Below are 72,089 nucleotides of genomic sequence, written 5' to 3'. Positions count from 1 at the left end.
AATTCAATTTTCCAACAACATTGTAAAATATGGCGTCGTTATATTGACGATATCTTCCTGGTGTGGGAGGGCACTCGCGATTCGTTCGACCAATTTTTTCAATTTTTTAACAACGTTACATCGGATTTACAATTTACGGTTACTATTAGTGAACATTCTGTTCACTTTCTAGATACGTTATAATAAAAACGGATGGCATGCTTACGGTTGATCTTTATAAAAAACCCACCGATAGAAACATTCTTCTTCTTTTTTCTAGCAACCATCCCCATAACACTAAAATATCACTACCCAAATCTCAATTCATGAGAGTCGGACGAATCGTGACTGAGCCCCACACCAGGGAGATCGTCTACATGAAATGTCCCAAAGGTTTCGTGAACGCGGTTACCCCCAATCACTCCTAGACACTGAGCTTAAAAAAATAGCTTTGAACGTCGAGTCATCTAATGAATCTGCCCTGGTCCCACGTATACCCTTTATCACCACTTACCATTCGTTCGTGCCCAAGATACATCAAATTATTCGTAAACACTGGCCACTTCTCAAAAAATTTCATCCAGAGATCCCAGAATTCTCATATCCTATGAGAATGTGTTATAAGCGCCCACGTAATCTTAGAGATTCTTTGGTTCATGCTGATGTTGGTCCATTGAAACCTAAATTTATACAGCCCACTCTGGCCCCTTCAAAAAATGGTACTTTTCCTTGTTTAAATTGCGCTCAATGCACTAATGTGAAAAAAGGTAATACTTTTTCTCATCCCCATTCCGGAAAAATTTATAACATTAAAGGCTACTATACTTGTGCAACGTCTTACGTAGTCTATATGATCAAATGCCCGTGTGGCCAAGCTTACATTGGTGAGACCTCTCAATCCATCCGTGATAGGATCAGTAAACACAAATCTGATATTAGATGTAAAAAAGCAGAACTTCCTATTCCTCACCATTTTTCGCAGTCACAACATACGGTCAGCCAGTTACAATTTCAGGTTATAGACCATGTACCAATGCCAAGACGTGGGGGTAATCGTAAACTTTTGTTACAGAAAAGGGAGTCCTTCTGGATCTATGAGCTCAAAACGATTTCACCGCATGGACTCAACCGAGAATTTGACTTATTATTATGAATAATTAATATGATATGCAAATTGATGTCTTTGAACTTGGCCCTCTATTATAATTGTTTGTAATAATTGTACTGTCTTTTCTATCTTTTTCTTATCTAGACGCGCTGATACATAGGTCTAGGTAGGCTTATAAATTTGTTATTTCGTTCTAACATATACTAATTCTTGTTGCCTCTAACCTTGAAACTAATCTAGATATCTAATAAAACTTATGATGATTGACATCACGAAGTATCATTTTATGGTGATTAATTCGATGAAATTCTATGAACGCTACTCGACCGTTGATGATTTATATCATGAAAAGCAGCATCGTGATGACCGACACTATGAAACCTAGACATATGATACCGAAGTGATTGTTATTGTCTGTAGTAACTGTACTAATCTTTTTACTGTCTTTATATGCTGACAAATTTATTATCTTATTCTAACATATACTAATTCTCGTTGAATTTAATTCTGTAACTAATCTAGATACCTAATATGATTCATGATGATCGAGACTGTGGCCATAATGATGAAATTCAAGATACAAGATTGTTGATGACCTATACTATGAAACACATAATTGCGATGAACAATATCAAACTTAAACTCAAATCTACACACAAGTCGTCCAGTGATTTGCTTCATAATTATCTACCGTTATGACCGTCTCCTTCATTATTTTGTATTATTTGTCATAATGTGTTTATTTTCTATTTATATGGTTGCCACCTTGACGGTTAAGCCACAACTTGTTTCATTTCATTTTTGTTAATATACCTGATGCCTTGGAGACATTGTATTTTCACTGGTGATATTATAGATAGACGTGCGCTCACGCATGCGCAGCACTCTGCGTTCCAAAACACAACCAGACGCCAAGTTATGACGTCTTAGTCGTGCGCCCTGCGCTCTATATATTAACTAGACGCAGGACGTGCGCTCACGCATGCGCAGCGCTCTGCGTTCCAAAATACACCTAGACGCCGAGTTATGACGTCTTAGTTGTGCGCTCTGCGTTCCATATACCAACTGGATGCAGACTGATGACGTCAGACGCCATACTCCACGAGGTTTTCCACTATAAATCGGCACTACACAGACAGTCTTTCCTATACCACCAACGAATGTGCATCTTCTCCACAGCACTAGGTAATGACATGCTTATTTTCTTTGTTATATTTATTCTTTGGGCCCTATTCTTGATGTCAAATTTGTCTAGCCTTGGTCTCCTTGTACTTATTTGTAGTCTGTTTGTTACCTCCACAGTAACAATATATATATAGACTGTCTGTCGCTTGTATGTGGATTAGCTGGATCTACATAAGCGATATCTGGTCTCCCATGCCTTTCATGCTATGTCTAAAATTATCATGTGATGCACATATTTCTATATTAACTTTCTATGTGCTTGATATCAATTTTTTCTAATTATTATATGGATACATGACATGGATTAGACCATTTTTCGCTTGTAGGGTCTAGCTTCTCTAGTTCTGGTTAGATTGATACCTACCTAGCTGTTTCGCATTGAATACGAGTTTCTTTACAAATGTGGACCTACTTATTATTTATTATTTCGTTGTGCATGCTTTACTTGTCTATTGTGACCCAACAACCCATTGATGGTATACATATATTTCTATATTGTTCATAGGCCGTGATCAAGGTCCAGGTTGGACCAAAACGTTGGCCCTGCTTCCTTGTTATGTAACACTATGGTGGCGTTGGATACAATAAAATTTTTTTGAATTTATTCATATTTTGAGAGTGCCGTGGATCTATATATATATTTGATTCTCTGCTATGACATGAAGACTGATTCTGTGCTGACATGAAGCCAGATTCTCTGTTACGGGACCTCTCTCCTCTGACTGGGTGCCGGGGCCTAAATATGTGACAGTGGCCTGTTCCAGTGGTGGGTGACGTGAAGCCTGATTCTCTGCTATGACATGAAGACTGATTCTGTGCTGACATGAAGCCAGATTCTCTGTTACGGGACCTCTCTCCTCTGTCTGGGTGCCAGGGCCTAAATGTGTGACAGTGGCCATTTCCAGTGGTGGGTGACGTGAAGCCTGATTCTCTGCTATGACATGAAGACTGATTCTCTGCTGACATGAAGCCAGATTCTCTGCTATGGCATGAAGAGACTGATTCTCTGCTGACATGAAGCCAGATTCTCTGCTATGGCATGAAGAGACTGATTCTCTGCTGATGTGAAGCCAGATTCTCTGCTATGGGACCTCTGTCCAATTGATATTGGTTAATTTTTATTTTTTTTATTTTTATTTTTATTCATTTCCCTATCCACATTTGTTTGCAGGGGATTTACCTACATGTTGATGCCTTTTGCAGCCCTCTAGCTCTTTCCTGGGCTGTTTTACAGCCTTTTTAGTGCCGAAAAGTTCGGGTCCCTATTGACTTCAATGGGGTTCGGGTTCGGGACGAAGTTCGGGTCGGGTTCGGATCCCGAACCCGAACATTTCCGGGAAGTTCGGCCGAACTTCTCGAACCCGAACATCCAGGTGTTCGCTCAACTCTAGTTATTATGCCATTGTAAATTGTAAATAGCAGTGTGTTTTTAGAAGGGGAAGGACGATTATTTGCACATCTGTCTGTAAGTTACAGAAAACCATTTTCCATGTTTGCCTTCCCAGAGTCATAACTTTTTTTTTCCATTCACATAGACATATAAGGGCTTGATTTTTACGAGATAAGCTCCACTTGTTATTGATACTATTTTGGAGTGTATATGACTTTTTGATCACTTTTTTCCCAATTATTTTGGAAAATAAAGCGACAAAACCCTGCAAATTAGCCATTTTTTTCCATTACAGTGTTCACAGTATGAGATATATATGTTTGCATTTTAATAGTTGGGGTGTGACAGTGCATATGATCTTTATTTTTATTAGGGGGCGGGGTTATTTGAATTTTTTTATTTTGAAATATTTATTTATTTTACTTTTTTAACCTTTTAAGTCATCCCCCCCCCCCCCCTTTTCAGGGTGTTTAAATACGCGATCTTCAGATTTCTTCTACCTTAAACTGCAATGAATTAGTGCTGCAATGTATGGCAGATTCACTATTTTCTGATAGAGCCCTACCACCTGCAGACCTCCATAAAAACTACAGATGTAATAACATGGAACTCGAACTCGTGCCCTGAAAGCCACAGCATCTGAGGGGGTTAAATGTTAACTCTGATACGCGTTATTGTAAAACAGTAGACACCCCGTGACTATGGCGCCTGCTCTGGGTGCCATCTTTAAAGAAACGATATGCACAATGCATATTGTCAAGAGTAGAGATGAGCGGACTCAATGCATAGCTGTGTTAGTGGTGGTGGTATTAGTAGTAATAGTAGCACTTGTAATTATGGAGGTGGCAGTAAGCTCAGTAGTAGCTGTGGTGACAGTGGCACTTGAGGCAAATACAGAGGAGGGAATTGGGAGGGGGCCAAGGACCCCACGATGACATATGACAATTGTCTGTGAAAGATAAGAAGACTGTCACTGCTGATTTGCGAAATACTCTGTAAAGTCTGTAGATAACCATATAGGCATTGTCTACATATTTTCTCAAGGTTGTTTTGGGATTCTAACTCACTGCAGACCTGGGAACTGGCCTCTCCAGAGTCAGAAATTATAACTGTGACCCTTATACTGCGCATGTCCAGGCTACATTCCACTAGAGAATGAAGCTTTTTGTTTAGACGGTATGAAGCTGTACTCCTTCAGGAAAGAGGTCAGAAGCTCATCCTACAGGGACCTGATCTGTGTTTTCCCGATCAAGCCTCTGACTGCTTTTGCTGAATGGTCTTCCCAGCTGATGTGTCACTGTCAGATGAAGTTTACTCAATCGGTGATGTAAGTTATTTATCCTTTGTATATACTTAGCTTGCAAAAGAAGGACATTATATCCCTATATGTATATACTAATTAGCATATTTATTAAAATCATTATAAACCTTCCTTTGAAGTGTAATTTCAGTTAAGAGTCTCTATTTAACCCCTTCACTCCCAGCACTGTAATAGCACAGCGCTGGCCAGGTCTTTAAATATGGTGCCCGCTGCTGAGCGCTGCGGACATGAGCCGCGGGTGTCTGCTATAAGAAGCAGGTGGCCACCCGCGGCTCATGTCCGCAACCGGCATTAATGCTGATCGCGGACATTTAATCCCTCAGATCAGGTCAGGATTGACCACGGCATCTAAGAGCACTGAAAACCGAAAGCGCGCACTTTCGGTGGTGCTCTGGCTCCCCTGTGTGGCGATCGGAGGAGCCGGAGTGTGTATGCAGCAGTCCCTGTCTTTGTGAATGACAGGAGGCTGCTGCATAGTATTTCCTATGGAGCCCTTGCCTGTAATAGGGCTACAAGAAACTGCACTGCTCAAAAAAATAAAGGGAACACAAAAATAACACATCCTAGATCTCAGTTAATTAAACATTCTTCTGAAATACTTTGTTCTTTACATAGTTGAATGTGCTGACAGCAAAATCACACAAAAAGTAAAAAATGAAAATCAAATTTTTCAACCCATGGAGGTCTGGATTTGGAGTCACACTCAAAATTAAAGTGGAAAAACACACTACAGGCTGATCCAACTTTGATGTAATGTTCTTAAAACAAAATGAGGCTCAGTAGTGTGTGTGTGGCCTCCACGTGCCTGTATGACCTCCCTACAACGCCTGTGCATGCTCCTGATGAGGTGGCGGACGGTCTCCTGAGGGATCTCGTCCCAGACCTGGACTAAAGCATCTGCCAACTCCTGGACAGTCTGTGGTGCAACGTGACGTTGGTGGATAGAGCGAGACATGATGTCCCAGATGTGCTCAATTGGATTCAGGTCTGGGGAACGGGCGGGCCAGTCCATAGCATCAATGCCTTCGTCTTGCAGGAACTGCTGACACACTCCAGCCACATGAGGTCTAGCATTGTCTTGCATTAGGAGGAACCCAGGGCCAACCGCACCAGCATATGGTCTCAAAAGGGGTCTGAGGATCTCATCTCGGTACCTAATGGCAGTCAGGCTACCTCTGGCGAGCACATGGAGGGCTGTGCGGCCCTCCGAAGAAATGCCACCCCACACCATTACTGACCCAATGCCAAACCGGTCATGCTGGAGGATGTTGCAGGCAGCAGAACGTTCTCCACGGCGTCTCCAGACTCTGTCACGTCTGTCACATGTGCTCAGTGTGAACCTGCTTTCATCTGTGAAGAGCACAGGGCGCCAGTGGCGAATTTGCCAATCTTGGTGTTCTCTGGAAAATGCCAAACGTCCTGCACGGTGTTGGGCTGTAAGCACAACCCCCACCTGTGGACATCGGGCCCTCATATCACCCTCATGGAGTCTGTTTCTGACCGTTTGAGCATACACATGCACATTTGTGGCCTGCTGGAGGTCATTTTGCAGGGCTCTGGCAGTGCTCCTCCTGTTCCTCCTTGCACAAAGGCGGAGGTAGCGGTCCTGCTGCTGGGTTGTTGCCCTCCTACGGCCTCCTCCACGTCTCCTGATGTACTGGCCTGTCTCCTGGTAGCGCCTCCATGCTCTGGACACTACGCTGACAGACACAGCAAACCTTCTTGCCACAGCTCGCATTGATGTGCCATTCTGGATAAGCTGCACTACCTGAGCCACTTGTGTGGGTTGTAGACTCTGTCTCATGCTACCACTAGAGTGAAAGCACCGCCAGCATTCAAAAGTGACTAAAACATCAGCCAGGAAGCATAGGAACTGAGAAGTGGTCTGTGGTCACCACCTGCAGAACCACTCCTTTATTGGGGGTGTCTTGCTAATTGCCTATAATTTCCACCTGTTGTCTATCCCATTTGCACAACAGCATGTGAAATTGATTGTCACTCAGTGTTGCTTCCTAAGTGGACAGTTTGATTTCACAGAAGTGTGATTGACTTGGAGTTACATTGTGTTGTTTAAGTGTTCCCTTTATTTTTTTGAGCAGTGTAGTAAAATCATCATAGATTCTAATGCTAGTGCATTGGAGTCTTTGATAATAGCAATCAGATGATTGATTGTTATAGTTCCCTTTCAAAATTCAAATCACCCCCTTTCCCCAAAATAAAAGAACTAAAAATTTTTTAAAAAAATACACATCATGGGTGTCGCGATGTGCGAAAACGCCCATACTATAAAAATATATTCCCACACGTAAACAGCTAAACGGAAAAAAGCGTCTAAAAGGCCAATTCGCCGTTTTTGGTCACTTCATTTTCTACAATTTTTTTTTAAAGTTTATAAAAAGTCATGCACAGCTCCGTATACATAATTACAAAAATGTTATATGGGTCAAAATATGGCAACAAAAAATAAAACGGATTTTTTCCCACTTTTTAATTTTTTTATCACTAATGAAACGAAAGAAAAACTATACATATAAGGCATCGCCAGATTCGTACTGACCTGTAGAATAAAAGTAACTGGTCAGTTTTATCGTTGTAAATAAAAAGAAAACGTAAAACTGTGGTGGAATTGCTTTTTGTTTGCAATTTCACCCCATTTGGAATTTTTTTCCTGCTTCCCACTACATCATATGAAACCTTAAATGGTGGCGTTGGAAAGTACAACTTGTCCCGCAAAAAACAAGTCCTCATATGGCTGTGTGAACAGACAAATATTGCTCTGGGAAGGCAGGGAGCGCAAAACGTAAACGCCAAAAAAAAAACTATGGGGGTGAAAGGGTTAAAGACAGAGTATCTGAACCTGAAGTCTTGCTGTTATCAGCAAAACAAACCATTAACATCTTGCTGGACAATAACATCCCGTGACTGCATTCGTTGCTCACGTGTCAAATTATGATGGACTATGGGAGTGGATAAAAAAAAATAAAAAATCTTTAGATACCAATCTAACGAAAAGGTCTACAGGAGAACAAACTGACAAAGGCGGAAATTTATTAGATCTTTTTCAAATTGATACAGGGACATCAACTTCTATACCTGAATCCTGTTGCTCCGCAAGTAGATCCTCAATTGTCTGCAACGCTTCCTGTTTCCTCTCCATATCAAACAAATCCACATCCCATAACTTATGATGCAATATTTTTTTTTTATTAGCAAACAAGTGAAAAGGTATACATTTTTTATTTCAACAAAGGGATCAAAAGAAGCACAAGAAAGCTCAAAATTCGAGTTTGTGAACATGTACGTTACATTTTATCTGCCAAACACTTCAAACTCCACCATAACTATTATCCCCGGATTTTGAAAGTCTATGCGATTGGTTGCATCCGTACTAACTTATGGGCTGGAGATACTGCAAAGCAATTGGCACAAAAAGAATGCAAATGGATTTAGACATTGAATATATTGATTCCCCTATGGGTTGAATGAGGCCTCTCGCTTTACGTCTTCCTCTGAACACTGGCACCACATATTGTGGACTTATTTTAATAATTTTTTTTTTATTATTGCCTTCAGATCCTTACCTGATTGTTAGGGTTTCTTAACAGATTTTTTCCATGGGAATGTAGGCGTTAGTCTTTATATCTTGCTCACATATTCTTAATGGGGAATTTTCTTCCATGGAAGTGCAGGGGTTAGTTTCTATATCTAGTGTTGAGCGAAGGACTTCCAATCAAATAGATTTTACCTGAAATAGTGTCAAAATAGAAAACATATTTATCTCATCCATTTGTGTGCAACGAGCCTGCCGCTGCCATCTTGATTAAAGATATCGCACAAAATCCCGTGGACGGTGACGCATGACTTCACCACACCGGCTGACATGATAATGTCATCATGGGCCGCGTGAGATTTTGCATTAGATCTTCAATCAAGATGACGGCGGCCTGCCCGTTGTGAGCAAATGGATGAGGTAAGTATGATTCAATTTTTAAAAAATTTTACTATCAGATGTCGTGATCAGCTATGACTGCGCCATATGAGGGGTACAATGAGGGGTACTCAATATTATACTTTTATGTGTAATTACACGGTTTACTATTACTGTATTGTGTTAGAAGGTTTTCCATGGCAGTTTTGGGGGTGGTATTTACTCTTCTTTCTACCTATTGGTTTGGACACAGCAATTCACATATTTACTATGTACATTTTAGTATTCAGACTTTCATCACCATTAACATCACATTAATCAAACATTTTATCTGCTTATACTGTATACTGGTTTGTACACAGCAATTTATATATGTATTAGGCTACATGCACACAACCGTATGTGTTTTGTGGTCCGCAAAAAAAAACAAATAACGTTCCGTATGGCATCCGTTTTTTTTGCGGAGCCATTGTAATAATGCCTATCCTTGTTCGTGAACTAAAAAAAAATAGGACATGCACTATTTTTTTGCGGGGCAACGGAACGGACATACTGATGCGGACAGCACACGGTGTGCTGTCTGCGTTTTTTGGGGACCCATTGAAATTCGGACACGGAAACAAACAACGTTCGTGTGCATGTAGCCTTATATATATATTTTGTTCTCATTCACACTTTAATCACCACTCACACATTCCACAGACATTATTCTCATTTATATTGTCATTTGCATTTCTCACATTTTTAGATATTTTTATACATAATTTTTTCTCCTCCTTTGCCTTCTTGAGGTTTTTTGCAAAATTTTTAAATTATAATTTTATTTTATGTGACATTTTTTTATTGCTTTTTTTATCAACACTTATGTTTTTTGTTAAATTATAACAAATGATACAACTTTTACATTTTGGTACTTTACATGATTTTTCACTTTGCAGTTTTAATTTTTGTATAATTTATGTATTTATTTTCACATTTTTCAAATGTTATACTGTTTGGCATGGATGACTAATGTTATATGATTATTGTTACAAATGAATTTAGTGATCTACCTTAAATATTTATTGCAAGGGTTATGAATCATGGTTGAGAGATTATTTATGTGTATATTGATATTAATTATGTTAAGTGATCATCTATGACTGTCTAATTAAGGTATATTTATTAAGCTCCCATGGTCCTTTGTCATTGTGCACAAAGAATGTGTGGTTATGTATATGGAGGTATTCTTTTGCTTAATCAATAGGGGGCACTGTACCTTTGTCCAAGAGCTCCTGGCCGTTTACGAGTCCTTCTGGCTCTGCGTCTGTATTGACTTTGTGTATTGACACTGTGCCGGAGTTTAGAGTTTTAAACAGCAAGCACCTGGGACTAATGTCCACAATCAGTGTTATCAGACGTTTAACCCTTGAGATTCCATGGTCAAATGTGACTACAGCATCTGAGGGAGCAAAAACCTGGAAGGGCGTGCTTCTGGGTGTGCTTCAGCTAGGGGAGCCAGATTCATTGTATGGCGCTTTATAGGAACATAAGGGGTCATTTACTAAAGGAAATTTGCCTATTTTTGGCATATTTCTGGTGCAAATTGAGGTGCAAAGGTTAAATGCGCTGTAATCTGTGACTTTTCTAAAAAAAAGGGAATGTGATGTAGGCGGGAAAGGAGACTCATGTATCATTTTCTATGCCTGTTTTAGGCATAGAAAATAGTCTAACTTTAAGCCAGCAAGGAAGCTTGCATAGATTTAGATTGGCGGTGGATGCGCCGAAGTTATGTAGAGACCAGCTCCTCTTCATAACTTGGGCGGATCAACCGCCAGCACAAGTCTGTTCTTCTATCGCCCTTCTTTGTGGCAGACCAAATCCCCAAACAGTACTGTGTCCTTGTCATCACCATCAACTTTTTCTCTTGCTCAGACTGCTCCTCCTTGTCCTCCAATCTATCATGAGACATCCATAACGTAATGTATAGCCATAAGAAAACTATTCGCAAACAGCAATTGGCTCGTGCAAAATCTGAACTCCCACATGGCCATATTGTACCACTTAGCTGAGGTAAATGTGGTGCAGTTTGGCGCCTTTACCAAAATTTAATTCTGCAGGCATTATTATTTGTAGCCAGCTGTCCATATAATGTGTATCGTCATTCTCCAAATGAGGCAGTTTTGTTTGTTCAGACAAATTTTATTCTTCTCTATAGAATTCATAATTCTGTCCATATAAAGTGCCTTGTCATTCTCCAACATGCCTTCACCAAAATTGTATTCTTTATGGAATTTGTACTTCTGGTCAGTTGTCCATAAAAAGGTTCTCATCATTCTTCAAATGTGGTGCAGTCACACATCTTCACCAAAATTTAAATCAGTAGGAATTAGTAGTGAACTTCTTGCCAGCTGTCTGTAAAAATAGTCTTGTCATTCTCCAAATTTTGTTATTCTTCTCTGTGGCATTCATAAGGTACTTCTGAATAGTGGTCCATAAAATGTGTCTTAATCTGCAAATGTGGCACAGTTCCTCACCTTCATCTGAATTTTATTCTTCTCTGTGCCATTTTTTCTAGTCGTTCTAAAAATGTGGCGCAGTTCCATGTCTTCACCAAAATGTAAGTCTCCACTCCCACTATCTCTGCTAAAACAAGTAGCAGTAGCCGTAGCAGCCAGTTCAGTTCGCTGCATGATGGATCAGTTTTTTCCACTAACGTGCCAACCTAAAACACATCAGTAAATGGGCATGCACTGCCTAGGAGACATCAGAGTGTAATGTACAATTTTCAGGCAAATTGGTACACTTTTGATTTGAGTAGAATCGATTCGGACCCAAATCAAATTTTCAGACCAATTTGGGAAATCAGACCTGAAACATATCTCAAGAAGCTGATAGCCCTGTATATGTAGGTCTTCAATTCTAGGTTTATGTATTTTTTTGAATTTCTCGAAATCACAAGTTAACCATAGAACAAGAATTTATTACTACAAATTTACTGACCGTTGTTTGTATAATTCCCAATACTTAGGTCAAGAAGATGTTCTCAAATACCAGGGATAATATTAGATTTCATAAATGCATGCATTTTGACAGTTACCAATTGCCAGAATTGTTCAAGAAGGGGGCATGACCAGAACATATGAGTGATTCCTGAAGCATCTTCATAGCACCTTGGGCACTCTGCATTATCCTTTCCCATTTCAGCCTCTCAGAAATATATACTAATTGATTAACTGGAATTTTTTTTTTATATACGATTAGTATTAAATGAGCCAATCAAAACTACAGGGTGGGCCATTTATATGGATACACCTTAATAAAATGGGAATGGTTGGTGATATTAACTTCCTGTTTGTGGCACATTAGTATATGTGAGGGGGGAAACTTTTCAAGATGGGTGGTGACCATGGCAGCCATTTTGAAGTCGGCCATTTTGAATCCAACTTTTGTTTTTTCAATAGGAAGAGGGTCATGTGACACATCAAACTTATTGGGAATTTCACACGAAAAACAATGGTGTGCTCGGTTTTAACCTAACTTTATTCTTTCATGAGTTATTTACAAGTTTCTCTTTGTTTACAGCCATTGACATGTCGCCGAGGTTAACACGTGAGGAGCGGATAGAAATTTTGTTGATGTCTGGTGAACTCAGTAACCGGGTCATTGCAGCAGATTTCAATGCAAGACACCCTATGAGACCACCCATCTCCCATGCTACAGTTAGCAAACTGCTTGCTAAGTTTCGTGAAACTGGTTCAGTGTTGGATTTGCCAAAATGTGGACACATGAAATCTGTCTCTAATGAAGAAACATCAGTGGCTGTCCTAGCTTCATTCAGCAAGAGCCCACAGCGTAGCACTCGCCGCATGTCACTGGAGAGTGGCATTAGTCGAACATCCCTTCGGCGGATATTAGCTACTCACAAATGGCACCCTTACAAACTCCAGCTACTGCAGCATCTCAACGAGGATGACCCAGATCGGTGCACTGAATTTGCAGAATGGGCAAAACAAAAATTGGAACAGGACCCTCAGTTTACGCAGAAGATTTTGTTCAGTGATGAGGCAAACTTTTATGTGAATGGTGAAGTTAACAAACAAAACCACCGCTATTGGTCTGACACTAACCCACATTGGATAGATCCCTCCAAGACTGTTGGAACAAAAAAATTGATGGTATGGTGTGGTATATGGGGTACAAAGATAGTGGGGCCATTCTTCATCAATGGAAACCTCAAGGCCACTGGATATGCGAAATTGCTACATGATGATGTGTTTCCCTTTTTATGCACTGAAGCTGGCACGTTCCCTGAGTTTTTCCAGCAAGATAGTGCACCACCACATTATGGGTGTCAGGTCCGAGCATTCCTAGATCAACAGTTTCCTGGAAAGTGGATTGGTCGTCATGGGCCAGTTGAATGGCCCCCAAGGTCTCCCGATCTGACCCCCTTAGACTTTTATCTTTTGGGTCATCTGAAGGCAATTGTCTATGCTGTGAAGATACGAGATGTGCAGCACCTGAAACTACGGATACTGGAAGCCTATGCTAGCATTTCTCCTGCGGTGTTGCTATCAGTGTGTGAAGAGTGGGAGAAGAGGGTTGCATTGACAATCCAACACAATGGGCAGCACATTGAACACATTTTATAAGTGGTCAGAAACTTGTAAATAACTCATGAAAGAATAAAGTTACGTTAAAACCAAGCACACCATTGTTTTTCTTGTGAAATTCCCAATAAGTTTGATGTGTCACATGTCCCTCTTCCTATTGAAAAAACTAAAGTTGGATTCAAAATGGCCGACTTCAAAATGGCCGCCATGGTCACCACCCATCTTGAAAAGTTTCCCCCCTCACATATACTAATGTGCCACAAACAGGAAGTTAATATCACCAACCATTCCCATTTTATTAAGGTGTATCCATATAAATGGCCCACCCTGTATTTTCAAAATAGTCAAACCTAGGTTTCCCATTTACAATAGTTATAGAGATGTAAGATCTTAAAAATTGTTCCACAACCTGATTCAATCGTTCAGTCTGCCCATTAGTCTCAGGATGAAAAGCTGATGAAAAGGACAATGATATCTCACACCTCTGACAAAATGCTCTTCAAAACTTAGAAACAAATTGAACACCCCTGTCAGATACAATGTTCTCCGGAACTCCATGCAATCTTACCACTTGCTCAATAAAAACAGAAGCCAGAGTCTTGGCATTTGGAAGCTTGGCCAGAGGAACAAAATGTACCATCTTACTAAACCTATCAGCCACTACCCAAACCACAGATTTACCCTCAGAGGGTGGCAAGTCAGTAATGAAATCCATAGAAATATGTGACCAGGGTTTACTAGGAATGGGTAATGGTTGAAATTCACCAGCAGGATGTGTTCTAGGAGTCTTGGACCTGGCACATACCTCACAAGCAGATACAAAAGAACTGATATCCCTAGATAAGGCCACCAATAAGACCTGGATACCAGGATGACCACATAAAACAGAATCATGGCACTCACCTAGCAGCAGGAGATGGAAATGACCAGGAACAAATAACTTATCTGTGGGTGTCTGCTCCGGAGCTAGGTCTTGTGCCGCCTCAATGTCAGAAGCAAGATCCGCAGATAAAGATGTCACAATTATGTTAGCCGGCAAGATAGGTTCAGGAGGAGTGTCAGGAGGCTGAAACGCACAAAAACTCTGAGACAAAGCATCAGCTTTCACATTCTTACTTCCTGGCCTAAAAGTAATAGAGAAGTTAAAATGCGTGAAGAACAATGCCCATCTGGCCTGGCGAGGATTCAGACGTTTAGCGGATTCTAGAAAAAATTAATTTTTGTGATCAGTAAGAACAGTGATGCAATGTTTGGCCCCTCCAAAAAATTTCTCCACTCCTCAAATGCCCATTTAATGGCTAACAATTTACGGTTACCAATATTATAATTCCTCTCAGTAGGAGAGAATTTTCATGAAAAAAAAGCACAAGGTCTTAGATTAGTGAGGTTAGAGGGTCCCTGAGAAAGAATAGCCCCCACCCCATCTTTAGAAGCATCGAACTCCACCACAAAAGATTTCTCCTGATCCGGCTGAATCAAGACTGGGGCGTTCCCAAAAGATTTCTTAAGAGTTTCGAAGGCTTCTATGGCCTCTCCAGGCCAGTTAACAATTAGCAATTACAGACATTTTTTAAATAAATTTACGATAATAATTAGAGAACCTAAGGAAGCGCTGTAATGCTTTAAGGGAAGATGGCCTTACCCAGTCTTGAATAGCCTGTACCTTACCAGGATCCATCTTAAATGAGTGTGGAGTAAGGATGTAACCTAGATACAGAATCTCTTGTACCCCAAAAATAAATTTTTCTAATTTGGCAGATAATTGATTTTTTCTTAGAATTTCAAGCACTTGTTTGATATGAATAACATGGGATTGCCAAGTTGGAGAAAAAAATCTAATTATCATCAAGATATACAATTATAAATTTACCGATAAATTCTTTGAATATGTCATTCATAAAATTTTGAAAGACAACAGGAGCATTACTGAGACCAAAAGGCATGACAGTGTATTCAAAGTGTCCCTCAGTATTAAAAGCAGTCTTCCATTCCTCCCCTTGTTTGATACGGATCAAATTATATGCCCCTCTCAAATCAAGTTTGGAAAACCATGATGCCCCCAGAACCTGATTAAACAGACCGGGGCTCAATGAAAGAGAGTATTGATTTTTTAAGGTGATTTTGTTCAATTCATGATAATCAATACACGTCTAAGGTCTCCATCCTTCTTTTTGACAAAAAATAACCCCGCCCCCATTGGAGACACAGAGGGTCTGATGTGTCCTTTATATATGAAGGTAACACCTTAGATTCTGCAGAGATACCCGCCTGTATAATGGGTAAACAAGAGTTACATTTAGGACCCCATTTTTTTACCTCACCTCTGGTCCAATTAATGACAGGGTTGTGTAATTGGAGCCAGGGCATACCTAAAACCATCTCAGCGGGCAAATTTTCTAAGATCAATAAGCAGCTCAGTGTGGGTTACCCCTACAGTCAGGGCTTTTTCAGGTGTACAAAACTTAATAGTGCCTCCCAGCAAAGGGGTAGAGTCAATGGCTACAATGTAGATAGATATAAGAATAGGGCGCTCTCTATAACCCAAAAAGATGGAGTTAGGTGCTCAATCCAGACAAGCGTACCCAACGCTTGTAGTAAGAATAATGTGCAAGGAAGGAAAGGGATGGCACTCAGAACATTTGTGTTGTATGGGTAAATAATTTAATATATTTATTAAGGGGTGGCTAGATATGCCTTATGTAGTAAAAAAGGATAGGAGGTTGTATCAAAGTAGTAAAATTACATACATAAAATAGCAGTATGAATAAAGCACATTAGAATAACAACATATTGATTCTACAAAATCCTGTTAAAGAAAGAATAAAAGTCCTAGAAGTCTGTATAAAAATGGATAGAAGTCTGTATAAAAATGGATCTGTTTAACAAAATTCAGTCTTAGGTAAAAGGAGTTGATAACGTATCCTCATGTATAATGTCACTTATCCTGATAGATCATAAATAACATAAAATATCAATTAGTGAAAGAAATCCTGTTGAGGAAGGGGGAATAATAGGAAATGTCTTGTAGACCTGTAGGAGGAAATTACAGTCTCAAGTTTCGATATCCAGCAATATATTGTGGTATAGTCTCCTGAAAAATCAAAGCTTCCTATAAGAAGTAATGTAGAATAGTGCAGAATAGATATCTCCTTATTATTTGAGAATCAATCGTATCCGATTTGGTGATAGTACTATGTGGTCATCAATTGCTGCTGTTAAAGCAGGTACATTACCCTCCTGGTGGCCGTCATGGATCGGGGCCGTCAGTGGATCGGGGAGCGGCTCCTGCCTGCAGGTTGGCGTCCACGTGTGTTCTTCGCGCCCGCTGTGTGATCCGGCCGTTGGTTTGCTGCTGCTCTTCGTCACTTCCGGTGACGTCACATACGTGTGAGGGATCTCCCGCTCAATTCAATAACAGCTTGCCACGTGGAGATAGGTGGCGGGAAGAGACGTTACAGCTTGCAGGAGGGAAAATAGGCTCCGGAGCTTTTCTTTGGTTGTAGGATCCTGGTGCTAGCTAGTTACAATGGGCTTGGCTCAATACCCCATACGCGTTTCGGAGCTTACTGCTCCTTCATCAGTGGGAATGAGTGGCCCATTTCTTCTTGGAGATTTATATGGATCTAATTGGATCCAATTAGTAGTTGTAGGAGTGGTCAGGAGATTTTTTTCTTTTTTGGGGGTTGAGTAAATTGTGTGCTGGACTTCCATAAACAAGATTGGGATGAATAGAATATCTCAATAGATATATATATATATTCAATTAAAAGTCAATGCATTTATGACAATAAAATTGGAATAGTATGAAAGCATGATATAAATATAATAAAACTGAAGACATAGTAAAAATGGAGCTATACATAATGAAAAAAATAAAAATATATATGTAATGATATTAATAAAAATATATATCAGGTAGGAGTGATATGAATACATCCATATAATCTATCGATTGATGATGGTGTGGGATGGGATATATGAATAAATAAATAGATATAAATACATAGGTCAATATATGGTATAGCAATCAATAAAACATAATGCTATTGTGTTCTCCTCACTATAGTTGTTAATTTTGTATATGTGTGTGATGTTGCGTCATAGTGATTTTCCAGATGTGTTATAGATGGAGGTGGATTGCAGTAATTGATAGGGAACATGGGGAGGGGCCCACCCAAGGAAGAGGGGTCGGAATGCTGGTAAACAGCCTGACTACGATCCCAGTTCCTAAAGGGGGGCACCCTGCCAGAGTCAGCGTAGTGATGTGTTACTATGTTTGACTTAACATTTTATCTACAGCAGCGTGGGACCGCCATGGGTACCAGGTTCGCCCCCAGCTATGCCAATATCTTCATGGCCCAGTGGGAACACGATTACATCACACCACTGCTGGGGACGAGCCTGGTACTATGGCGGCGATACATTGATGATATTATTTTTATCTGGAGCGACACGAGGGAGAAACTAGACATTTTTTTAGAGAACATCAATATAAACGATAGAAACATAACACTGACGGCCAACATTAGTCAAACAAAAATAGAATTTCTAGATCTATTAATCGAGACAACAGAAAATAAACTACAATGTAGGACATACCAAAAGCCAGTGATGAAAAACAACTTCATCCTACATTCTAGCTGTCACCTACCTAGTTGGCTACTAAATATCCCAACTAGCCAATTTAGGCGTTTAAAAAGAAACTGTACGCTTGACAGTCAGTTCGAGATAGAAGCGGAAAACTTAAAGAAACAATTCCTAGCAAAAGACTATCCGATGACAGTGATTGATAGATCTTTAGAGAAAGTAAGAACAATGGACAGGAAGAAGTTCTTTGACAATAGCACAAATATCACAAGAATGACCAAAAAAGAAGAAACCCCCCGCATCATTTTACCTTATAATGCACATTACAAAAAATTAGAGATGAGTATTCACAAACATTGGCATCATATTTTAAACGACAAAATTATAGGCCAACTTTTACCTGATAAACCACAGATCACATACACTAGAGCCCCCAATCTTGGCTTACGCCTAGCACCAACTGTTAAAATCAATAAGAATACACCTAACCAAAGCTGGTTGACATTACAGGGATTCTTCAGGTGTGGTAAATGCAACAATTGCAAAGTCACTAACTTCCCTAAAAAGACAACGACAGTCAATTCAACCAACAGTCCATACAAACATGAGATCCGCGAACACCTTTCCTGCCACTCTAATAATGTAATATACATTCTACAATGCCCATGTCTCAAACAGTACGTGGGACGCACAAAGAGATTACTTAAAACGAGACTATCCGAACACATATCGAACATCAAAAAAGGGTATGAATTACATTCGGTCTCCAAACATTATAAGGAATATCATGACTGCGATCCGTCAACACTCACTTACGCTGCCATAGAGAGAATCCCACGTCAATGGAGAGGCGGCAACCATATAGCCGCCATGTCCAGGTCTGAATCTAGAAAAATATTCGAATTTAATACAATGATTCCGAGAGGCCTCAATGCAGAAATGGAAATCTTTGGCTTTTTATAATAAGCCAGAATAGTAACACATCACTACGTTGACTCTGGCGGGGTGCCCCCCTTTAGGAACTGGGATCGTAGTCAGGCTGTTTACCAGCATTCCGACCCCTCTTGCTTGGGTGGGCCCCTCCCCTCCCCATGTTCCCTATCAATTACTGCAATCCACCTCCATCTATAACACATCTGGAAAATCACTATGACGCAACATCACACACATATACAAAATTAACAACTATAGTGAGGAGAACACAATAGCATTATGTTTTATTGATTGCTATACCATATATTGACCTATGTATTTATATCTATTTATTTATTCATATATCCCATCCCACACCATCATCAATCGATAGATTATATGGATGTATTCATATCACTCCTACCTGATATATATTTTTATTAATATCATTACATATATATTTTTATTTTTTTCATTATGTATAGCTCCATTTTTACTATGTCTTCAGTTTTATTATATTTATATCATGCTTTCATACTATTCCAATTTTATTGTCATAAATGCATTGACTTTTAATTGAATATATATATATATCTATTGAGATATTCTATTCATCCCAATCTTGTTTATGGAAGTCCAGCACACAATTTACTCAACCCCCAAAAAAGAAAAAAATCTCCTGACCACTCCTACAACTACTAATTGGATCCAATTAGATCCATATAAATCTCCAAGAAGAAATGGGCCACTCATTCCCACTGATGAAGGAGCAGTAAGCTCCGAAACGCGTATGGGGTATTGAGCCAAGCCCATTGTAACTAGCTAGCACCAGGATCCTACAACCAAAGAAAAGCTCCGGAGCCTATTTTCCCTCCTGCAAGCTGTAACGTCTCTTCCCGCCACCTATCTCCACGTGGCAAGCTGTTATTGAATTGAGCGGGAGATCCCTCACACGTATGTGACGTCACCGGAAGTGACGAAGAGCAGCAGCAAACCAACGGCCGGATCACACAGCGGGCGCGAAGAACACACGTGGACGCCAACCTGCAGGCAGGAGCCGCTCCCCGATCCACTGACGGCCCCGATCCATGACGGCCACCAGGAGGGTAATGTACCTGCTTTAACAGCAGCAATTGATGACCACATAGTACTATCACCAAATCGGATACGATTGATTCTCAAATAATAAGGAGATATCTATTCTGCACTATTCTACATTACTTCTTATAGGAAGCTTTGATTTTTCAGGAGACTATACCACAATATATTGCTGGATATCGAAACTTGAGACTGTAATTTCCTCCTACAGGTCTACAAGACATTTCCTATTATTCCCCCTTCCTCAACAGGATTTCTTTCACTAATTGATATTTTATGTTATTTATGATCTATCAGGATAAGTGACATTATACATGAGGATACGTTATCAACTCCTTTTACCTAAGACTGAATTTTGTTAAACAGATCCATTTTTATACAGACTTCTATCCATTTTTATACAGACTTCTAGGACTTTTATTCTTTCTTTAACAGGATTTTGTAGAATCAATATGTTGTTATTCTAATGTGCTTTATTCATACTGCTATTTTATGTATGTAATTTTACTACTTTGATACAACCTCCTATCTTATTTTACTACATAAGGCATATCTAGCCACCCCTTAATAAATATATTAATTTATTTACCCATACAACACAAATGTTCTGAGTGCCATCCCTTTCCTTCCTTACAATGTAGATAGGGCTGGGAAGGACTAAACTAAGTATCCCCACCTGACGAGCAAATTTAAGATCAATAAAGTTAGAGGCTGACCCAGAGTCAATAAAGACACTACCTGACCACTTGTTTACTCCAAATGAAATAGTAATAGGTACCAAAAACTTCTGCTTTACCACCTCAGGGAGTATCTTTAGATCACTCAGGTTTAGGTGATCTTCTCGAAGGAGTGACCTTGGGACATTGCGGATCCAATGGTTGGAGTCACCACAGTAGAAACATGTACCACGGCGATGGCGTTGGTCTCTTCTGGTCAAACTGAGCTTCTTAGGTTTTTCAGTACAAGGCTCGGACTTGATTCCCACAGGATTGGTCTTGGATTTGGACATAACCTGTGGAAAAAACAAATGTTCCTGCTGTCTCTCCCTAATGCGTCTGTCCAGTCTTACAGGAAGAGTCATGGTTTGTTCCAAGGTCCCATGAGAAGGATAACTTACTAGCATGTCTTTGAGAGTCTCAGATAGGCCAGACCTGAACTGACTTTTAAGAGCAGGTTCATTCTAACCAGAAGGAACGCACAATTTACGAGATTGAGTACAGTAGTCTTCTACCGGTCGGTCATCCTGTACAAGAGATTTTAACTGACTCTCCACTACAGACGCTCTGTCAGGTTCATCATACAAAACCCCAAGGGCTTGAAAAAGTGCGTTGACAGATCTAAGACACAGAGGAAATGAAAATGCCCAGTCCTGGGGGTCACCTTGTAATAAGGACATAACAATTCCCACTCTTTGTTGTGCAGAACCAGAAGAGTGAGGGCGCAAACGGAAATACAGTTTACAGCTTTCCTTAAAGGCTAAAAAACAATTACGGTCCCCCCGAGAACCGATCTGGAAGCTCAACATGCGGTTCCACTTCTAGTGCGGATGAGGAAGAAACAGAGAGGTTACGGGCAGCTTCTTGTACTTGGAACCTCTCCACTAACTACTGGACAATCTGGGCCAGGTTTTGGACATGATCCGTGAGAGTTTGCAACGGATCCATGATATGGTATAGGCCTGTGATTCTGACACAAGAAGGGGAATGGGAAAGGTGCAAACTGACTCCACCCACACCCCTGTCCCTGCCTACTTGCACTTACCCATCCTAGACAACAGAGCGCAACTGGGTGGCGATCCCTAACCTAAGTAAGTGCGGAGATACAAACAACACTGACAAACACAGAGAGGTAGAACTAGCAAAGGTCAGAACTAGGAGGTCAAGGCGGTACCAGGGGACAAGCAGAGGCAGTGTCAATATACAATCGAGAGTCAATACCAGGAGAAGCAGTAGTACAAAAGGAGCGAGCAGAAGACGAATTCAAATAACAAGCCGAAATACTAATACCAAGTTAAATGTCAAAAGAAAGATACACAAGGTATAGGACCTTAATCACAGGCAACCTGTGGCCAGCAGGCTGCTGTTAAAATAGGGGAGAGATGGAGTCATGTGTTGTTAAAATAAGGGCGAGAAGGAGTCATGTGACGTGACCAGCGTCACATGACTCATCCCCTTGCATGCAGCTGAGCGCCGAGTGCCCAGTTCAGCGCTCAGGCTCTTCGCAGTAACTATAGGAGTGGAGGACACCAGCCACGCTAAGGAGGCATGCGCGGCCTGGTCCTCTCCCCCCCTGTTGCTCTGGAGACTAGGACGCAGCGCACGTCCTCGCTCTGAACTTGTCGCAGGGCCCCGACGGCACTGAGGGAACGTAGCGCAAAGCCGGTGCCCTGTAACATAGTACACAAGGCCAAAAAAAGACATTTGTCCATCCAGTTCAGCCTGTCATCCTGCAAGTTGATCCAGAGGAAGGCAAAAAAAATAAAACTGAGGTAGAAGTCACTTTAGGGGAATAAAAAAATTCCTTCCCGACTCCAATCTGGCAATCAGAATGACTCCCTGGATCAACGACCCCTCTCTAGTAGCTATAGCCTGTAATATTACACTCCAGAAATACATCCAGGCCCCTCTTGAATTCCTTTATTGTACTTACCATCACCTCCTCAGGCAGAGAGTTCCATAGTCTTGCTGCTCTTACCGTAAAGAATCCTCTTCTATGTTTGTTTACAAACCTTCTTTCCTCCAGACACAGAGTACGTCCCCTCGTCACAGTCACAGTCCTGGGGATAAATAGATGACGTCTTTTTTCTAAAGTGAATAACTCTAATTTTGATAATCTTTCAGGGTACTGTAGTTGCCCCATTCCAGTTATTACTTTAGTTGCCCTCCTCTGGACCCTCTCCAGCTCTGCTATGTCTGCCTTGTTCACAGGAGCCCAGAACTGCACACAGTACTCCATGTGTGGTCTGACTAGCGATTTGTAAAGTGGTAGGACTATGTTCTTATCAAGGGCATCTATGCCCCTTTTTATGCAACCCATTATCTTATTGGCCTTGGCAGCAGCTGGCTGACACTGGTTTTTGCAGCTTAGTTTCTGTTTATTAAAATTCCTAGAACCTTTTCCATGTCAGTGTTACCAAGTGTTTTACAATTTAGCATGTACGGGTGACTTGCATTATTTCTTCCCATGTGCATAACTTTACATTTGTCAGTGTTAAACCTCATCTGCCACTTATCTGCCCAAGCCTCCAATCTAGCCAGATCCCTCTGTAGTAGTATACTGTCCTCTTCAGTGTAAATTACTTTACACAGTTTAGTGTCATCTGCGAAAATTGATATTTTACTATGCAAGCCTTCTGCAAGATCATTAATAAATATATTGAAGAGAATAGGGCCCAATACTGACCCCGGAGGTACCCCACTAGTGACAGTTACCCAATCTGAGTGTGCACCGTTAATAACCACCCTCTGTTTTCTATCACTCAGCCAGTTACCGTATTTTCCGCCCCATAAGACGCACTCCCCCCCCCCCCCCCCCCCCCAAAAGTGGGGGAAAAGTGCCCCTGCGTCTTATGGGGCGAATGCTGGCAATTTACATCGCAGTCTGCGATGCTGCAGCATCGCAGACTGCGATGTATTAGTGAGGAGGGAGGAGTGGCTGTAGTAGGCGGGGATAGCGGCGTGGCAGTGCAAGCACTGTACTCTGGCCCCACCGCTCAGTATGTACTGTTTTATACGTAGTGTTAATCATCATATCTAAACTGAGTAATGATGCGGTCCCCCTGTGTACCGTACTTACCGGTACACATGTCATGCACCTGTAGTAAGCACTAGCAGCTAGCAGGCAGGCCGGGCGGCCGTAACTTTGTGAATGAAGCAGGCGGAGCAGGCACGTGACCTCCGTGAGTTACGGCCGCCCGGCCTGCCTGCTAGCTGCTAGTGCTTACTACAGGAGCTTGACATGTGTACCGGTAAGTACGGTACACAGAGGGAGTGCATCATTACTCAGTTTAGATATGATGATTAACACTACGTATAAAACAGTACATACTGAGCGGCGGGGCCAGAGTACAGTGCCTGCACTGCCCGCCGCTATCCCCGCCTTATCCAGCCCCTCCCTAGGAATCTGTGAATGGGATAATGATGGGAGGAAGGTCTGTGGATGGCATTATGATGGGGGGATCTGTGGATGAGACTGTTATGGGGGGGATCTGTGGATGACACATATAGCAGTGTCATCCACAGATCCACCACCCCATAACAGTGCCATCCACAGAAACCCCCATCATTATGCCATCCACAGATCCCCCCACCATCATAATGCCATCCACAGATCCCCCCACCATCATAATGCCATCCACAGCTCCCCTCCATAACAGTGCCATCCACAAATCCCCCACCCCATAACAGTGCATCATCCACAGATCCCCCATAATAGTGTCATGCACAGACCGCCATTAGTTCAAACCTACCAAAAGCACACCTTTTGGTTAAAAATATATTTTTTATTATTTTCCTCCTCAAAAACCTAGGTGCGTCTTAAGGGCCGGTTCGTCTTATAGGGCGAAAAATACGGTACTTACCCACATACAGACGTTTTCTCCCAGTCCAAGCTTTCTAATTTTATATACTAACCTTTTATGTGATACAGTGTCAAATGCTTTGGAGAAGTCCAGATACACGACATCCATTGATACGCCGCTGTCAAGTCTAGAACTTACCTCCTCATGGAAACTGATTAAATGAGTTTGGCATGACCGATCCCGCATGAAGCCATGCAGATATGGTGTTATTTGCTTATTTCCGTTGAGATGCTGTAAGATAGCATCTCAGAAAACCTTCAAACAGTTTACCCACAACAGATGTTAAACTTACCGGCCTATAGTTTCCAGGCTCTGTTTTTGGACCCTTTTTGAATATTGGCACAACATTTGCTATGCGCCAATCCTGTGGAACATTCCCTGTCAGTATAGAGTCCGCAAATATCAGAAATAAGGATCTGGCTATGACATTACTTAATTCCCTTAGGATACAGGGGTGTATGCCATCCGGTCCTGGCGATTTGTCTATTTTAATCTTTTTAAGTCGCTGTTGTACTTCTTCCTGGGTCAGACAGGACACTTTTAATGGGGAATTTATTCTTATAGTGTCCAGCAGTATTGATCCCTTTAAAACTTAACTTTTACTTCATAAATTGTAAAATACTACCACCGTGGTGGTTCACCAGTGAAAAATAGTGAAACAAACAACAATAATATACGATATAAAGTGCTCCTGGGAGCCAGCTCTCGATTCACTGGTTAGGTGGTGAGTGAACACAAGGCAGCTAGAGGGAGCAGTGGGTAGAACTATCCTCTCCCTATGCTCACCCTGACTGAAACCCTTGGCAGGGAGCGCACTGAGCTCCTTGTCCCCAAACCTAAGGCGCAGAGCGGACAACAACCGATACGCCTGATCTCTGTATTTGACTGTGCGAATATGGAGGTAATGTCAGTTCTGAAAAGATACTGGCCAATCCTTCACATGGACCCTGACCTGAAGGATGTACTGACGAAAGAGCCTAGTGTCACCTATAGGCGGGGGAGGAGCCTAAGAGACCGCTTGGTCCACAGCCATTACACCACACCAAGTGGGGTAGGGACCTGGTTGGACCGCAAACCTTGCGGCATGTTCAAGTGTGGCTCCTGTAAAGCATGTGCTTTTATCTCCACTGTAAAATCAATTACCTGCTCAGTCACTGGTCAAGCCTATCAAGTTAGGGATTTCTACAACTGTAGGAGCAAGCGTGTGGTATATATTTGCCAATGCCCTTGCCCTATGGACTATATAGGCAAAACCATAAGAGAGGTCAGGCGTCGGATCTGTGAACATGTGAACGACGTGGTTAAGAAAAAAATCACACCCGTCGCGTCACATGTAATTGACGTCCATGGTGGCGATCCCAGCTGTCTGCGATTTTCGGTCCTTGAAACCATCCCACTATCACCAAGGGGTGGAGACTGGGACCGGAAAATCCTTCAGAAAGAGTGCGTCTGGATTCACTGTTTTAGATCCCAGGCACCACTCGGGATTAACGAGAGACTCACTTTCTCCTGTTTTTTGTGATCTGCGGGGGGGTGGCTCCATGTGTACATGGTCCCTTATCTCTATGGTCAAGAATCACGCTAATTCGGTAAATCTATCAAGGCCAAGACAAAAATAAATAGGATACACTTTGTATCCAGTCTGCATATATGTCTTATGTGCCCTAGGTGTCACCTTTATTACAGGGAATACACCCAAGTAATAATCTTTATCGTAGGGATTACACCCAAGTGAAAAATACGATAATGAATACCTATGTATCACCCTTCACACCCTATTCCCCTGCCCCTTACCAAGAGTGTTGTGTGATTGCTGCTGTAAATATATGCTCACACAGTGTCGCCTCCCCTGTGACATAGTACCCTGATGCATTGTAAATGGGACGCCTTGTGGAGCGGATGTGACGCGGCGATGCGTTCCACAGGACCGGATGTGGCCGCTCCGTGCGTTTCACCCAACACAGGCGTCGCACGGACCGGAAGTGACGCGACGATGCGTTCCACTTGACCGGATATGGACGCTCGGTGCGTTCCATCTGCACCAGGTGACGTACTGAGGCGGAAGAAATGCTTCCATTGATTACAGGGATTGGTGGCCACATATGCATGTGACGCACGGACCGGCAGTGACGCCGGCTGTGACGCCTTACCTCCTGTGACGATCTGCTGGACGCGCTAATTAGCGCGAAATTTGAACAGCTGGTAAGTGGGTATATAGGGAAACTAGAGGGAGTGTGAATGTTAGGAGGAACAGGACGCCACAGGGACGCAGCTTAAATGTAAGTAAGGACCATGTACCAACAGCTGAAAATGACTATCATGGCATGCAATGCGCTTTATGGGATATGCAAATTTCTTGCCTACAGCTTCTTGGGTGAAGTACTGGCCCTTATCTCTCTGGGCCCTCTAGCCTCCTGAATGCACAGGACAATAAGTAAGTGCTGATTTACAGGAGGTCTAGGATATAGTTCATATGTAGCACCCTTATTTATACTGTGTTTTATTCTCTACAGGCGGGACATATCAAATTGGTCCCTTGGTCCTATGCCTATCATCATCTGCGTCTCTGGTCCTGTGTCCTCTACTACATCCTAAGTATATCTGATATATTTTGTCATTTATGATGGTTGTATCCCTGACCGTGAATGCCCCCTGATGAACCTAGGAATAGGGGAAACGCGTAGGGGCTCATGCGAACCAGCCTGGGAACGCACCGTTATGATGCCTCTGTGCTTGGTTTTGCATTAACATAGGTGATACCTACCTTGTTCACCTTTTAATTATTTGGTCTATGACTATCTATCAGTGTCCCTCAGGGTAATCTATTACCAGGGACGCACTATCACATCCGTCAGCTTCCTGGGGAGCATTTTTTTCTATTGTTGGAGAGGAGGGTAAACGCAGGGCAGTCAGCCCAGGTACGAGGACAGGGAGTCTCCACCATCAGGGGACGTCCCTGGGCTGAGGTTTCAGTCAGGGTGAGCATAGGGAGAGGATAGTTCTACCCACTGCTCCCTCTAGCTGCCTTGTGTTCACTCACCACCTAACCAGTGAATCGAGAGCTGGCTCCCAGGAGCACTTTATATCGTATATTATTGTTGTTTGTTTCACTATTTTTCACTGGTGAACCACCACGGTGGTAGTATTTTACAATTTATGAAGTAAAAGTTAAGTTTTAAAGGGATCAATACTGCTGGACACTACTTGATTCTATGATCCTTTCTCATCAATTCATATTGATTTAGCTGGACATTGGAATTTATTCTTACATTCAGCATTTCATCTGACAGTTTATTTTCCTCAGTGAATACATTGGAGAAAAAAATATTTAACAGCTTTGCTTTCTCCTCGTCGCCCTCTGCGACTCCCCCCTCATTACGCTTTAAAGGGCCAACACCTTCAGATTTATACCTTTTAACATTTATATAATTGAAGAACATTTTAGGGTTAGTTTTACTCTCTTTGGCAATAATTCTCTAGGTCTTTAGTTTAGCCGCTTTTATTTGTTTTTTACATGTTTTATTTTTTTCCTCATAGTTTTTCAGTGCTTCCTCGCTACCCTCCAGTTTTAGTGATTTATATGCTTTCTTTTTGTCATTTATTGCTTTCTTTACAGTTCTATTTATCCACATAGGTTTCTTTTTGTTCCTTAACCTTTTATTCCCATAAGGTATGTACCTCTCACATTGAGATTTTAGGATGCTTTTAATGATATCCCATTTTGTGGCTGTATTTTTATTTTTGAGGACTTTGTCCCAGTTAGTTAGGCCTATAGCCTCTCTTAGTTGGCCAAATTTAGCTTTTTTGAAGTTTGGTATTTTTGTTTCTCCCTGTAGAAACACTTTTTTTGAATGATAATTGGAAGGTTATTACTTTATGGTCACTATTTCCCAGGTGTCCCCCAACCTGCACGTCTGTTGTTCTGTCAGGCATATTGGTTAATACTAAGTCCAGTATAGCCATCCCTCTAGTCGGGTTCTGAACCAGTTGGGAGAGGTAATTGTCTTTTGGTTATTGCCAAGAACCTGTTTCCTTTATGGGATGTACAGCTTTCAGTTTCCCAGTCGATATCTGGGTAGTTGAAGTCCCCCATAATAACCACCTCATTATAATTTGCTGCCTTGTCTATCTCGTTTAGTAGTAGATTTTCTGTGGACTCTGGTATATTAGATGATTTATAGTGAACTCCTATTAGTAATTTATTATTGTTTTTAGCTCCATGTATTTCTACCCACAGTGACTCCACATGTTCATGTCCTTCACTTTTATCTTTCCGGAGTGTGGGTTTTAGACAGGACTTTACATAAAGGCAGACTCCTCCCCCTCTCCGGTTTTGACGATCCTTTCTAAACAGACTGTAACCTTGTACATTAACTGCCCAGTCTTAGCTATCATCCAGCCATGTTTCCGTTATTTCCACTATGTCATAGTCCTCCTCACACATCACTAATTGCAGTTCCCCAGTTTTATTAGTCAGGCTTCTGGCATTAGTATACATACATTTGAGAGGTTTATGTATATTTTTTACCCTACACCTTGCCTTCTGAACTGTTCTAGTCCCTCTGTCACGGATGGTGTACAGGAAACAAGACAATACCATATAAACAATGTCTCTCTGGATCCACAACTAAGGAACAAAGGGAGACCCCTGCAATAGACCTGCCGCTCTCCCTCACTGCTCAGCCTATGCGAACACCCCAAAGGTGGATGGCCGCATATCCACGTTCCTCGGCTATCTATTACCTGAAGACCCTACAATAGTGAAGGGACACGACCACCGGCTCCCTACACTGACACGGAGGGAGTCAGGGTCACCTGGATCCAGAAAAGACAAAATCATAAATACATAAACCGCACTTATCTTGCAGACGACTGACGACTGAGGACTGGGAACTGGGAACAGCATGCACACACACTCCAGGAAGTTGTATCAGCCGCACACTACTGCATTATGGGGAGGAACTTAAAGGGTAGCAATCAGTCCAACTGCATGACAGCTGAGATAGACTAACGAGATGAGAAACTAAACCAAAACAAAGAAATTCAAGGAGGAGGATCTGAGAAGCTCCTGTGAGCGCTTCTCAGCTGTCTGGCTGTGACAGTACCCCTCCCTCTAGGAGTGGACTCCGGACACTCAGAGCCCACCTTCTCAGGATGGGACCTATGGAAAGCCCTGATGAGACGAGAGGCCTTAATGTCTGTCACTGGGACCCACATCCTCTCCTCAGGACCATAACCCTCCCAATGAACGAGGTACTGGAGGGAACCGCGGACAAGACGAGAATCCACAATCCTAGAGACCTGAAATTCAAGATTTCCATCAACCATAACCGGAGGAGGAGGCAAAGGCGAGGGTACAATAGGTTGAACATAAGGTTTCAATAAGGACTTATGAAAAACATTATGGATCTTCCAAGTCTGAGGAAGATCAAGACGGTAGGCAACAGGATTGATGACAGACAGGATCTTGTAAGGCCCAATAAACCTAGGACCCAACTTCCAGGAGGGAACCTTCAATTTGATATTCTTGGTAGACAACCACACCAGATCACCAACATTCAGGTCCGGACCAGGCACACGTCTCTTATCCGCCACACGCTTATATCTCTCACTCATGCTCTTTAGATTATCCTGAATCTTTTGCCAAATAGATGACAAAGACGAGGAGAATCTGTCCTCATCAGGCAAACCAGAAGAGCCCTCTCCCGAGAAAGTCCCAAACTGCGGATGGAACCCATATGCACCAAAAAATTGTGACTTATCAGAGGACTCCTGACAACGGTTATTTAAAGCAAACTCAGCAAGGGACAAAAAAGAACACCAATCCTCCTGATTCTCCGCCACAAAACAGCGCAGATATGTCTCCAGATTCTGATTGACGCGCTCTGTCTGGCCATTCGACTGCGGATGGAAAGCAGAAGAGAATGACAACCGAACCCCCAAGCGAGAACAGAAAGCCTTCCAGAATCTGGAAACAAACTGCGTGCCCCTATCAGAGACTATGTCTGAAGGAATCCCATGCAATTTGACAATGTGGTCAATAAATGCCTGCGCCAGCGTCTTAGCATTGGGCAAACCAGGAAAAGGGATAAAATGCACCATTTTGCTAAAACGGTCCACCACCACCAGAATCACAGACTTCCCCGAGGAACGAGGCAAGTCCGTTATGAAGTCCATGGACAGATGTGTCCAAGGACGGGAAGGAATGGGCAAAGGAAGGAGAGGACCTGATGGCCGTGAATGAGGGACCTTGGCACGAGCGCAAGTCTCGCAAGCTGCCACAAAACCCTCATCCGACTTACGAAGCGCAGGCCACCAGAATCTCCGAGCAATGAGATCCAGTGTGGCTCTTGCGCCCGGGTGCCCAGCAAGGACCGTGTCGTGGTGTTCTTTAAAAATCTTGTGTCTCAAAGCGAGAGGCACAAACAACCTCCCAGGAGGACAAAGATCAGGAGCTTCTGACTGGGCTGCCTGCTCCTCTGCCTCCAATTCAGGAAAAAGAGCAGAGACCACCACACCTTCAGCCAAAATGGGACCCGGGTCTTCAAAATTCCCACCTCCCGGAAAACAACGTGACAGGGCATCTGCCTTCACATTCTTAACCCCAGGGCGGAACGTAACAACAAAATTAAACCTTGAAAAGAACAAAGACCATCTGGCCTGTCTCGGGTTCAGACGCTTGGCTGACTCCAAGTAGGCCAGATTTTTATGGTCAGTAAACACGGTAATAGGGTGTCTGGCTCCCTCTAGCCAATGGCGCCATTCCTCAAAAGCCAACTTGATGGCCAACAATTCCCTATCTCCCACATCATAATTTCTCTCTGCGGAGGAGAGTTTCTTTGAGAAAAAGGCACACGGTTGCCATTTGGCAGGAGAGGAACCCTGAGACAAGACCGCACCCACCCCTACCTCAGAAGCATCAACCTCAACTATGAAGGGTAACGAAATATCAGGTTGTACTAGGATGGGAGCGGAAGCAAAACTCTCCTTGATATTAGAAAAGGCCTTACGCGCCTCTACCGACCAGGAAGAAAAATCTACCCCCTTTCTGGTCATATCAGTGAGTGGTTTAACAACAGAGGAATAATTCAAAATAAATTTCCTGTAATAATTGGCAAAGCCCAAAAAACGCATCAGCGCCTTCTGATTCTCAGGAAGCTCCCACTCAAGCACAGCACGGACCTTCTCGGGGTCCATGCGAAACCCAGAAGCGGAGACAAGAAACCCCAGAAATTGGATTTCTGGAACCGCAAACACACATTTTTCCAGTTTCGCGTATAATTTATTCTCCCGCAGGATGAGCAAGACCTGACGTAAGTGTTCCTTATGAGTCTTCAAATCAGGAGAAAAAATCAAAATGTCATCCAAATACACTAATACAAATTTTCCCATTAAATGATAAAAAATGCTGTTGACGAAATGCTGAAAAACGGCTGGGGCATTCATCAAACCAAAAGGCATAACCAAATTCTTGAAATGGCCCTCAGGGGTATTTAAAGCCGTCTTCCATTCGTCTCCTTCTCTGACCCTAACCAGGTTGTATGCCCCTCTTAGGTCTAATTTGGAAAAGACTTTAGCCCCAACAACCTGGTTAAACAGGTCCGGGATCAGAGGAAGCGGATAAGGATCACGAATAGTGATACTGTTCAGCTTCCTGAAATCCAGACAAGGTCTTAAAGAACCATCTTTTTTCTTAACAAAGAAAAAACCAGCGGCAACAGGTGACTTCGAGGGTCGTATGTGTCCTTTTCTCAGACTCTCAGAGATATAAGCCCGCATAGCGACCCTCTCAGGTTGGGAGAGATTGTATAAACGAGATTTAGGCAGCTTGGCGCCTGGGATGAGATTAATAGGGCAATCATACTCCCTGTGCGGAGGTAAACCCTGAACTCCACTCTCAGAGAAGACATCCAAAAATTCAGAGAGGAAAGGTGGTACAGTCTTAGTAGAAACCTCAGAAACAGATGTTATGAGGCAATTCTCTCTGCAAAAGTTACTCCAACCATTTATTTGCCTCGCTTGCCAATCAATGGTGGGGTTATGTTTAGTGAGCCAGGGTAGCCCCAACACTAGAGGAGTAGGCAAACCGCTAAGGACGAAACATGACACATCCTCAACACGAGCATCACTCACAATTAAACGGATATTGTGAACTATGCCCTTTAATGATTTCTGAGAAAGTGGAGCTGAATCAATAGCAAAAACAGGAATATCCTTTCCCAAAGTGCATACCTGGAAACCATGAGTTATTGCAAATTGATTATCAATGAGGTTGACAGCTGCTCCACTATCCACAAAAATCTCACAAAAAATGCTCTTGCTCTCTAGCGCCACCCTAGCAGGCAGGACAAAACGGGAACTACAAGCAAATGGAAAACCTTCAATTTCCGCCTCAACCCTGCCAATAGTAACAGACGGAACATTTTTAAAAGATTTTTTCCTCTTTGTCTCTTTATTACTCCCAGAAAACTGCCTGAATCTCCTAGAGGGACAAACATTTGCCAAATGATTTATACCTCCACAACAAAAGCAAACCCTCCCCTGCGGGCTGAATCTTCTATTGTCAGAGGCAATCAACCCCAGCTGCATGGGCTCCTGCTCACAAGGGGCTGACAGCGACTGAAACTCCTGCGCACAGAATGAGACCGCTGCACTGTTCCGGGACTGAGTAGGACAGGAAGGAGAGATCTCTCGTCTCTCTCTAAGACGCCTGTCAATACGAACGGCCTGAGACATAGCAGAGTCCAAGGAGATAGGTCTCTCATGAAAGGAAAATGCATCTTTCAATCCTTCTGAAAGACCATGGCAAAATTGACTTCGGAGTGCAGCATCATTCCAACCAGTATCAGCTGCCCATCTCCGAAATTCTGAGCAGTATATCTCTGCGGATTGTTTACCCTGGCATAACAGACGTAGTCTAGACTCAGCCAGAGCAATACGATCCGGATCATCATATATCTGACCCAGGGCTAAAAAGAATTCATCCACTGAGCGGAGGGGCCGTGCCCCCTCCGGTAGCGAAAAGGCCCAATTTTCCTATTCGTGTCTCCAAATATCACAAGCTGTAGGAAGGCGCAAGGGTTCATCATTGACGGAAGGTATGTGTCGATGAGATTCCTGTCCTCGGTGAGGCAAGAGCCGGTAATTTGTAAAGTAAAGTGCTGACTGACACTATTTGTTATTTAGTATGGCTGTAGAGCCGATCTTGGCCGTCTCTTACTGGGAGCAGCCAAAGTGCAGGGTGGGTGGCTTCTCCCCACGTTCCATGCCGGGTTTCGGTTTGGGATAAAAACCAAGCCAGCAGTCTCAGCTGAGTGGATTATACTCCACTTTACAGTGAAGCTGTGGAGACGCTGTGGTTTTGGGATCTGCATGAGGTGTACCATGCTAAAGGACTGAGAGCCGCATTGCTGGAAAACGGGCCCCCTAAAGCCTGCAGTGGATGGCTGATGAAAAACTGCTAACCAGGTGAACATTTGTGTTCTGTGGACTTTCCATGGTGTAAACATACACCAATACTGCGAACTGTTATTTTGTTTTTCCTTTTGTGTGAATAAACACTGAACTATTTAAGTTAAAGACTTTGTGATTGCCTCTATACTGCATCCGCTAAGCTGCCTACCAGAGCAAATCCCCACATTTGGTGGAGGATACGGGCAAATGCAGTGAGGCTGGCCTGAAGGCCGTAAAGTTTTTGTTTTTCCCCCGGGCACGGGTGTATGTCTTTTATCAAGCTGGCAAGGTTACGACCCATATCCCCTGACAAAATAAAGGCGGTCGTGAAAGCACATATGGAGGCAAGCAAGCAGCAGCAGGAAACCAACCAGCTGCTATTACAGCATGTGATGGCATTACAAGCTGCAGGAGCGTCCCAGAACGTTCACGATGCCCGGAAAGCTGTTCGCGCGGCGATCCCTAAGATGACCCAATCGGACGACGTTGAGACGTATCTGGTGGTGTTCGAAAAGGTGGGCGTGCGGGAGAAGTTACCCTGAGACCAATGGGCTGAGGTCATCGCTCCGTTCCTGGCGTTCCAGGTGTTTTTCGACCTACCAGCTGACCAAGCGGCCGACTACCTGACCGTAAAAGGTAAGATTCTGGCAAGACTGGGGATGAATGTATTGGTCCGGGCCCAGCGAGTGTGTCAGTGGGAATTGATGATCTGGAAATTAATGATCTGCTACACCGGATCCAAAAATGGCTGCAGCCTGACGTACTGAGTCCCACTGCTATGCTGGACCGCCTGTTGGCGGATGTGTTCTGGAGGGCTTTGCCTTACCCTCTCCAGCACTGGATCGGCCAGGTGTCTCCTGGTAATGCCCTAGAGATGGTCGACCTGGGCATTCATCAAACCAAAAGGCATAACCAAATTCTCGAAATGGCCCTCAGGGGTATTTAAAGCCGTCTTCCATTCGTCTCCTTCTCTGACCCTAACCAGGTTGTATGCCCCTCTTAGGTCTAATTTGGAAAAGACTTTAGCCCCAACAACCTGGTTAAACAGGTCCGGGATCAGAGGAAGCGGATAAGGATCACGAATAGTGATACTGTTCAGCTTCCTGAAATCCAGACAAGGTCTTAAAGAACCATCTTTTTTCTTAACAAAGAAAAAACCAGCGGCAACAGGTGACTTCGAGGGTCGTATGTGTCCTTTTTTCAGACTCTCAGAGATATAAGCCCGCATAGCGACCGTCTCAGGTTGGGAGAGATTGTATAAACGAGATTTAGGCAGCTTGGCGCCTGGGATGAGATTAATAGGGCAATCATACTCCCTGTGCGGAGGTAAACCCTGAACTCCACTCTCAGAGAAGACATCCAAAAATTCTGAGAGGAAAGGTGGTACAGTCTTAGTAGAAACCTCAGAAACAGATGTTATGAGGGAATTCTCTCTGCAAAAGTTACTCCAACCATTTATTTGCCTCGCTTGCCAATCAATGGTGGGGTTATGTTTAGTGAGCCAGGGTAGCCCCAACACTAGAGGAGTAGGCAAACCGCTAAGGACGAAACATGACACATCCTCAACATGAGCATCACTCACAATTAAACGGATATTGTGAACTATGCCCTTTAATGATTTCTGAGAAAGTGGAGCTGAATCAATAGCAAAAACAGGAATATCCTTTCCCAAAGTGCATACCTGGAAACCATGAGTTATTGCAAATTGATTATCAATGAGGTTGACAGCTGCTCCACTATCCACAAAAATCTCACAAAAAATGCTCTTGCTCTCTAGCGCCACCCTAGCAGGCAGGACAAAACGGGAACTACAAGCAAATGGAAAACCTTCAATTTCCGCCTCAACCCTGCCAATAGTAACAGACGGAACATTTTTAAAAGATTTTTTCCTCTTTGTCTCTTTATTACTCCCAGAAAACTGCCTGAATCTCCTAGAGGGACAAACATTTGCCAAATGATTTATACCTCCACAACAAAAACAAACCCTCCCATGCGGGCTGAATCTTCTATTGTCAGAGGCAATCAACCCCAGCTGCATGGGCTCCTGCTCAGAAGGGGCTGACAGCGACTGAGACTCCTGCGCACAGAATGAGACCGCTGCACTGTTCTGGGACTGAGTAGGACAGGAAGGAGAGATCTCTCGTCTCTCTCTAAGACGCCTGTCAATACGAACGGCCTGAGACATAGCAGAGTCCAAGGAGATAGGCCTCTCATGAAAGGAAAATGCATCTTTCAATCCTTCTGAAAGACCATGGCAAAATTGACTTCGGAGTGCAGCATCATTCCAACCAGTATCAGCTGCCCATCTCCGAAATTCTGAGCAGTATATCTCTGCGGATTGTTTACCCTGGCATAACAGACGTAGTCTAGACTCAGCCAGAGCAATACGATCCGGATCATCATATATCTGACCCAGGGCTAAAAAGAATTAATCCACTGAGCGGAGGGGCCGTGCCCCCTCCGGTAGCGAAAAGGCCCAAGACTGAGCGTTACCCCTGAGCAGCGATACAATGATCCCCAACCTCCGTTCTTCATCACCGGAAGAATGGGGAAGAAGGCGAAAATGGAGTTTGCAAGCCTCTTTAAAACGCACAAAATTCTCACTACCCCCAGAGAACGTATCCGGGAGCGAGATCTTGGGCTCAGCACAAACTCCATGAACGCAAGCTGAACCGGTCACTTGAAACTGAGAAAAAATCCTACGGAGATCAGCTACCTCCAATGAAAGACCCTGGAGGCGTTCAGCCAAAAGTGAAACCGGATCCATGCTTGAGACGGTTTTGGCGGCTGATAATGTCACGGATGGTGTACAGGAAACAAGACAATACCATATAAACAATGTCTCTCTGGATCCACAACTAAGGAACAAAGGGAGACCCCTGCAATAGACCTGCCGCTCTCCCTCACTGCTCAGCCTATGCGAACACCCCAAAGGTGGATGGCCGCATATCCACGTTCCTCGGCTATCTATTACCTGAAGACCCTACAATAGTGAAGGGACACGACCACCGGCTCCCTACACTGACACGGAGGGAGTCAGGGTCACCTGGATCCAGAAAAGACAAAATCATAAATACATAAACCGCACTTATCTTGCAGACGACTGACGACTGAGGACTGGGAACTGGGAACTGGGAACAGCATGCACACACACTCCAGGAAGTTGTATCAGCCGCGCACTACTGCATTATGGGGAGGAACTTAAAGGGTAGCAATCAGTCCAACTGCATGACAGCTGAGATAGACTAACGAGATGAGAAACTAAACCAAAACAAAGAAATTCAAGGAGGAGGATCTGAGAAGCTCCTGTGAGCGCTTCTCAGCTGTCTGGCTGTGACACCCTCCTTCCATTGCTCCCCCAGTCCCACTACCTTGCCCCCGCTCTCTATCTGCACTATCTTCCCCTCCTAAAATGTAATCCCCCCAAGTCCCTAGTTTAAACACTCCTCCAACCTTCTAGCCATCTTTCTCCCCAACACATGCCCCTTCCCCATTGAGGTGCAGCCCATCCCTACGATAGAGCCTGTAGCTGATAAAGAAGTCGGCCCAGTTCTCCAGGAACCCAAACCCCTCCTTCCTACACCAGTGCTAGAACCACTTGTTAATCTCCCTCTGCCTTTCTTGTGTGGCCCGTGGTACAGGCAGTATTTTGGGAAATACTACCTTTTGAGGTCCTTGCCCTAAGCTTTTGACCTAAGTCCCTGAACTTATTTTTAAGGACTCTCCACCTACCTCTAACTTTGTCATTGGTTCCGATATGGACCATGACCGCTAGAACTTCTCTGGCCCCTCCCAGTAATCTGTCAACCCGATCCACGATGTGTCGAACTCTAGCGCCAGGAAGACAGCACACTGTTTGGCGATCACAGTCTTTGTGACAGAGTGCCCTATCTGTTCCCCTAATAATGGAGTTTCCCACTACCAGCACTTGTCTGCATTGCCCTGCTCTCCTGGTCCCCTGCTTACTGGAGCTGACATTCCCCTGACTGGCAGAGAAAGTGTCTGGCTGCAGATGTGCCCTCCCTGAACTGACATCCCCCTCATCTGCCAAACGTGCAAACTTGTTGGGGTGTGTCAGATCAGGGCTAGCCTCTCTGTGACAATTTAAAGGGGTTGTCACCTCACATATTGGTGGCATGTTGCTAGGATATGCCACCAATGTCAGATAAGTGTGTGTCACGGTGCGGTGTGGGTAGTAAACTCCACACCGAACACAAGAGGGAAGGGAAAATGTACTAGGCCTGAAAACTAGGGAAAGGGGTAAGGTCACCACCTAGAGCCTAGAGCCCTATCTGACCCCAAAGGGCCCTGGAAATAGTGTCAGGACAAAGATGACCTGTTCCTTCCCAGTTGAAGGAACAGGAGACTCCCTCAGGCCTAATACCAAAAGATAGGGGAATACAACAAACAAGAAAAAAAGAAAATACACTTAACTCTGAAGTACGCGGACATGCAGGAACTCAAAGGAGAAACAAACATCAGCACCTCCACAACCAGAAAGGAGCTATCAACCTCATAGCATGATAGGTGAGACCAGACTAAATAGAGGAGTTGGAATGACCATTTAAGCTACACCTGAGACAAGAGGTGTGGTCAAAACCAGCAACAACACTGAAACAAGTGAAACCAAAGAGGCTGTCAGATCACATTACGTGCAGCCAGTCTCTTAGATCTTCTGACCCCTGTCACAGGAGAGACCATGACAGTGTGGTTCCCACCTCTGGGATCCGCACCTGTCTCTAGGATGGGGTCCCCAACATGAACGAGATAATATAGAAGACCCCTGCACTTCATCAGGTTGCAAGCAATGTTATTATTTTATTGTGTGGACTCCTAGCAAGGGAATGTGAAAACACCAATGAGGCAGAAGACAATTTTCCTATTCGTGTCTCCAAATATCACAAGCTGTAGGAAGGCGCAAGGGTTCATCATTGACGGAAGGTATGTGTCGATGAGATTCCTGTCCTCGGTGAGGCAAGAGCCGGTAATTTGTAAAGTAAAGTGCTGACTGACACTATTTGTTATTTAGTATGGCTGTAGAGCCGATCTTGGCCGTCTCTTACTGGGAGCAGCCAAAGTGCAGGGTGGGTGGCTTCTCCCCACGTTCCATGCCGGGTTTCGGTTTGGGATAAAAACCAAGCCAGCAGTCTCAGCTGAGTGGATTATACTCCACTTTACAGTGAAGCTGTGGAGACGCTGTGGTTTTGGGATCTGCATGAGGTGTACCGTGCTAAAGGACTGAGAGCCGCATTGCTGGAAAACGGGCCCCCTAAAGCCTGCAGTGGATGGCTGATGAAAAACTGCTAACCAGGTGAACATTTGTGTTCTGTGGACTTTCCATGGTGTAAACATACACCAATACTGCGAACTGTTATTTTGTTTTTCCTTTTGTGTGAATAAACACTGAACTATTTAAGTTAAAGACTTTGTGATTGCCTCTATACTGCATCCGCTAAGCTGCCTACCAGAGCAAATCCCCACATTTGGTGGAGGATACGGGCAAATGCAGTGAGGCTGGCCTGAAGGCCGTAAAGTTTTTGTTTTTCCCCTGGGCACGGGTGTATGTCTTTTATCAAGCTGGCAAGGTTACGACCCATATCCCCTGACAAAATAAAGGCGGTCGTGAAAGCACATATGGAGGCAAGCAAGCAGCAGCAGGAAACCAACCAGCTGCTATTACAGCATGTGATGGCATTACAAGCTGCAGGAGCGTCCCAGAACGTTCACGATGCCCGGAAAGCTGTTCGTGCGGCGATCCCTAAGATGACCCAATCGGACGACGTTGAGACGTATCTGGTGGTGTTCGAAAAGGTGGGCGTGCGGGAGAAGTTACCCTGAGACCAATGGGCTGAGGTCATCGCTCCGTTCCTGGCGTTCCAGGTGTTTTTAGACCTACCAGCTGACCAAGCGGCCGACTACCTGACCGTAAAAGGTAAGATTCTGGCAAGACTGGGGATGAATGTATTGGTCCGGGCCCAGCGAGTGTGTCAGTGGGAATTGATGATCTGGAAATTAATGATCTGCTACACCGGATCCAAAAATGGCTGCAGCCTGACGTACTGAGTCCCACTGCTATGCTGGACCGCCTGTTGGCGGATGTGTTCTGGAGGGCTTTGCCTTACCCTCTCCAGCACTGGATCGGCCAGGTGTCTCCTGGTAATGCCCTAGAGATGGTCGACCTGGTGGAGTTCTATGAAGCCACCAGAAATCTGCAGGGGGGTTGTTTTGGGAGGGGGCCAGTTAAAACCCAGAAATCACCACCCCAGGCCCGGCGGCTGGTGCCAACCAAACCCGCCCGGGACTTACCCCCTGCAGACCCAGCCCCGGTGGTCTGCGGGCGGTGTCACAAGCCTGGACACATAAGGGCCGACTGTCCCCATCAGGGTGAACCCATAGACACTAACTTTGGCCACCGCCCCTCAATGTATGCCAGGAGGCTGTGTGCATCTGGTAACCCCGAGACAATAGAAAATAGTCACCTGTGCCAGGTGAAAGTGGGAGATACTCTGGCAGTGGCGCTGTTGGACTCAGGGAGCCTGGTGTCCCTAGCAAGAGCTGCCCTGGTGCGGCCCGCCAAGTATACTGGCCGAAAAGTAGGTATAGTGTGCATCCATGGAGACTTAAAGGACTATCCCACCACCCTGGTGTCACTATCCACGGTGGCTGGCACGTGGACTCATGAGGTGGCCGTCGCCACAAAGTTGCACAATGAACTAATTGTCACCGCCACTTCTGTGAGAAGGTCTGACAGACGTCCTTTTCTACCTTTTGCATGATGTTCTTTGTTTTGGTTTCACTTTGTCATCTCATTTCCTTCTCCCAGGTGTCACCTATTTAGACTAATCCTCTTTCCTTTATATTCCCTCCCATACTGCCTCACTTTGCGGTTTATACTACTTCCTGGATTGAAGTGTTCACTGCTGGAGACTTCGGTTGCTGCTTGTTCAGATAAGTCCTTTCATGTATTGTGTTTCCTTGCTGGCTTGATTCTAGGTGACCCTGACTCCCTCCGTATTAAGTGCAGGGAGCCGGTGGTCGTGTCCCCTCACTATTATAGGGTTTTCAGGTGTCACACAGTCTAGGTACGAGGGCATGCAATCGTCTACCTCTGAGACCCTTGTATGTGCTTAGCAGTCAGGGTGAGCTCTTAGGGTTTTATAGGGGTCACCTTTATGCTCCTTAGTTTGGGATCAAGCCAGTCGGATGTTTATCCATAACTTCCAGCTATCTGCAACATCATCCGTGACACTAATTAGGAGAGACGGCACTATGGCCAGATACGAAAGTTACCGATACCCAGGAGACAGATGTGACCCTAGCAGAATGCCCCGGCTCAGGGGGGAGACCAGAACCCTGGGAACCTGAGTCCGAAGGGCCAGCGGTAGGGGTGACCGCCACTTCGGTGGAAGAGGGGGAGACAACCCCACTAAGTGTGATGGTGGGAGACGTGGAGGACTTGCCGCCGGGTCCGGAGTTGGCAGACCTCAACGTCTCCGGAGATAACTTTGGTACTGCACAGCACAAGGACCCGACTCTATCTCTAGCCTGGGAAAATGTGGTAGTAGTTGAGGGTGAGCCGCAACAACCGGGGACCGAGTCTATGTTCCCCTGTTTTGTGGTATTGCAAGTCTTGCCCAACTTGCCAGATAACCAGCCCCCAGCCACATTTCCATAGTCCCCTGGTCCCTCTTCCGATTATTGAGGTTCCATTCGAGCGGATCGATATGGATCTCATAGGCCCAGTACCTCCGCTAGAGGGCACCAACACATCTTAGTCGTCCTCGACTACGCCACTCGGTACCCGGAGGCAGTCCCGCTGCGTCATACATCAGCCAAACTCATAGCTAAGGAGTTAATGGAGATGTTTTCTCGAGTGGGTCTGCCTAAGGGACCCCGTTTATGTCCAAGGTCATGAGGGAATTCTGTAAGTTGCTCCACATAAGCTACGGACATCTGTGTATCATCCACAAATGGATGGCCTAGTAGAGAGGTTTAATCAAACATTAAAAACTATGTTAAAAAGAGTATACAAGGTAAAACCAGCCAGGGAGGCGAAAGCCAGAGCAGGTGTACCATGTGAATCTCTTTCAAACCCTGGAAAGATAGGGAAACCTGTACGGAAGACAGCCCATCACCTGGGTTCCTAGGGGAAGTGGTTTTGGCCCCTCTGTCTGAAGCAAGGGAAGCGGCTGCCACAGTGAAAATTTCTGACAGCCTCTCCTCTAAACAGGCTCAGGAAGCCAGGGAGTTCATTAGTCGGAACACGGATGTGTTCTCGGACCTCCCTGGATGCAAGTCCATAATCCGGCATGACATTGTCACTGAGCCTCAGGCAAAAGTCTGATTAACCATACCGGGTACCCGAGGCTCAGCGACAAGCCATCGCGGAGGAAGTGCAGCTAAGGCTCCAGCTAGGGGTCATCGAGGAATCAAAAAGTGAATTGGCCAGTCCGATAGTCTTAATATCCAAGCCGGACGGGACATTGCAGTTCTGTAACTGAATAAGGTGTCCAAGTTTGACGCGTATCCCATGCCCCGAGTAGATGAGCTTATTGAGAAGTTAAGCCAAGCCAGGTATTTTTCTCTGTCGGACCTCACCAAAGGGTACTGGCATGTACCCTTGACGTAGGCTGCCAAGGAAAAAACAGCTTTCGTCACGCCAGAGGGGCTGTATCAGTGCAAGGTATTACCCTTTCGTCTACATGGCGCTCCCGCCACGTTTCAAAGGCTAATGGACATTGTACTCCGTCCACATCATTGGTACGCTTCGGCATACCTGGACGATATCGTTGTCTATAGCACTGACTGGGAAAGTCACCTACCTAAAGTACAGGCTGTAGTTGACTCCCTTAGGAAGGCTGGCTTAACGGGTAACCCAAAAATGTGGGCAATAGGGTTAGAAGAGACCACGTATCTGGGCACGGAATGATTAAACCTCAGGTGAACAAAATTGAGGCAATTAGGAATTGGCCCCGACCTGTCACTACTCGGCAAATAAATTTGTTCCTGGGTATGGTGGGGTACTATATGAGGTTTTTCCCCAATTCTGCTACAGTCGCCGCACCATTGACAGGCCTTTTGAAGGGACATAAGTCAGTGACGGTTCAGTGGAATGAGCAGGTGGAAAGGGCTTTCTCCGCTTTGAAGTCGGCCCTGTGTGGGTCCCCGGTATTGGTGACACCCGACTTCAAGAGGGAGTTTGTGGTACAGACCGATGCCTCTGAAGTAGGCCTCGGAGCTGTACTCTCTCAGGACATCAATGGGGAGGAACATCCCGTTGTTTTCCTGAGCCAAAAGCTTACCCCAGACAAGGTACAGTATAGTGGAGAGAGAGTGCCTGGCCATCAAATGGGCACTCGAGTCTCTCCATTATTGCCTGTTGGGGATAAAGTTCAGTCTGGTGACCAACTACTCCCCTCTCAAGTGGATGAGCCAAAGAGAGGAATGCTCGGGTCACCAGGTGGTTCTTGTCTTTACAAAACTTTAAGTTTTCCGTGGAACATAGGGCAGGCAGGTTACAGGGAAACGCGGATGCCCTGTCCTGCGTACACTGTATGGCAAGTGTTCACCCCCTCAGGGTTGAACAAAGGGGGGAGGTGTGTAGGAAGGCGCAAGGGTCAATCTTTGACAGAAGGTATGTGTCTCTGAGATGCCTCAGTGAGGTTAGAGCCGGTAATTTTAAGTGTCAGCGGCAGTTAGTGCTGACTGACACTATTTGTTATTTAGTATGGCTGTAGAGCCGATCCGGGCTGGCTGTTACTGGGAGCAGTCAAAGTGCATGGTGGGTGGCTTCTCCCCTCTTTCCAGGCCAGGTTTTGGTTTGGGATAAAAACCCAGCCAGCAGTCTCAGCTGAATGGATTATCCCCCACTTTACAGTGAAGCTACGGAGACACTGGTTTTGGGATCTGCATGAGGTGTGCCGTGCTAAAGTTCTGACAGCCACATTGCTGGAAAACGAGCCCCTTAAAGCCTGCAGTGGATGGCTGATGAAAAACCAGGTGAACCTTTTTGTTCTGTGGACTTTCCATGGTGTGAACATACACCAATACTGCAAACTGTTATTTTGTTTTGCCTTTTGTGTGAATAAACACTGAACTATTTAAGTTAAAGACTTTGCGATTGCCTCTATACTGCGTCCGCTAAGCTGCCTACCAGAGCAAATCCCCACAAAGAAGAATAAATCATTGGATTAACAACTCATATCCAATAATCTGGTAACTACAACTCATAATATTGTCACACCCATGAATTGCACATAATGGACCTTACTCATTAACAAAAAGTAGAAAGACATTTTGAAATAAATGATTTCTATTAGTTATAAACAAGATAAGCAAAACATCACAACACAACATTTGGGTCACATTCTTGATTTATTTTTCAATCCTGATGTCAAATAGTGGCATGCAGTTCCACTGGGATACCATAATTTTTTCACATGATGAAGTTACACGGAAATGTTATTTTCCCACAATTGTCTAATCTGGAGTTTGTGTTCTAGATTCCTTTGGGAGACCGCTTCCACAGCTGTAAATGTATTTTCACAAAGGTAGAAATTGCAAAGAATAATATGGATTCCTAAAATATCCCATGGCATCATCGGTTTACAATACATCTTATGTGATTTTATTATTTTACAAAAACAAGATTTCTCTTTAAAAGTAATGCAAAAGAAGATTTAGCAAAAACATAAGTATCTTTAAAATTAGTAGATATTAAAATAAAAAAAACAAGACCTCTAGGGTCTGGTGAGAAAACTATATCTTTTACTATCAATAGATTTTGCAAGAATTATTTTCAGTTTTTCACTCAATAAAGATTTAAAGGAGTTGTGCAATGCTAGGATATGATATCCTCAGGATAAGTCATCAATATCAGCTTGGTGGGGGTCTAAGACCTGCACGCCTGTTGATCAGTAGTATGAATAGGCTGAGGAGTGCTGTGTCCTGTTCACTGTTTAATTACAGGGTAATTACTAGTGATCGACGTACATTGGACGTTTCGCGAACGCGTGATCAAATGTTCAGGAACCGCGCGTTCACGGCAGGCCCCATTCACTTTAATGGCAGGCGAACCTGAAAAACCTTCAGGTCATATTTGCAGCCACCAACTACAAACTATGAGTGCACAAATAGTCCCACATCAAGGACAGTGACATACCAGAGGGGGATCATTGGCAAAAATTCCCCCCAAAAATATGAATTTTATTTAGGGGCCATTTTTACACGTCTTAAAGGGAAACTCAAAAAAATGTGGCCTGCTGGAGCCTAGAAATTTTTTATTTCCTATCGGTTTGATGTATACAAATGTGCAGGACTCCACGTTTTTGAATCCTGCAGAGTCCAGTAAAAAAATGCATACGGTAACGTAAATTTTGTTCCTACCATGTAACTGTATGGTGAACGGACGCCACTGTATGGCATCAGTCTGAGGCATCTGCTAACGCATACATTTTTGGTATACATTAAATGGATGGTAAAAATAGGATGTGAACCCAGCCCTAGTGTCAGAATAAGCACCAGTACACAGCGGAGCAGCGTGGCGGAGAGGGAAGGCCGCCATGTACTGACAGAGCGCTACCTGGTCCTGGTGGTCAGGGATGAGGACTATGTTTCCCAAGGGTCATTTTTCTACTGGGAAATACAGGGGACAGTATAATAGACTAGAATCTATATAATTTAAAGATATTAGCCCTACCCCTGAATAATAATACAATTAGGTGGTCATTTATTATATAGAAATACGTCTATGTTAGGTGTATTTCTGACACAGATTGTGGCGCAAAGGTCCTTAGCACCGCAATCTGCATATTTTTCCCGCTCATGCCAGGTCTAAAAAAGGATGGAGTGGGCAGGGAAAGGGATACAGTTATGGCCATCCAGTTATTGGATACCACCGCCATACATTGAACAGATAACACCCCTGTACAGTGACCGGATAAGACCGCCACACTGTGACCAGATAAAAGGGTATAAGAGGGCACAGTACAGGGAATGACTAGGGACACTGCACAGGGTGTGGTAAGAGGGCACAATGCAGGTTATAAGGGGACACAGTACAGAATGAGGGGCACAGTACGGGGTGGCGGGCACAGTCACATGAGCCTGTGACATTTGACATGGGTGTGATTATGTGGCTAGAGATAAAAAAATATAACTGTCGGCCAGTATAGGCCATAAAAATTAGCCAATAGGCATTCACCTGACAGCAAAGAACTTTGGATTCTGTGGCTGGAGGTACTTTAGGCGGTCACAGGATAAAAATGTAACTGTCGGCCAGTACAGGCCATAAAAATTTGCCAATAGGCATTCACCTGACAGCAAAGAACTTTGTATTCTGTGGCTGGAGGTACATTAGGTGGTCACAGGATAAATATTTAACTGTCGGACAGTATAGGCCCCAAAAATTGGGCAATAGGCATTCACCTGACAGCAAAGAACTTTGGATTCTGTGGCTGGAGGTACATTAGGTGGTCACAGGTAGGGATGAGCGAACCCAAACTGTATAGTTCGGGTTCGTACCGAATTTTGGGGTGTCCATGACACGGACCCGAACCCGAACATTTTCGTAAAAGTCCGGGTTCGGGTTCGGTGTTCGGCGCTTTCTTGGCGCTTTTTGAAAGGCTGCAAAGCAGCCAATCAACAAGCGTCATACTACTTGCCCCAAGAGGCCATCACAGCCTTGCCTACTATTGGCATGGCTGTGATTGGCCAGTGCAGCATGTGACCCAGCCTCTATATAAGCTTGGGTCACGTAGCGCTGCACGTCACTCTGCTGATTCAAGCATAGGGAGAGGTTGCTGCTGCGACGTTAGGGCGAGATTAGGCAGATTAACTCCTCCAAAAGACTTCATTCTGTGATCGATCTCCAGCTGTGGATCATTGAAGTGCTAATATCGATTTGCTCACTTTTTTTAGGCTGCCCAGAGCGTTTTTAGATCACTTTTTTCTGGGGTGATCGGCGGCCATTTTGTGGCTTGTGGTGCGCCAGCACAAGCTACCACCAAGTGCTTTTAACCATCAATAGTGTGGTTATTTTTTGCTATATCCTACATCAGCTGCAGGCTGAGCCTGTGTCACCGAAGTGCATTTAACCATCAACAGTCTGGTTATTTTTTGGCCATATACTACATCAGGTGCAGGCTGAGCCTGTGTCACCCAAGTGCATTTAACCATCAACAGTGTGGTTAATTTTTGGCCATATACTACATCAGGTGCAGGCTGAGCCTGTGTCACCCAAGTGCATTTAACCATCAATAGTGTGGTTATTTTTTGGCCAAATACTACATCAGGGGCAAGTTGAGCCCGTCACCCAGCGCCTAAAAAATAGACCTGACATTTCTATTCAACCAAATCTATACTGTTTGAGCTGGTCAAGTTATTTGTAGTGACCGTAAAATCACAGTTTTTGTTCTGGAGTGAAAAACTATTCCCAAATTTGACATTCTCAAAATAAGTAGTTAATGCTATATGAGGCCTACTTGAAATCTATCCCAAAAAGGATATCTTAGATTCAAGGTGCTGATAGTGTCATTCAGAAAAACTTAACACACACGCTACCGTGCAGATACGAGTCTACTGTAATTCTATGATTAAACGTATACCTGTCACACAGCGCAAAAAAAAATAGGCCTCACATTTTTATTCAACCAAATCTGTACTGTTTTAGCTGGTCAAGTTATTTGTAGTGACCGTAAAAGCACAGTTTTTGTTCTGGGTTGAAAAACTATTCCCAAATTTGACATTCTCAAAATAAGCAGTTTATGCTATATGAGGCCTACTTGAAATCTATCCCAAAAAGGATATCTTAGATTCAAGGTGCTGATAGTGTCATTCAAAAAAACTTAACACACACGCTACCATGCAGATACAAGTCTAATTTTGTGATTAAACGTATACCTGTCACACAGCGCAAAAAAAAATAGGCCTCACATTTCTATTCAACCAAATCTGTACTGTTTGAGCTGGTCAAATTATTTGTAGTGACCGTAAAAGCACAGTTTTTGTTCTGGGTTGAAAAACTATTCCCAAATTTGCCATTTTCTAAATTGTTGTGAATGGGAATAATGAGGAAAACATCTAATAAGGGACGCGGACGTGGACATGGTCGTGGTGCTGTTAGTGGACCCTCTGGTGCTGGGAGAGGACGTGGCCGTTCTGCCACAGCCACACATCCTAGTGAACCAACTACCTCAGGTCCCAGTAGCCAGCAGAATTTACAACGATATTTGGTGGGGCCCAATGCCGTTCTAAGGATGGTAAGGCCTGAGCAGGTACAGGCATTAGTCAATTGGGTGGCCGACAGTGCATCCAGCACGTTCACATTATCTCCCACCCAGTCTTCTGCAGAAAGCGCACAGATGGCGCATGAAAACCAAGCCCATCAGTCTGTCACATCACCCCCATGCATATCAGGGAAACTGTCTGAGCCTCAAGTTATGCAGCAGTCTCTTATGCTGTTTGAAGACTCTGCTGCCAGGGTTTCCCAAGGGCATCCACCTAGCCCTTCCCCAGGGGTGGAAGAGATAGAATGCACTAACGCACAACCACTTAGGTTTCTTGATGATGAGGACATGGGAATACCACCTCAGCACGTCTCTGATGATGACGAAACACAGGTGCCAACTGCTGCGTCTTTCTGCAGTGTGCAGACTGAACAGGAGGTCAGGGATCAAGACTGGGTGGAAGACGATGCAGGGGACGATGAGGTCCTAGACCCCACATGGAATGAAGGTCGTGCCACTGACTTTCACAGTTCGGAGGAAGAGGCAGTGGTTAAACCGAGCCAACAGCGTAGCAAAAGAGGGAGCAGTGGGCAAAATCAGAACACCCGCCGCCAAGAGACTCCGCCTGCTACTGACCGCCGCCATCTGGGACCGAGCACCCCAAAGGCAGCTTCAAGGAGTTCCCTGGCATGGCACTTCTTTAAACAATGTGCTGACGACAAGACCCGAGTGGTTTGCACGCTGTGCCATCAGAGCCTGAAGCGAGGCATTAATGTTCTGAACCTTAGCACAACCTGCATGACCAGGCACCTGCATGCAAAGCATGAACTGCAGTGGAGTAAACACCTTAAAAACAAAGAAGTCACTCAGGCTCCCCCTGCTACCTCTTCTGCTGCTGCCGCCTCGGCCTCTTCTGCTGCTGCCGCCGCCTCGGCCTCTTCCTCCGCCTCTGGAGGAACGTTGGCACCTGCCGCCCAGCAAACATGGGATGAACCACCAACACCACCACCTGCGTCACCAAGCATCCCAACCATGTCACACGGCAGCGTTCAGCTCTCCATCTCACAAACATTTGAGAGAAAGCGTAAATTTCCACCTAGCCACCCTCGATACCTGGCCCTGAATGCCAGCATTTCTAAACTACTGGCCTATGAAATGCTGTCATTTAGGCTGGTGGACACAGACAGCTTCAAACAGCTCATGTCGCTTGCTGTCCCACAGTATGTTGTTCCCAGCCGCCACTACTTCTCCAAGAGAGCCGTGCCTTCCCTGCACAACCAAGTGTCCGATAAAATCAAGTGTGCACTGCACTACGCCATCTGTGGCAAGGTCCACCTAACCACAGATACGTGGAACAGTAAGCACGGCCAGGGACGCTATATCTCCCTAACTGCACACTGGGTAAATGTAGTGGCGGCTGGGCCCCAGGCGGAGAGCTGTTTGGCGCACGTCCTTCCGCCGCCAAGGATCGCAGGGCAACATTCTTTGCCTCCTGTCTCCTCCTCCTCCTACTCAGCTTCCTCCTCCTCTTCTTCCACCTGCGCATCCAGTCAGCCACACACCTTCACCACCAACTTCAGCACAGCCCGGGGTAAACGTCAGCAGGCCGTTCTGAAACTCATATGTTTGGGGGACAGGCCCCACACCGCACAGGAGTTGTGGCGGGGTATAGAACAACAGACCGACGAGTGGTTGCTGCCGGTGAGCCTCAAGCCCGGCCTGGTGGTGTGCGATAATGGGCGAAATCTCGTTGCAGCTCTGGGACTAGCCGGTTTGACGCACATCCCTTGCCTGGCGCATGTGCTAAATTTGGTGGTGCAGAAGTTCATTCGCAACTACCCCGACATGTCAGAGCTGCTGCATAAAGTGCGGGCCGTCTGTTCGCGCTTCCGGCGTTCACACCCTGCTGCTGCACGCCTGTCTGCGCTACAGCGTAACTTCGGCCTTCCCGCTCACCGCCTCATATGCGATGTGCCCACCAGGTGGAACTCCACCTTGCACATGCTGGACAGACTGTGCGAGCAGCAGCAGGCCATAGTGGAGTTTCAGCTGCTGCACGCACGGGTCAGTCGCACTGCGGAACAGCACCACTTCACCACCAATGACTGGGCCTCCATGCGAGACCTGTGTGCCCTGTTGCGCTGTTTCGAGTACTCCACCAACATGGCCAGTGGCGATGACGCCGTTATCAGCGTTACAATACCACTTCTATGTCTCCTTGAGAAAACACTTAGGGGGATGATGGAAAAGGAGGTGGCCCAGGAGGAAGAGGAGGAAAAGGGGTCATTTTTAGCACTTTCAGGCCAGTCTCTTCGAAGTGACTCAGAGGGAGGTTTTTTGCAACACCAGAGGCCAGGTACAAATGTGGCCAGACAGGGCCCACTACTGGAGGACGAGGAGGACGAGGATGAGGAGGAGGTGGAGGAGGATGAGGATGAAGCATGTTCACAGCGGGGTGGCACCCAAAGCAGCTCGGGCCCATCACTGGTGCGTGGCTGGGGGGAAACACAGGACGATGACGATACGCCTCCCACAGAGGACAGCTTGTCCTTACCTCTGGGCAGCCTGGCACACATGAGCGACTACATGCTGCAGTGCCTGCGCAACGACAGCAGAGTTGCCCACATTTTAACGTGTGCGGACTACTGTGTTGCCACCCTGCTGGATCCCCGGTACAAAGACAATGTGCCCACCTTACTTCCTACACTGGAGCGTGATAGGAAGATGCGCGAGTACAAGCGCACGTTGGTAGACGCGCTACTGAGAGCATTCCCAAATGTCACAGGGGAACCAGTGGAAGCCCAAGGCGAAGGCAGAGGAGGAGCAAGAGGTCGCCAACGCAGCTGTGTCACGGCCAGCTCCTCTGAGGGCAGGGTTAGCATGGCAGAGATGTGGAAAAGTTTTGTCACCAGGCCACAGCTAAGTGCACCACCACCTGATACGGAACGTGTTAGCAGGAGGCAACATTTCACTAACATGGTGGAACAGTACCTGTGCACACCCCTCCACGTACTGACTGATGGTTCGGCCCCATTCAACTTCTGGGTCTCCAAATTGTCCACGTGGCCAGAGCTAGCCTTTTATGCCTTGGAGGTGCTGGCCTGCCCGGCGGCCAGCGTTTTGTCTGAACGTGTATTCAGCACGGCAGGGGGCGTCATTACAGACAAACGCAGCCGCCTGTCTACAGCCAATGTGGACAAGCTGACGTTCATAAAAATGAACCAGGCATGGATCCCACAGGACCTGTCCATCCCTTGTGCAGATTAGATATTAACTACCTCCCCTTAACAATATATTATTCTACTCCAGGGCACTTCCTCATTAAATCCTATTTTTATTTTCATTTTACCATTATATTGCGGGGCAACCCAAAGTTGAATAAACCTCTCCTCTGTCTGGGTGCCGGGGCCTAAATGTGTGACAGTGGCCTGTTCCAGTGGTGGGTGACGTGAAGCCTGATTCTCTGCTATGACATGAAGAGTGATTCTGTGCTGACATAAGGCCAGATTCTCTGTTACGGGACCTCTCTCCTCTGTCTGGGTGCCGGGGCCTAAATATGTGACAGTGGCCTGTTCCAGTGGTGGGTAACGTGAAGCCTGATTCTCTGCTATGACATGAAGACTGATTCTGCGCTGACATAAGGCCAGATTCTCTGTTACAGGACCTCTCTCCTCTGTCTGGGTGCCGGGGCCTAAATGTGTGACAGTGGCCTGTTCCAGTGGTGGGTGACGTGAAGCCTGATTCTCTGCTATGACATGAAGACTGATTCTGTGCTGACATAAGGCCAGATTCTCTGTTACGGGACCTCTCTCCTCTGTCTGGGTGCCGGGGCCTAAATATGTGACAGTGGCCTGTTCCAGTGGTGGGTAACGTGAAGCCTGATTCTCTGCTATGACATGAAGACTGATTCTGCGCTGACATAAGGCCAGATTCTCTGTTACGGGACCTCTCTCCTCTGTCTGGGTGCCGGGGCCTAAATGTGTGACAGTGGCCTGTTCCAGTGGTGGGTGACGTGAAGCCTGATTCTCTGCTATGACATGAAGACTGATTCTGTGCTGACATAAGGCCAGATTCTCTGTTACGGGACCTCTCTCCTCTGTCTGGGTGCCGGGGCCTAAATATGTGACAGTGGCCTGTTCCAGTGGTGGGTGATGTGAAGCCTGATTCTCTGCTATGACATGAAGACTGATTCTGCGCTGACATAAGGCCAGATTCTCTGTTACGGGACCTCTCTCCTCTGTCTGGGTGCCGGGGCCTAAATGTGTGACAGTGGCCTGTTCCAGTGGTGGGTGACGTGAAGCCTGATTCTCTGCTATGACATGAAGACTGATTCTGTGCTGACATGAAGCCAGATTCTATGCTATGGCATGAAGAGACTGATTCTCTGCTGACATGAAGCCAGATTCTTTGCTATGGCATGAAGAGACTGATTCTCTGCTGACGTGAAGCCAGATTCTCTGCTATGGGACCTCTGTCCAATTGATATTGGTTAATTTTATTTTTTTTATTTTTATTTTAATTAATTTCCCTATCCACATTTGTTTGCAGGGGATTTACCTACATGTTGCTGCATTTTGCAGCCCTCTAGTTCTTTCCTGGGCTGTTTTACAGCCTTTTTAGTGCCCAAAAGTTCGGGTCCAGATTGACTTCAATGGGGTTCGGGTTCGGGACGAAGTTCGGGTCGGGTTCGGATCCCGAACCCGAACATTTCCGGGAAGTTCGGCCGAACTTCTCGAACCCGAACATCCAGGTGTTCGCTCAACTCTAGTCACAGGATAAAAATGTAACTGTCGGCCAGTACAGGCCCCAAAAATTAGGCATTCTCCCAACATAAAAGGCCTTTTATGCCGCTGTATATACATAAGGCAAGGACCATTCATTGTTCTCGGTGGTGGATGATATGAGTGGGCTGAAAAGAGGAAATTCAATTACACGTGTTCATCACAGGTGTTGAATTCCTCCGAGATCCATGCCTCATTAATTTTCAAAATGTGAGGTAGTTTCCTGAGGCTGGATCCGGAGGGCAGCTGTCGATGAGTTGGCTGCAAGAATCATCTAATATCCAAAGTGACCAACACATCTTCAAACCGCTCTTTTTTTGCAGGCGCGATAGATTGGTACCCGCGCGTGTTTTGCTGTGGGTGGAAATTCCTCTGTCAGCGCCGGCAACAGCAGAATGCAGCATCTCTCGCAGCAAGGCCTGGAAATTCTCCATTCTGACAGCCCTCTATAATGCTGGTAACATGTCCGCCATTTTGTTTGTACCGGGGGTATATATGTTGCCACCCAGTACAGGTCCTTGACCTTTATGCTTTTTATACAGGTTCCCTCTTCAAGCACTAAATTGAAAGTGGTGGAGCGCCCTGGTTCCTGCTCCTCGCCCAGGAGAATGTCGTCCTCGGTCTTCTCCCCCCAGCCACGGACAACACCAGGGATCCCCGAAAGGTTTAAGGCCTGCTCTTTTTGCTCCTCCTCCTCCCCCTAGCCACCATCCTCCTCTGACTCCTTTTCAGACTCCTGCTGACTTGTCTCCCCCCTGGGAATTCATTCACCATTGCAACTTCCTCATCTTCCAGCTCCTGCTCCTCGACGGCTTGATCAATGACACAACACAGTGCACGCTCCAGAAAGAAGGCGTAAGGTACGATGTCACTGATGGAGCCCTGGCTGGGACTGACCAGTTCTGATTAAGTTTTGTCACCGCTGAACGTCAGCAAGGCGAGCCATGGCCGTGTAAGATCTTCTAAAATGGCCAAAGTATTTCCTGGCCTGCCTCAAGAAGTCCTGGACCCCAGTGTATTTGGCAACGAATCGCTGCACGACTAAGTTCAGGACGTGTGCCATGCACGGCACGTATGTCATTTTTCCCTGTTTGAGCGCGCTCAGCAGATTGGCACCATTGTTGCACACCACTTTACCAATTGTCAAATTGAGCGGGGTTAGCCACTGATCGGCCTGTGAACTCAGAGCTGAAATGAGTGCAGGACCGGTGTGGCTCTTGGCTTCCAGGCACAACAGCCGCAGCACAGCATGGCAATGTCTCATCTGGCACGTTGAATAGGTTCTGGGGAGCTTGGGGGGTGAAGAGGCTGTAGCAGTGGAAAAGGAGGAGTCTGCCGAGAAGGAGACAGAGGATGGAGTAGATGGAGGAGAAGAGGCAGGCCGGCATGCAATCCGTGGTGGTAACACCAAATCCACACGGGTGCCACGGATTACATGCTTGACGGCCATCAGAAGGTTTACTCAGTGGACAGTAAAAGTTATGTACCTTCCCTGCCCGTGTTTGCTAGACCAAGTGTCGGTGGTCAGATGTATCTTGGCACCGACACTGTGTGCCAGAGATATATTTAATTGCCGCTGTACGTGGCCATATAGTTTCTGGATGCCCTTCTGGGAGAAATATTTCCTTCCGGGGACCCTCCATTGCGGTGTTCCAATGGCCACAAATTTTCTAAAGGCCTACGAGTCCACCAATTTTTATGGCAGTAATTGGCGGGCTAGCACTTCTGACAAGCCAGTGGTCAACCGTTGGGCAAGAGGATTATCCGGCGTCATAATCTTTTTATGCTCAAACATTTGTGCCACGGAAGACTGCCTTGTGCCAGATGAATGCGACGACGGCACGGTGGAAGGTGGAGTGGAGGACAAATGGGAGGAGAGAGGAGAAGGATCAGGAGGTGGAGCGCCGGGAGTGTGGCGTTGTGGGTTCTGACAGCATTGCTCCCACTGGGCTTGGTGATGGGAGGCCAGATGCCTTCTTAAGGCGGTCGTCCCTAGGTGAGTTTTGGGCTTACCGCGACTTATGCGTTGACAGTACAGGCTGCAGATGGCAACACTATTGTCAGCAGCTGACAAGTTGAAAAAAGCCCACACTGCGGAGCCATGTGCCGGCATTCTGGGAGCGTAAGATGTGACCGTGCATGGTGGATGGCTTGCTCCAGATACATTTGCAGCCTGCTTTTTGCCTCCTGTTCACTGCGAGTTCTGCCTGTTTCTCCTCCTCCTCCTCCCTATCTGCTACTCCGTCTCTCCCTCTGAACTCCCCTCCTCTTCCTCTCTTGTGGGCACCCACGTGATGTCCATCAACACGTCATCATCATCACCTTGACCTCCACTGACATTAGAGATCTCGGAGTAGGCAGCAACAGCGGGGACCACCCTCCATGGGCTGATCTGGGTACTGTCGTTAGACCACTGCGTGGCGGCCATTGCTAACTCCTCTTCCTCATCTGATGCCAATAATGGCTGCACATTGGTAAGGTCTGGGGAAGGATGTGAAAATAATTCCTCTGATTCGAGTGGAGGGGCTATGGTGGTGGTGGTGTCTTTGGGGGTGCATACAGCAGAGAATGAGGAGGGTGCAGATACAGAGGATGAGGAGGGTGCAGAAGCGGAAGGCTGAGTGAGCCACTCAACCAACTCTGTTGTGCCCTTTGAAGTTATTACACGCGCCTTCTCCAACTTTCCACTTAGGCTCCGGCCTGGTGCACCTGCCCGACACCTACCATCCCTGTGGAATGATCTGCCTCTTCCTCTGACTGTCATTTTCTAAATGACCTTCTGCCTAAGTCCGTAGAGAAGAGCAGAAATTGTGGGAGAAGGTATATCACAGCCCTCAATCAGTATTTGGTGGAAAAAGGTATATAGCAATAGCACCCCTCAATCAGTATTTTGTGGAAGAAGGTACAGTGGGGGAAATAATTATTTGACCCCTCACTGATTTTGTAAGTTTGTCCAATGACAAAGAAATGAAAAGTCTCAGAACAGTATCATTTCAATGGTAGGTTTATTGTAACAGTGGCAGATAGCACATCAAAAGGAAAATCGAAAAAATAACTTTAAATAAAAGATAGCAACTGATTTGCATTTCATTGAGTGAAATAAGTATTTGAACCCTCTAACAAAAAAAGACTTAATACTTGGTGGAAAAACCCTTGTTTGCAAGCCCCGGAGTCAAACGTTTCTTGTAATTGATGACCAAGTTTGCGCACATTTTAGGAGGAATGTTGGTCCACTCCTCTTTGCAGATCATCTCTAAATCCCTAAGGTTTCGAGGCTGTCTCTGTGCAACTCTGAGCTTGAGCTCCCTCCATAGGTTTTCGATTGGATTAAGGTCCGGAGACTGACTAGGCCACTCCATGACCTTAATGTGCTTTTTCTTGAGCCACTCCTTTGTTGCCTTTGCTGTATGTTTTGGGTCATTGTCGTGCTGGAACACCCATCCACGACCCATTTTCAGTTTCCTGGCAGAGGGAAGGAGGTTGTCGCTCAGGATTTCACGATACATGGCTCCGTCCATTTTCCCGTTTATGCGAATAAGTTGTCCTGTGCCCTTAGCAGAAAAACACCCCCAAAGCAAAATGTTTCCACCCCCATGCTTGACGGTGGGGACGGTGTTTTGGGGGTCATAGGCAGCATTTTTCTTCCTCCAAACACAGCAAGTTGAGTTAATGCCAAAGAGCTCTATTTTGGTCTCATCAGACCACAGCACCTTCTCCCAGTCACTCTCTGAATCATTCAGGTGTTCATTGGCAAACTTCAGATGGGCCTGCACATGTGCCTTCCTGAGCAGGGGGACCTTGCGTGCCCTGCAGGATTTTAATCCATTGCGGTGTAATGTGTTTCCAATGGTTTTCTTGGTGACTGTGGTCCCTGCTAATTTGAGGTCATTAACTAACTCCTCCCGTGTAGTTCTAGGATGCTTTTTCACCTTTCTCAGAACCATTGACACCCCACGAGGTGAGATCTTGCGTGGAGCCCCAGAGCGAGGTCGATTGATGGTCATTTTGTGCTCCTTCCATTTTCGAACAATCGCACCAACAGTTGTCACCTTCTCTCCCAGCTTCTTGCTAATGGTTTTGTAGCCCATTCCAGCCTTGTGCAGGTCTACAATTTTGTCTCTGACATCCTTGGACAGCTCTTTGGTCTTTCCCATGTTGGAGAGTTTGGAGTCTGCTTGATTGATTGATTCTGTGGACAGGTGTCTTTTATACAGGTGACTAGTTAAGACAGGTGTCCTTAATGAGGGTGACTAATTGAGTAGAAGTGTCTAACCACTCTGTGGGAGCCAGAACTCTTAATGGTTGGTAGGGGTTCAAATACTTATTTCACTCAATGAAATGCAAATCAGTTGCTATCTTTTATTTAAAGTTATTTTTTCGATTTTCCTTTTGATGTGCTATCTGCCACTGTTACAATAAACCTACCATTGAAATGATACTGTTCTGAGACTTTTCATTTCTTTGTCATTGGACAAACTTACAAAATCAGTGAGGGGTCAAATAATTATTTCCCCCACTGTATATGGCACCCCTCAATCAGTATTTGGCAAAAACAGGTATATAGCACCCCTCAATCAGTATTTGGCAGAAACTGGTATATAGCACCTCTCAATCAGTATTTGGTGGAAACAGGTATATGGCACCCCTCAATCAGTATTTTGTGGAAGCAGGTGTATTGCAGCCCTCAATCAGTATTTGGTGGAAGACGGTATATAGAAATAGCCCCCCTCAATCAGTATTTAATGGAAGAAGGTATATGGCACCCCTCAATCAGTATTTGGTGGAAACAGGTATATGGCACACCTCAATCAGTATTTGGTGGAAACAGGTAGCTCAGTAAAGTAGCACCAAGCACCACTACACTACAGTACACCCCCCCGTCACTTATTAACCCCTTATTAGCCCCTGATCACCCCTGATCACCCCATATAGACTCCCTGATCACCCCCCTGTCATTGATTACCCCCCTGTCATTGATCAACCCCCTGTAAAGCTCCATTCAGATGTCCGCATGATTTTTACGGATCCACTCATAGATGGATCCGCAAAACGCATACGGACGTCTGAATTAAGCCTTACAGGGGCGTGATCAATGACTGTGGTTATCACCCCATATAGACTCCCTGATCACCCCCCTGTCATTGATTACCCCCCTGTCATTGATCAACCCCCTGTAAAGCTCCATTCAGATGTCCGCATGATTTTTACGGATCCACTGATAGATGGATCGAATCCGCAAAACGCATACGGACGTCTGAATGAAGCCTTACAGGGGCGTGATCAATGACTGTGGTTATCACCCCATATAGACTCCCTGATGACCCCCCTGTCATTGATTACACCCCTGTCATTGATCAACCCCCTGTAAAGCTCCATTCAGATGTCCGCATGATTTTTACGGATCCACTGATAGATGGATCGGATCCGCAAAACGCATACGGACGTCTGATTGAAGCCTTACAGGGGCGTGATCAATGACTGTGGTTATCACCCCATATAGACTCCCTGATCACCCCCCTGTCATTGATTACACCCCTGTCATTGATCAACACCCTGTAAAGCTCCATTCAGATGTCCGCATGATTTTTACGGATCCACTGATAGATGGATCGGATCCGCAAAACACATACGGACGTCTGAATGAAGCCTTACAGGGGCGTGATCAATGACTGTGGTTATCACCCCATATAGACTCCCTGATCACCCCCCTGTCATTGATTACACCCCTGTCATTGATCAACCCCCTGTAAAGCTCCATTCAGATGTCCGCATGATTTTTACGGATCCACTGATAGATGGATCGGATCCGCAAAACGCATACAGAAGTCTGAATGAAGCCTTACAGGGGCGTGATTAATGACTGTGGTTATCACCCCATATAGACTCCCTGATCACCCCCCTGCCATTGATTACCCCCCTGTCATTGATCAACCCTCTGTAAAGCTCCATTCAGATGTCCGCATGATTTTTACGGATCCACTGATAGATGGATCGGATCCGCAAAACACATACAGGCGTCTCCCTGGAGCCTTCCAGGGGGGGGGGGTGATCACCCCATATAGACTCCCTGATCACCCCCCTGTCATTGATCACCCCCCCCCTGTCATTGATCACCCCCCCCCTGTCATGCTGCATTCAGATGTCAGTATGATTTTTACGGATCCACGGATACATGGATCGGATCTGCAAAACACATACGGACATCTGAATGGAGCCTTACAGGGGGGTGATCAATGACAGGGGGGTGATCACCCCATATAGACTCTCTGATCACCCCCCTGTCATTGATCACCCCCCCTGTCATTGATCACCCCCCCCTGTCATTGATCACCCCCCTGTCATTGATCACCCTCTGTAAGGCTCCATTCAGACATTTTTTTGGCCCAAGTTAGCGGAATTATTATTTTTTTTTCTTACAAAGTCTCATATTCCACTAACTTGTGTCAAAAAATAAAATCTCACATGAACTCACCATACCCCTCACGGAATCCAAATGCGTAAAATTTTTTAGACATTTATATTCCAGACTTCTTCTCACGCTTTAGGGCACCTAGAATGCCAGGGCAGTATAAATACCCCACATGTGACCCCATTTCGGAAAGAAGACACCCCCAGGTATTCCGTGAGGGGCATATTGAGTCCATGAAAGATTGAAATTTTTGTCCCAAGTTAGCGGAAGGGGAGACCTTGTGAGAAAAAAATAAAAAATATCAATTTCCGCTAACTTGTGCCAAAAAAAAAAAAATTCTATGAACTCGCCATGCCCCTCATTAAATACCTTGGGGTGTCTTCTTTCCAAAATGGGGTCACATGTGGGGTATTTATACTGCCCTGGCATTCTAGAAGCCCCAAAGCGTGAGAAGAAGTCTGGTATCCAAATGTCTAAAAATGCCCTCCTAAAAGGAATTTGGGCACCTTTGCGCATCTAGGCTGCAAAAAAGTGTCACACATCTGGTATCGCCGTACTCAGGAGAAGTTGGGGAATGTGTTTTGCGGTGTCATTTTACATATACCCATGCTGGGTGAGAGAAATATCTTGGTCAAATGCCAACTTTGCATAAAAAAATGGGAAAAGTTGTCTTTTGCCAAGATATTTCTCTCACCCAGCATGGGTATATGTAAAATGACACCCCAAAACACATTCCCCAACTTCTCCTGAGTACGGAGATACCAGATGTGTGACACTTTTTTGCAGCCTAGGTGGGCAAAGGGGCCCATATTCCAAAGAGCATCTTTCGGATTTCACAGGTCATTTACCTACTTACCACACATTAGGGCCCCTGGAAAATGCCAGGGCAGTATAACTACCCCACAAGTGACCCCATTTTGGAAAGAAGACACCCCAAGGTATTCCGTGAGGGGCATGGCGAGTTCCTAGAATTTTTTATTTTTTGTCACAAGTTAGTGGAAAATGATGATTTATTTATTTATTTTTTTTTTTTCATACAAAGTCTCATATTCCACTAACTTGTGACAAAAAATAAAAACTTCCATGAACTCACTATGCCCATCAGCGAATACCTTGGGGTCTCTTCTTTCCAAAATGGGGTCACTTGTGGGGTAGTTATACTGCCCTGGCATTCTAGGGGCCCAAATGTGTGGTAAGGAGTTTGAAATCAAATTCTGTAAAAAATGACCAGTGAAATCTGAAAGGTGCTCTTTGGAATATGGGCCCCTTTGCCCACCTAGGCTGCAAAAAAGTGTCACACATCTGGTATCTCCGTACTCAGGAGAAGTTGGGGAATGTGTTTTGGGGTGTCATTTTACATATACCCATGCTGGGTGAGAGAAATATCTTGGCAAAAGACAACTTTTCCCATTTTTTTATACAAAGTTGGCATTTGACCAAGATATTTATCTCACCCAGCATGGGTATATGTAAAAAGACACCCCAAAACACATTCCTCAACTTCTCCTGAATACAGAGATACCAGATGTGTGACACTTTTTTGCAGCCTAGGTGGGCAAAGGGGCCCATATTCCAAAGAGCACCTTTCGGATTTCACTGGTCATTTTTTACAGAATTTGATTTCAAACTCCTTACCACACATTTGGGCCCCTAGAATGCCAGGGCAGTATAACTACCCCACAAGTGACCCCATTTTGGAAAGAAGACACCCAAAGGTATTCCGTGAGGGGCATGGTGAGTTCCTAGAATTTTTTATTTTTTGTCACAAGTTAGTGGAAAATGATGATTATTATTTATTTTTTTTTCATACAAAGTCTCATATTCCACTAACTTGTGACAAAAAATAAAAACTTCCATGAACTCACTATGCCCATCAGCGAATACCTTGGGGTGTCTTCTTTCCAAAATGGGGTCACTTGTGGGGTAGTTATACTGCCCTGGCAATCTAGGGGCCCAAATGTGTGGTAAGGAGTTTGAAATCAAATTCTGTAAAAAATGACCAGTGAAATCCGAAAGGTGCTCTTTGGAATATGGGCCCCTTTGCCCACCTAGGCTGCAAAAAAGTGTCACACATCTGGTATCTCCGTACTCAGGAGAAGTTGGGGAATGTGTTTTGGGGTGTCATTTTACATATACCCATGCTGGGTGAGAGAAATATCTTGGCAAAAGACAACTTTTCCCATTTTTTTTATACAAAGTTGGCATTTGACCAAGATATTTATCTCACCCAGCATGGGTATATGTAAAAAGACACCCCAAAACACATTCCTCAACTTCTCCTGAATACAGAGATACCAGATGTGTGTCACTTTTTTGCAGCCTAGGTGGGCAAAGGGGCCCATTTTCCAAAGAGCACCTTTCGGATTTCACTGGTCATTTTTTACAGAATTTGATTTCAAACTCCTTACCACACATTTTGGCCCCTAGAATGCCAGGGCAGTATAACTACCCCACAAGTGACCCCATTTTGGAAAGAAGACACCCCAAGGTATTCCGTGAGGGGCATGGCGAGTTCCTAGAATTTTTTATTTTTTGTCACAAGTTAGTGGAATATGAGACTTTGTAAGAAAAAAAAAAAAATCATCATTTTCCGCTAACTTGTGACAAAAAATAAAAAGTTCTATGAACTCACTATGCCCATCAGTGAATACCTTAGGGTGTGTACTTTCCGAAATGGGGTCATTTGTGGGGTGTTTGTACTGTCTGGCCATTGTAGAACCTCAGGAAACATGACAGGTGCTCAGAAAGTCAGAGCTGCTTCAAAAAGCGGAAATTCACATTTTTGTACCATAGTTTGTAAACGCTATAACTTTTACCCAAACCATTTTTTTTTTACCCAAACATTTTTTTTTTATCAAAGACATGTAGAACAATAAATTTAGAGCAAAATTTATATATGGATCTCGTTTTTTTTGCAAAATTTTACAACTGAAAGTGAAAAATGTCATTTTTTTGCAAAAAAATCGTTAAATTTCGATTAATAACAAAAAAAGTAAAAATGTCAGCAGCAATGAAATACCACCAAATGAAAGCTCTATTAGTGAGAAGAAAAGGAGGTAAAATTCATTTGGGTGGTAAGTTGCATGACCGAGCAATAAACGGTGAAAGTAGTGTAGGTCAGAAGTGTAAAAAGTGGCCTGGTCTTTCAGGGTGTTTAAGCACTGGGGGCTGAGGTGGTTAAGAAACACAGGGATACAAATAAAGAGGGAGACAGACTGGGTCTCTTCCCCTAGACCATCCCTAGGTCTTAGCTCACAAATGAAGCCCTCTCCGTCTGTCCCTTGGTGTCCCTTACAAGCAGTAACAATGACTGCCCAGCTTCATCGGAATGTAAAGACCACACACATCACGGGACAAACAGACAAAAATATAACGTGTACACTGTCCCGACGCGTTTCACTGGCAGTCAGCCAGGTCATCAGGGGACCAATGAATACCATAAGATAAACAAATACACATAGTGGGCACTCGTCCAGTCCAAGGCACTACCAGGTATACTGGCGCCAGCAAGCAGAGAACAGTACTGCTAGTAGGTAAAAAAAATACATAGCTCGCCATGTGTATAGAATCCTGGGTCCACTCCTCTCCTGCATATGGCCTATTATTTTAACATTTGATGAATTAAAGGTATTTTTTAAGGTGATCCCACTATTCAGCTATATTCTCAAACATATTTGGGTGCCATATCTAAATTACTGTTGTGACCGGCAATTACTCCGGTTAAGTTATCTATTTGCCATATTTTATAAAATAAAAAACCCACTTGCCTCTCCTGCTCCTGGATGCTGCCGCTCCTCACAGCCCACGATCTGCTTCACCCTGCTGTCCACTGTGCTGTGAACTGGCACGCACAGCTTGAGGTCACAGAGCGCCCTCACGCTGTGCGCAGCCACTGCACAGCCGACTAGAGATGGCCTTGCGGTTCGCCCGGTGGTCACCCAGAATGCACATTGCCGGTGTCCGTGTTTTGCGGATCCGCAAAACACTTACAGACGTGTGAATGGACCCTCATAGTAACATTATTAAAGGTTACGTTTTATCTTTATGTATATTCTAATGGATTCTAATGGATTTCTATGTTAGAAAGTATATTATAATGCATTTGTATTGTGGGTCAGTTGTGTGACTGCTGCGATACTGCAGGTATATAGAGGGACAAGCGTTATTGGAACAAATAATTTCTACTGGTGTGATATACCACTCACCCCCCAAAAAAACAGATTGAAGTGGGGTGTTATATACCAATATACTTTATAGTGCATTTGGGTACTGTATAGTGCATTTGCGCGTACGCGAATATTATATTGCCGATATTTTGCATTGAAAAAAATTATGAATGGAGATCGCAAATTCAAATAATACATCTGGTATGTCACTGTCCATGTTGTGGGACTATTTGTGCACCTCTAGTAATTATTTCTTGGCTGCAAATATGAGCTGAAGGTTTTTCAGGTTCGCCTGCCATTAAAATGAATGGGACCCGCCGCGAACCGTCCCGGCAGATGTTCGTCCATCACTACAGCCGACAGCCGAGGACCAGGAAGTGGTGAGTACAGAGCCTTCACCACTTCCTGGTCCTCCAGTACTAATGAGCGCTTCCATAATGTAAGAGCTCATTCGCCCCATAAGACGCAGGGGCATTTCCCCCACTTTTGGGGGGGGGGGGAATGAGTCTGATGGGGCAAAAAATACAGTATATTATTGTGGGCACTTTGACTTTAGAATGTTTTCTGAACTGCTTGTTGTCAGACTAAACAATGACATACAGTTAGGTCATTTGCATTAAGGGTACGTATGGAGTAGGTTCACAGGCTGAGCTTGCTCCATAGTCAGCAGGTGCCAGATGTATAATACAGCAGACACAGGCTGCAATGACTAGTGGTGGACAGGGAACTTAAAGTGGCTCTGGAAGAAAAACCTAAAAGTGGCCCCATGTTGTGGACGGGTCCAAATTGACAGAAGGCATGGCCAATATAAGTAGGCAGGGCCAACATAAGTGGGTGGGCCAGCAATACTGTAGTGTACAGTCAATAGTGACCAGAGCGTCTGAGTGATTAGGAAAGCGAGGTCATAGGATCGGAGCCCCTGTAGTGACATTGTAGTGCTTAGACTGGCCCAGGAATCTACTGCAGTCTATGGTACAAGCAACCAGAAGGTCTGCTATTGAAGTCCCCTAAAGGGATTAAAAATTACAGTAAACAAAAATGAAATATTTAAAACGAAATATATTAATTCAAATCACCCTCTTTCTCACAGCTTACCAAGCACAATGCTGTACATTGTATCGTGGCTGTACTTGGTATCACGCTCAGTCCTATTCACCTATTGGGGCTGAGCTGCCCCTAGGCCATGTGACAGATTAATATGTTGTCACTGGCCTAGGGAAAACTGCCTAGGAGGTGCACTGGTGCCTTCTCAAACAGATGATCATTGGGGTCCTGGGTGTCGGACCCCACCTATTAGATACTGATCAGTATATCAGTATAAAAATCCCATTAAACCCCTTTAACTCACTGTACAAAGAAAAATAAGTATAATGTAGCAAAAGCACAATGAAGATGACGAGTTAACATGACATGTGTAGAGGTAGAACTTTTGTCAATTCAAATACTAAGGTTAGTAGTTTACTACCTTGCATGCAGTTATATAAAATTAACATTTAAAATAAACATGAGTGTCTTGACCTGGTTTCACACACTGCTGGCCAGCCAATACACAGGGTAGGGCAGAGAGCAGCAGCACAGCTATTTGTGAAGAAGGTGAGTTTGCAAGAAAATTCCAAATTCTTTTTATAGGCTAATTAATAGTATCTTAAAACCTTGAAGGCATTTTTTCATTACTTTGACAAAGGAGGCAGATTCATGAAAAGACAAACAGTCTTTATTACAACCAGGGCCAGTTTTAGACTAAATGTGGCCCTGGGCAAAATCAAAAGTGGGGCTCCAAATCTTGTAATAATGTACTAACAACACAGTTACATTCTGTCGATTCCAGTGTTCCCTCACAGATTTACACCCCGTAAAGATCCTCACACAGTTCTTCACCCTCATGGCCCCAGAATATGCCACATTCCCCCTCCCCTCACAGCAATGAGTTCCCCTTACTCACGGCATCTGAGAGTGTTAAAAAACAGAAAAGTGGGATTCCTCTTCAGGCACGCTTTCCCCCATAGCAGATCAGGGAAAGCACCCTGTTCTAAAATATTAGTCGCAGCCTGTACTAGACTTCTAGGCTCATTGTTAGCATATCCCAGTTAAGGCCACTAGATGGCAGCACTGAACTGTGATATAGTGATTTCTATACAGAATAATGGAGCAATTTACATCTGATGATAGTAAGTTGTGATCCACTTGGGGGACTTAACAAAAATAATTTTTTTTTTTTTTAAAGGTTTGAAAATATAAAAATCCATAAAAATTTAAATCACCCCTATACCCTAAAATAAAAAGTAACAAAAAACAAAATAGAATTATGGGTATCGCTACATGCGAAAGCGCCCATACTATTGAAATATAAAAAAAAGTTAGCCCATATGGTGAATGGCGTAACAGAAATTTTTTAAAAAAAGGCTGTTTCGAGTTTTTTTCATCGCTTTATCTCCCAAGAAAATTTTATAAAAAGTGATCAAGTCATATACAACCCAAATGGTATTGTCAAAAACGACAGATTGTCCCGCAAAAAATGAGCCCCCACACATCTCCGTGGACATAATTATAGAAAAGTTATGACGGTCAGAATATAGCGATGAAAATAAAAAAATATTTTTTTTACGAAGTGAGTCCTGATGAGGCTTAGCTTGCTGCAGTGAGTGGGCCTATAGGGGCCCTGAGTAGGGGGGCTGTTAGGGTCGTCACCTTTCCCAACAAAAAATACTGGTTACACAAGTTAAAAAGGTTGGTGTGGGTTAATACGGGTGTTATTTGATCATATTTTACATTATGCAAAAACACAAATACAATAGCACTCTGCAACCAGCACTCTGCCCTGCCTCTATGCTGGATCTTGAATGAGGCATTGGTGTACATTTTGGCCAAAGTGTAATAAGCCACTCACCACGTCAAGGTCGCCTCTATGAGTGGTCCCTAACACTAGTACCTACCTGTTATGGGCCATGATAGCCACACAAAGTCCAGGGAGCGCAGGTACAGCATGCACGCCAGGCACACTCTGTTTTTAACCCCGTCCGGTGCTGTGACAGCTTTCATCGGATCCAGGGATGCAAGTACCAACATGCATGCTGAGCCCACTATATACTTCTCCTGGAGCCAAATGGCTACTGGTAGACGCTGTAAAAGCAGACTCAGTTTTATACTGACTTTAAAACCAGCCTCCAGGGCAGACTAACTGGTCAGGTGTGCATGACTGCATGGAGATCGCCACGCCTCCAATATATACTACAAAGAAAAAATGTGGGGGATTCAGTCAGCACAACCCTGTATGCAGGTGCACATCGCTATGGCGAAATACATATACAAACGCAAAAACACAAATGCAAAAGCACTCTGCAACCAGCACTCTGCCCTGCCTCTATGCTGGATGTTGAATGAGGCATTGGTGTACATTTTGGCCAAAGCGTAATAAGCCACTCACCACGTCAAGGTCGCCTCTATGAGAGGTCCCTAACACTAGTACCTACCTGTTATGGGCCATGATAGCCACACAAAGTCCAGGGAGCACAGGTAGGTACTATTGTTAGGGACCACTCATAGAGGCGACCTTGACGTGGTGAGTGGCTTATTACGCTTTGGCCAAAATGTACACCAATGCCTCATTCAACATCCAGTATAGAGGCAGGGCAGAGTGCTGGTTGCAGAGTGCTATTGCATTTGTTTTTGCGTTTGTATATGTATTTCGCCATAGCGATGTGCACCTGCATACAGGGTTGTGCTGACTGAATCCCCCACATTTTTTCTTTGTAGTATATATTGGAGGCGTGGCGATCTCCATGCAGTCATGCACACCTGACCAGTTAGTCTGCCCTGGAGGCTGGTTTTGAAGTCAGTATAAAACTGAGTCTGCTTTTACAGCGCCTACCAGTAGCCATTTGGCTCCAGAAGAAGTATATAGTGGGTTCAGCATGCATGTTGGTACTTGCATCCCTGGATCCGATGAAAGCTGTCACGGCACCGGACGGGTTAAAAGCAGAGTGTGCCTGGCGTGCATGCTGTACCTGCGCTCCCTGGACTTTGTGTGGCTATCATGGCCCATAACAGGTAGGTACTAGTGTTAGGGACCACTCATAGAGGCGACCTTGACGTGGTGAGTGGCTTATTACGCTTTGGCCAAAATGTACACCAATGCCTCATTCAAGATCCAGCATAGAGGCAGGGCAGAGTGCTGGTTGCAGAGTGCTATTGCATTTGTGTTTTTGCGTTTGTATATGTATTTCACCATAACGATGTGCACCTGCATACAGGGTTGTGCTGACTGAATCCCCCACATATTTTACATTATGCTCCATTTTTTTTTCTAAATAAAATCAAATTTTTCACTGTTGGGAACACCCTGTGTATTTAAGTTTAATTTAGCCTCTATTTTTAAAAAGTTTCTGTAAAGAGTTGAACTCACAACCTTCTACATTAAGGGCAAGAAACTTAACCACTGGGCTATAGTGCTCAATGCTATGTCAGTGCTGAAAAACATTATAGAAGTTTATCTTCTGTTAAAAACAGCATAGAAGTTTCTCTTGTATTATACAAGACTATACTGACCTAGCATTGGGCTCTATAGTGGTTAAGGTTCTTGCCCTTAATGTAGAAGGTTGTAAGTTTAAATCCCCACAGAGACATTTCAAAAATAGAATCTAAATTAGATTTATATACACAGGGTGTCCCTAAGCATAATGACAATGCTTGGGAATACCCCTTTCATGTTTATAACACTGACTCCATATATGGACATACGCATATATGGAGTTAGAGCTGGGAAATTCCCCACTCTGGACTGAAGCAGTGGGCCCCTTAGAGGATTGGGGCCCTGGGCAATTTCTCAGTCCCCCCCCCCCCCCCCTAACGCCGGCCCCGATTACAACAAATCACAGCACAGCTTTAATTTTTCAAAAGTAGAACATTAAATTAGAAGCTGCACTGTGATCCCTATAAGCAATAAAGGCAGTTGTTGTTTTTTTTTTAACAGTTTCAAAAACCTTTCTCATGTGTACATCACATACTACAAACTTACAGACTATGGCATGGAAACTAAAGGGGTTGTGTGCTGTAATAATATTGATGATGACCTACCCACAGGAAAGGTCATCAATATCAGATCATTAAGGGCCCTGCTGATCAGCTGGTTGAAGGAGTTGCGGTGATGATAGGAGTGCTGTGTCTTCTTCAACGTTTACCTGCACTCTGTATTAATTATATTCAAGAGAATGGGATTAGCAGGTATAATTACACTGCACCACCGCTACAAGCTAGACGGGGTGCAGTTGCTCTGTGACCTTTAAACAGTTGATTGGCAGGAGTGCTAGAAGTCAAACTCCTGCTGATCTGATATCAATGACCTATACTGAGGATATATCGTGAGTGAAAGGCACACACCATATGGAATTACATAGGATGTAAGGTGTTCAGATATCAAACAGAATTTATTTGTATATACCACACTAATAAAAGTAATCAAAAGCTTAAAATATATAAAATAAAAATGGAATATAAATGCAATAATGAGATATGTGAGTCTGTTCCATCGATGTTCCTATTATGGGCAGTCTATATAAATTAAGGACGTATTGTACCTAGAAAAAAACATATTATATACATATAGATCCAAATGTTGTTATGTTTTTACATTAATGCGGTGCAGTAAACCATAGGAATGGATATTGGAAGAATAGAATAAAGGTTATTTCATAGGAGTCCTGGATCGCATATAGTGTTTAGCTATTTATAAAATGATCCACTATTTGTTATAATGTATATCCACTGAAACATACAGTGACTATAAAATAAAGATTAATCGTGGACCAAAATTAATCAAGTTAATTAAGATGGTTTTACAGCCTAAAATTCAATTCATAGCAGACCATATGTATACCACACCATATTAAAACATTATGTATACCATACCATATAAAAAATGTATAACTGCAATTTAAAATAATTATGTATACCAAACTCTATTGTGCATATCGCATATGGATGTATATTGGTTCAGAGGTGCAGAAAATAGGTGGATATATATCTGCAAGTTCATCTATTGTGAATTGTAAGAATCGAGGTAAAGGGAGAAAAAAAAGAGGGTTAATCCTGTACTCCTGTGGAAGGAGATATGGGATAAACGCACAGGGCGCCAAAGGTGGAGACCAAAGTGGAAGAAGAGGTTAATAATGAAGGAAAAAATGATGAATTATAGTCCAGGAAATACTGAACAATGAGGTCGTAAAACAGAAGCAGGGCAGCCTAGGTGATGGACTATAAGCAGGGATGCAATATAGTAATAGTGAAATGAGGCAAAGGATAAAAATCACCAAGTGGCGCCTGACCGCTCATAGAGTACAAATATGTAAGCCAATAAAATAACTAAAATATACACCGATAGTAGGAGCTATGGATAAAAAAAAACCTAAAATATAAATGAATAGAAACCCCTTACCATAAAAAGGAGGGGGGCATTACGGTGCTCAGTAACCATATGATAAAACCATGAATACTGGTGAATAATATCAAATGGAAGATATAAAAACAATTAGACGGTGATATACACCAAACTCACTTCACCAGGGAGGGGTGTAGTGGGATAAAACTCAAGACACCCAAAACAACCACCTCCCTCGCCTGGCTCGCTTGTAGAATGAATGGAAGATACGGCAGTCCACACCGGGAACCTCTGGTATAATCCTTTAATGTAAAAATAAGTCAGGTGGGCTCAACGTGTTTTGGGGATTACAGACCCCTTCCTCAGGAGCAGAGAAGGTATCAGGCTTATAGAGAAGCTATAAGCCTGATACTTTCTCTGCTCCTGAGGAAGGGGTCTGTAATCCCCAAAACACGTTGAGCCCACCTGACTTATTTTTACATTAAAGGATTATACCAGAGGTTCCCGGTGTGGACTGCCGTATCTTCCATTCATTCTTCAAGCGAGCCAGGCGAGGGAGGTGGTTGTTATGGGTGTCTTGAGTTTTATCCCACTACACCCCTCCCTGGTGAAGTGAGTTTGGTGTATATCACCGTCTAATTGTTTTTATATCTTCACCAGTATTCATGGTTTTATCATATGGTTACTGAGCACCGTAATGCCCCCCTCCTTTTTATGGTAAGGGGTTTCTATTAATTTATATTTTAGTTATTTTTTTATCCATAGCTCCTACTATCGGTGTATATTTTATTTATTTTATTGAATTGTAAGAATGCAAGGGAGAGTTCCGACTATGCGGTCAGTATAACAGACTACTCGCTGGTAAGTATCGCTTCTATGTCCATAGGAATATTTAAAAAGTGCTTTCTCTCTGTACGTGCGCCGTCACACACAATTGTTTGTTACTCACAGTGTACTGTCTTCTCTTCACTAACTATTGCATAGTTTGTTAATGTGTGTGGTCATATGTGTGCCTTCAGCACCATCTAGTGACCTTTAGCTGTAAGTGCATCTTCTGCCTTGTTAAACTATGCATATTCATTAGGTCACCTGACTTTCTGCTCACCATGCTTTCTGCGAAAAAGACAGGCACCTTCTTCCTTTTTCTCCTCACCTCTTGGAAGGAGCAGCTGCACATTGTGTGTCTCTTACTAAAGCATCGTCGGTAAGGGATTAATTAATGTTTTTGCATAAGTTTTGTGTACATTGTGCTGTATATTCAGTTCTTGTATGTTCATTTTCTTATAGTTTACCTTATCTACTGCCGGTCAATAAAAACCACAGACTACAGAAACAAGTCTCATCTTATTAACTAGTAGAATGGTGATATCTGCCTGTTGAACTGCATACAGACCCCGGGGGTCCATATTGTGAGAACAGGACAGTAAACGACGACTTATAGCGAGAGAGACGCACCTGACTACACAGAAGTGTGTTACGGTCCACGCAATATCTGCAAATGGACACCACAGTGACTTCTATTCAGTCCAGTGCTGCAAGGGGATAGCTGCTTCAAGCAATGTAGACACATTTGATTGCATACCGTGACTGCTCTCTAAGCACAGCGACCGGCATTCCACAGCACAGTAGTCTCCACGCAGTTAAGTGTCTTCACCAACACCATGTCGCGTAGCACAGTATCATGCTACAAGACAAGATCACTAAAGGATGGTTCCACCAAGTCGTCTTCCGTTAGCAATGCAGCTGCCATTGCCCGCGCAAAGGCAGAAGCCACGAAGGTCAAAGCAGCCTTTGCCGAACAAGAAATGAAGATGAAAGAAGAAAAGGCACAGCTAGAGGCTGAGAAAGCAAAGCAACAGGCTTCAATAGACATGCAAAAGGTCCTCTTAGATGCAAAGCTAGAGAAACTCGCCGTAGAGAAAGAAACGGCAGCCGCCATAGCTAAAGCAGAGTTCTTGGAAGCAATGGAATACCCGAAAACCGATAGTCACTGCAGTGTGCTT

This window comes from Bufo bufo, chromosome 2 (assembly GCF_905171765.1).
Source record: "Bufo bufo chromosome 2, aBufBuf1.1, whole genome shotgun sequence".
NCBI lineage: Eukaryota > Metazoa > Chordata > Amphibia > Anura > Bufonidae > Bufo > Bufo bufo.
Note: the sequence above shows the minus strand (reverse complement) of the source record.